Here is a 72,089-nt window from a genome sequence, read left to right as displayed (position 1 = left end):
CCGAAATTTGCAGTCGCTGTGTCAGTAAGCTGCATTTAATCCTCTTTAATTCCCTCGGCGGTCCCGTTTTCGGAACGGCCGCCATTTTGTTTTTTCGTCTGAGGAGAATGTAAGCTAATGGCTTGAAGAAACATGCTGCAAAAGTGGTTTTTTGCCCCCCTTGGTTATTATTGCTGATTATCTCTGGCTTTTTCTTCATTTTTTCACCAACTTTTGATAAACTCAATGATGCATCCCTGGAAAATACGGAAGGTGCGTAGTTTGTGCAGCGTTTTCTCCACCGAATCAGCCGCCATTTTATGCATGCACCTCACGAGAGTGTTTTCCTGTGCTGTTCTCCTCAAATAAGACAGTTCTTCTTCACTCATGATTATTCTTGACGAGTATTTTCGTTTTGGATATTGAAATAGTTTTATGGAACTGCCTCATTTTTTCGGATACGTCAATTCAGTGACTAATTCTTCAATTCCGCTTGAGCACGCACTTCGGTGAGGCCCGCCAGGTTTGCTTGATACTTGCTGGATCTGACAGTGATGTTAAACATTTAACTAGTGCTACTCTACTTCTGGACCACGTCTCTGCCCCTCTCACTTAGACTGTTGGACTTGCCTCCTATGGGGAGAACGAAGGGCTCTCTTGCTAAACACCCTACGCCTAAGCATACCCTCATCAAAAATTCAAGAGTTTTTACTGCCTTCTCCAAACTAGAGGATTCTTTGTTATTATCGCAAGACCCCGCGGGGAATATGGATCCCTCATCCTCACCAGTGCCGGCTGTGAAGTCTGTCACCAAGCGTTTAAAGCATAACCCGCCTTCTCCTCCTAAATCGACCTCGCCTGTTTCCATGGAGACTCTACTGGAAGAGATTAGGGCCCTTCGTCCCTTTATGGAGGAAACAAATAATAAACTACAAGTTCTCACTGACACTTGGGCTCAACTTGACTCACGAATTACTGCAGTTGAAAGTCATATGTCTTCTTTTACAGACACTAACACCAATGTATCTCACCTTCAATCTCAAGTTTCTGCCCTCCAACGCCAAGTCGAGGATCTTGAAAATCGTAATAGGCGGAACAATCTGCGTATTTATGGTCTGGTGGAGGGATCGGAGGGGTCGGATCCTCCTACCTTCTTTAAAACTTTTCTACCCAAGATTCTCCATATGCCGGAAGGCACTGCTCTCAACATTCAACGAGCCCATAGGTTGGGACGTCTCCCATCGAATGCATCTTCTTCACAGAGGCCGAGAGGTGTCATTTTGTACTTTTTGGAGTACACGGATTTGCTAAAGGTTTTGTCAGCGGCTAAATCCTCTCAGCGAGTCACCTGGTCCGGTGCCACTTTGTTTTTCGCTCAAGATTATGCCAAGTCTACAGCTAACAGACGTAAGGCCTTTCTTGATATGAGACCTACTCTTCGTGCCATGGGAGCGCGTTATGGTCTTTTTCACCCCTGCCTCTTTAAGGTCACGTTCAATAATAAGACGACATCCTATGAAGACCCGCAGCAGTTGCAGAGTTTCATAAACTTTCACAAGACGGAGACCATGGAAGCTTCGGGACCCTTGTCTTCAAATGTTACTTGATGTTCTGATGATTTTTCTTATGGTTCTTTCATTCACTGCTTCTCTTCATTATCGTTCTTCATGTATTCTTTGGTGTTCTTTCCTAGCTTGGATGGTCTTCTTAGTTTGAGTTGGTACCTAATCGTTTTGTTCTGTTTTAAATCTCCTATTTTTCATCACTTATTGTGCTAAATAGTTTTTATGTTTTTGTTTTTGTTCTCTCTCGCATCCGTAGATATCCTATATTATTGGCGTTCTCCCCCTCGTCCTCCGTCTGGTCAGCCTGGATGGGCTGCCTGTCTCGTGTGGCTTCTCCCCTCCCCCCTTGTTCTCTTGGATCTTCTTCATGTAAGTATGTCTCCTGTTCACATTCTCTTTTTATGCCTTTTTTGCTGTTTTCTGCCATTGTTCCTCTTTTCCTCTTTTTCTTTTTCTTTTTTCCCTTTCTTTTCTTCCCACCTACGCCTCCCTCATTCTATCCTCTTCTTCCTTTCTTTAATCATTCGCAAATTCATACTCCTTGCTTATGTTTCTTCTCCCTTATCGAATTTCTTAATGTTATTGTTTTCAATCTTTTCCTCTCTTATCTTCTTCTTCGTACACTCCTGAGTTCTCACTTCTTTACTCTTCTCAATCTCAACTCTATTTATCGCATTGTATGTTCATGGTTTTTGACTTCAATCTCATCCAGTCAAGTTCAGAATTATCACATGGAATGTTAAAGGATTGAACAATCCCATTAAAAGACAACGAGTTTTATCCCATTTAGCAAAATTAAAAACTGATGTTGCTTTTCTTCAGGAAACCCACCTTTCTGAGGCTGAAGCATCTAAATTAAAAAGATGTTGGGTAGGCAATGTGTTTTCTTCTCCAGCTTTAGGTAAGAAAAATGGTGTTCTTATTCTTACTCATAAAAAGTTTAATGTATCGGTGATTTCTCAAGAGACTGATTCTGAAGGTCGTTGGTTAATTGTTAAATTACTTATTGACAAAATACCATTGGTTTTCTTTAACGTTTATGCTCCAGTTTCAGTTGAGAATGTTTTTTGGTTACATATTTCTGATAAGTTGCTCTCCCTTGAAGACGATTATATTGTTTTTGGGGGTGACTGTAATCAAGTTTGTGATTCCATTTTAGATAGGAATTCCACTCACAATTTACTTCCACCATTCGTCAAAAATCTTTAGTTGACATCTGGAGACTGTGTCACCCTGATCTTCGAGAATATAGCTTTTTCTCCCCCCCACACAAATCACAATCTCGTATTGACTACCTCTTTTTAAGTAAACCTTTAACGCAACACGTACTTCAATCAGAAATAGGGTCCATTTTAATTTCAGACCATGCCCCGGTTTCTGTTGATTTTGATCTTCTTCCTTATACCCCATTTGCTGGACGTTGGCGTTTTAATAATTCATTGCTCGTAGATCCTAATTTTTCCAGGCAGTTCAGTTCTTTTGCTTCGGAATTCTTCGCCATAAACACAACTCATGATTCCTCTCCTGCTATGATTTGGGATTCTTTTAAGGCAGCTGCCAGAGGCTTTATTATTAACTTTGTTTCTCGGAAGAAAAAAGCTTTTGAGAAACATTCGGCTCAATTGCTTGCCAAAATTAAAAAATTAGAATACGCCTATTACCACTCGTACTCTGAAGCTTCTTTGAAAGATCTTATCACTGCTAAAATCACCTTCAACAAAGCATCCACGGAAGCGGCTTCTTCTTATCTTCTGAAGAGTAGTGCTCGTTACTATGGAGGTCAGAATAAAATGGGGAAAGTATTGGCTAATTATCTAAAATCTCGTCGGGATAGAACTAGGATAGAATCTTTGAAGGATTCTAATGGTGACGTTCTTCTCAAAGATGAAGATATCTTAAATGAGTTTGTCTCCTTTTATAAAACTCTTTATACTCCTGAGGTCCAACCTCTTCAATCTGATCTTTCTTCCTACTTCCAATCCATCTCTTCTCCCCCCTTGCAACATATTGATTTTGATTCACTACAGCTAGATATCACATTGACAGAAATTTCTCATGCCGTATCGGTTTTAAGGCGAGGAAAAACCCCTGGCCCTGACGGATTTACCATTGAATTTTATGAACACTTTTCGAAACTCCTTCTTCCACAACTTCTTCTTTTATTTACTTCCTTTATCACAAACGGAGCGTCTCAAGGTACCTTTCAGGATGCTATGATTTGCCTAATTCCCAAAGAAGGCAAAGATCCTTCTTTCTGTAAAAATTATCGCCCGATATCTTTAGTGAATACGGATTATAAAATTTTTGCTAAAATTCTTGCCTTACGTATTGACCCAATCTTACCTGAGCTTCTTGGTTCGGAGCAATCGGGCTTTGTAAAAGGTCGTTTATCCTCTGATAATTCTAGAGTCTTTTTTAACATTCTTAGCAAGGCCTCTTCCTTAGATTACCCGCTTGCTGCCATAGCTTTAGACGCCGAGAAAGCTTTTGATAGGATTGGTTGGGACTTTATGTTCCATGCTCTTCAGTGGATAGGGTTTCCCTCTAAATTAATTTCCTTGATTTCTCTCTTATATTCTGGTCCCAAGGCATCTATTTTTGCTAATGGTAAGGTTTCCGATTATTTTTCTCTTTCAAGAGGTGTACGGCAGGGTTGCCCCCTATCCCCTCTTCTATTTGTAGTGGCGTTAGAGCCTTTCCTCACCAAAATTAGACAGGATTCCCTAATTACAGGATTCCATTTAGGTTCCCGCCAAGTCAAAATGTCTGTTTATGCAGATGATATTCTTTTATATTGCTCCAATCCCGATACTTCTCTTCCTCCTTTCCTCTCCCAGGTAGATGCGTTTTCAAAACTTTCAGGATACCGCCTAAATCGTGATAAATGTGAAGTCTTACCCCTCAATGTTTTGTGTCTTAAACACTATTTTGTTCATACTGGTTTTTCCTGGCAATCCTCCAAATTAAAATATTTAGGATTATGGTTCTCTCCGTCTATTTCCGAAACTCTTAAACACAATTTTGATTACATTGCTAAGAAGCTAAATGATTCTATTACTAAGTGGCACCCTCTTTTTCTCTCTTGGTGGGGTAGATTAGACTCTATTAAGATGATGCTTGCTCCCGTTATTTTATATTCTCTCTCAATGATTCCTGTACATATCCCAGATTATTACTTTAAGAGATTAGATCGCACTTTATTAAAATTCCTCTAGAAAGGTAAGCCCCCTCGGATAGCCTTATCTACTCTCAAAAAAGATAAATCAAATGGCGGGCTTAAGTTTCCTGACTTTAAATCTTATCATCATGCGTTTTCCCTAAAACAAGCCTCTTCATGGCTCTCCTTGGACCCTCCTACCTATCCTCCAATTTGGCTTAGCATCGAGAAGTTTTTCACTTCCCCCTTCGCCTTTATGGAATCCCTTGCTTTCTCTGCACACACTTCTTCTTTGCGTCATCCTGTTATTTCTTATACACGAAAGCTCTTAACTCCTCTCCTACCAGCTTCCTACCCCTCGCTTAACTCACTTTCTCAACAACCTATTTGGCATAATAAATTACTACGTATTAAAAATCGTGCTTTCTATTGGAAGGCATGGCACTCCAAGGGTTTGAAGTGGATTTCTCAACTTTTGATGGGTAATAAACCTTTATCCTTCTCAGTCCTCAAATCTAACTTTGCCCTTCCTAATTCCTGTAAGAAGCAATATGACCTTCTGCTTCCCTCTCTTCACCAATATCTTTCATTACTCCCACCTTCTCCAAATTTCCCTACAACTTGCTCTACATTGTTTCCATTGTTAAACGCTTCCCCTTCTGCATCTTCCCTTTACAAAGGTCTTTTATCTCTTTCGCCGCGGTGCAAAACAAGGACTGAGCTGGCATGGGAAAAGGACTTATTACAATCCTGGTCTATCTCTTTGTGGGATAAGTTGTGGTTAAAGATTCATAAAACTTCACGGGCGGCCAATACCGCTCAGACTCTTTATTTTGTATATCAGCGTGCATTATATTCACCCGCACACTTAGCTTCCTTCTCTTCCACCACTTCATCACACTGCTGGTCCTGCTCATGTTTAAAGGCTGACTTAAAACACATGTTATTTGATTGTCCTAACATTGCTAAATTTTGGCATTTAGTTTGGTCTCAAATTAACAAAATATTTAACACTAAAGTTCCCTTTTCCCTCTCAAATATTTTTCTCGGTTCTTTATCCCCCTCATGGCCTCAACCTCCGTCACATTTTCAGTTAATTGATTTGTTAATTGCTATAGCCTTGCATCTAATCACCTTGAATTGGAAACATGCGGATAAAGTCACTTACAGAGCCTGGTGGAACGCCATCTGTTTTCATCACAGACTTGACACTAATTATGTTACCCCTGTATCACTAGCAATTAAAAGGGATTTGTTATGGCTCCCTCTCACTACATATTTATCTGCTTCCCCCCCTTCGAATACTTCAATTACTGCTACTGTGAGAACGTCAGATGATGTCCGCAAACCGCCCTGATTTAGTTTCGTTGTCTTTTGTTCGAATAATTTATTATTGTTTTTGCATACTGTACTCCTCCCATTATATCACTATATTCTTTTTAGAGTTTTAAAGTACATGCAATGTAGTGCTTCATTTTACCTCTTTTATTGCCATTAATTGCTCTGAACTCTTTCCAATGATATTCATATTGCTTCCCCCCCCCCTTTTTCTTCCTCTTTCTCCTTTTTTCTAGGTTACAGTGTTTATTGTAACCAATATGCTTAATATCCTTTATTGTTTATATCATAATTATTTATGTTTTCTGATCGGATTTTGATTGTACATTGTATTTTCTTGCTGGTCTCAATAAACTTAAACTTAAAAAGATAAGCATTAGTAATTGAATTGTTATTTGAAAACTCTCATATTTGTGGAAGTATATGCACATTTGCCTTTTAGCTGATATGTATGAAATGTATGAATTTGCATCTTTTATGGGTTTTTTAAAACCGAGATAAAGGTTATTTGATGGATTGATTGTGTACTGTAAGGTGTCAGTGAAAGGGTGATGCAAGCATCGCAATATTGGTTGCAATTTGCTGCCAGTGTTTTGCGAACAGTAAATAGTACACGCAGCCCCTACTCATTTTAATGGTGGGCCACTGCTTTTTCATACAGATGTAATGCCTCCATCCTAAAGCATTTCATGCGAACAAGGCAGGTCTTGCCAATCCTGCAACTCATGCAGTTAAAAAATGTAAACAAGGCCTATAACAGCCCAAACGTAAAGATTGCTTGAGACTGACAACAGTCTTATGTGTCAATCAGCTACTAAAACAGTTTGTCCAGCCAGGGCAGAGTTGGCATCTATCACTGCCTTCTCCTGAGCCCTATGACCAGGTGAGATAGTCAACGAACATGGCTCCTGGCACTGGTAATTGAATCCAGGTTATAGATCATTTGAAGCTGACTTCCAGATGTGTCTTAAGGCTACAGAACAAGGTATGGTGGCACTCTGCAGATCTCGGGCCCGATTCACAGAACTAACTTAAGACAAAATCCTAAACTTACTACCATTTTCGGATTCATAGAAGGCACTTACTCATTTTGGTATTCACAGAAGACACTTACTAACTTCGGTATTCACAGAAGTTAGGAGTCCTAACTTTAGGACTCCTAAATGCCTTCTGTGTTTACCGAAAGTCTTAAAATTTGAATTTTTCTCAATTTAGGAGTCCTAAAGTTAGGAATCCTAACTTTACCACTACTAAACTGAGAAAAATCCTAATATTAAGGCTTTCGGTACTTTACTACTACTAAATTGAGAAAAATCCTTATTTTAAGACTTTCGGTATTCACAGAAGGCATTTAGGAGTCCTAAAGTTAGGAGTCCTAACTATACTACTACTAAACTGAGAAAAATCCTAATTTTAAGGCTTTCGGTATTCACAGAAGACATTTAGGAGTCCTAAAGTTAGGAGTCCTAACTTTACTACTACTAAATTGAGAAAAATCCTAATTTTAAGACTTTCGGTATTCACAGAAGGCATTAGGAGTCCTAAAGTTAGGAGTCCTAACTATACTACTACTAAACTGAGAAAAATCCTAATTTTAAGACTTTCGGTATTCACAGAAGGCATTTAGGAGTCCTAAAGTTAGGTTCCTAACTTCTGTGAATACCGAAATGAGTAAGTGCCTTCGTGAATACCAAAATGAGTAAGTGCCTTCTGTGAATACCAAAATGGTAGTAAGTTTAGGATTTTGTCTTAAGTTAGTTCTGTGAATCGGGCCCCTGGTTCACAGGCAAGGGCCAGCCAAGTGGCACTTACCCTGTACAGTGTTAATGACAAGCCATAGGACACATCCTGGAGCCTCCCGGTAACTTGTGCTCTCCAACTTTTTATAATTTGGGCAGCGGGATGTTTGGCAATATACGCTGAGTAAATTCAGAGCAAGAGTGTTGGTGACCTATTTCTTTCATGTTTAGGGGTTAAGTCTTTGAGTCACGTGGATGGTTTGAACTACTGAGGCTGGTTAAAATGTAATGGTTTCCTGTGGAAGTTGAAAGGGGTGAGTCAGAGTTGATTCACGGCGGCACAAGCATGCCATGAAGTTTTATCAAGACAGCGGCACGGCATATCATCAAGGACCGGCGATAATTATCGCTAAGCGCACTTAGCACTAGGATAATTATCGCTGGGTAATGTGGAATGTTATCACTGAGATAGCATGCTATTAGCAACGCTTATCTCAAAAGCGATAAAATTCCAAGCGCTAACTGCCAAATGTGAGATTATCGCTGGAAATCCAGCGATAATTTCACAAAGTTTGGCGATAGCTTGCTGATAGGGCAAGGCATACTTAGCCATGATATCCACCTTCCATAGGATACCATGGCTCATGTCAGTCTTGAAGCAAACGTAAGGAATGTAGCGATAACAGAGGTTATCGCTACTTTGCTTGTCGCTCTGCAAGTTAGCGTGCCCATTGATAATTGGAGAAATGTCGCTTAGCGACATTTCTTCAGGTATGTCAGGGCAGGAACGCCCACTTTGCATCTCATTAGAGATGCAAAGATGGGCGCTGGGGAAAAGGGCGATAATGCAAGGATTCACGCGATAGCTTGACCTTGCTGATTAGGTGATACAATTATCGTCGCTTTTCGGCCGAAAACGGCCACAAAAGCGGCGGTAATTGTTTATCGCCGCCTTGATGATATGCCCCTTAGATTTTAAACCTTGTGGGTATATGCAGAAGAGGGAGGTAACGTTTTTGGTGATAATTGACTATGGAATCAGGGGGTATATTATCAAGGGCATTATCGCCGCTTTAACGGCACTTTTTGCTGATAAAGTGGCAATATTTTTATCGCCCTATTAGCAAGCCTGCTCTAACATGCGTTAGGGCAAGCTTTCCGGCGTTAACTGCCGTTTTATTTATCGACTTGCATGCCAGCGAAATGTATTGCTAATGACATGCAAGGTAGGCGTAATTTGCCTAAATTTCACGGAAAGAATCGCAAACACACTACACTGTATTATCAAAGATGACCAGCGATAATAAATTTGCGCTAATACCCGATGTACACAGGTTTTTCACCCCTGAAAAAATCCTGACTAAACATGGCCGGGCAAGGGAGACTAGCCCTGATCTCAGCCACAGACAGCAAAGAGGTAGACCTCATGCTGCTTTATTAGCCCTTACCAAGTACAGAGGTGCCGTTGTCTTGTAAAGGGGGTACATTGCAGTGCATCACATCATCATCTGGCCTGTCACCTAACATTAAGAATATTGATTATAAATTAGCAATAAATAGTTGTATCTTATACCTTTGATGTTAGCATTCACTATACCCAATGTATAGTTTGTGAACTTTCATGCAGCAGAGTGCGAGGCGCATGCCAAACAGGGGGTTTTCAGGCTGCATTGCACGTTAGCTGTAATATAATCACCGCTAACGCACCTCTAACGCACTGACTACATGCTATCGCATGTTTGTCTATTGCGTGTTAGCGGGTGTTTTCGCTTCCTTTCCCGGACACCATAGCATGTTATTGACTTCTTAATAATACGTCGATAAACATGCGAAATGAGTCCAGGAAAGGAAGTGATAAATGAAATGCGGATGACTTTCGCTGGCGATCATTATCGCCTGTTCTAGATAATATGCCCCCACGTTTTTTGAACTGGTTTGTTTTTTAAAAAAAGATTGGATTTGTTTTAAAACAAGGGGGCATATCATCAAGGCGGCGATGAAAAATTATCACCGCTTTTGCGGCCGTTTTCGGCCGAAAAGCGGTGATAATTTTATCGCCTAATCAGCAAGTTCACACTATCTCGTGAATCCTTGCATTATCGCCCTTTCCCCCAACGCCCAGCTTTGCATCTCTAATGAGATCTAAAGTGGGCGTTCCTGCCCTAACATAACTGAAGAAATGTCGCTAAGCGACATTTCTCCAATTATCAATGGGCACGCTAACCTGCAGAGCGACAAGCAAAGTAGCGATAACCTCTGTTATCGCTACTTTCCTTACGCCTGCTTCAAGACTGACTGAGCCATGATATCCTATGGAAGGTGGATATCATGGCTAATTATGTCATGCCCTATCAGCAAGCTATCGCCAAACTTTGTGAGATTATTGCTGGATTTCCAGCGATAATCTCACATTTGACAGTTAGCGCTTGGAATTTTATCGCTTTTGAGATAAGCGGTGCTAATAGCACGCTATCTCAGCGATAAAATTCCACGTTACCTGGCGATAATTATTCTAGCGCTAAGTGCGCTTAGCGATAATTATCGCCTGTCCTTGATGATATGCCCAAAGGTTTCTTTGTTTGGAGGAATTTGGAAACACAACATTGTTAAAGTTTTCTGTTCATGATTCGGGCACAGATGGAAGAAACATCAGAGTGGAGTCCGGTTGTATGTTTTATGTATGCCATCTAGTAAAAGGGACATTAATATGTTGAGTAGACGATTATTAACAAACACACGTCACATTGATTATTGTTTTTAACATTGCAGCTACCCCTGAGGAAGGGCCAGTGGAGGCCCGAAATGCATTGGGTAATAGAGCATAGGCTGCCTGGGGCCATGTAATCCCACGTGCTGGTGATTAAGGCCTGGATTGGCAGATCCCAAGCATTCGAAAAATATGGGATTTATGAAGTAACCAGCTGAAACGTATAAATATGTGGAAAAACTTTTTTAATACATTTTGGATGAACAAAAGGATTAAAATTATGGAACATTGGGTGAATCTGAATTCTTACGCAGTTTTCTGTTTTTGTTGTGCAACTTGCGTGTGGAACATAATGTACGATCCATTTGCATGAGAATTGTTCAAGAGGTGCTGTTGGGACAAAGTACGAGCAAGTCTGCACGCAATAACATTGGGGCATATTAGCAAGGGCTTCATTGCCGCTTTAGCGGCACTTTTTGCCTCTATAGCAGTGATTTTTTTTATCGCCCTATTAGCAAGCTGTCGCTAACAGCAGTTAGCGACAGCTTTCAGGCGATAGCGACCGGTTTGGGGCCCGCTTTGCATGTCAGTGATATTTATCGCTAATGACATGCAAAGTGGGCGTACCCAAACTGTTAGCAACTAAAAGCAGTCGCTAACACAGCTATCGCCTATTGGCAATGCGATTATCGCCAGAATCTAACACCTGCTCAAAACATTACTTATCTGTGTTATCAATGGGAGGTGGATTGTCAGGTTAAGTCCACATTGTTGTTAATGCGTGAATATCGCTGGATTTCCAGCGATATTCAGGCATTTCGCAGCTATCGCTGGATATATTAGCACAATGGAGATAAACGTTGCTAATAGCATGTTTTCTCCGCTAACATATCCAGCGATAGGCAGCGATAACAATAAACGCCCTAAGCGCGCTTTGCGAAAAATATCGCAATTCCTTGCTAATATGCCCCATTGTTACATGAGTACACTGGAAAAAGAAGGGGCATATTATCAAGAATGGTGTTAAAATTATCGCCGCTTTGGCAGCAGAAAACTGCCGCTAAAGCGGCGATAATGGGCTCGATAATATACCCTTGAGAATTCCCATAGAAGCCCATGTTCTGGTGTGAACCTGGGCTTCTATTGGAATTCTCTGCGGGATATTATCAAGCCCATTATCGCCGCTTTAGCGGCAGTTTCGCTAAGGCGGCGATAATTGTAACGCCGTTCTTGATAATCTGCCCCGAAATGATTAATGACACAATGGTGTGCATTCGATCACTTTCAAGAAGCTGTCCAACATCAACCAGGTCCCGGACTCTTCAGTCACACACCTCAGCCCTCCATCTTTAAATGTTGCAACAGAAGGCTTCTCTTATTTTGAAATGCCGCTTCAACTTTGTATTGAAAAGTGTGGGAGGGGGATTCTTTTTCACATGTGCGAGCCACATTGTCATTGTATTACTGTCAGCCATGGGGACAGGTGGGATGGTCCTTTTGTGATGTAGCATACATGTGATTGTGCCTCTGTGTGTGCTGGAGCAAAGGTGAGTCAGAGATATGGATGCCAGTGTCCAGATGTACTGTTCCAGCTTAGAGGCTTTCAAGATGAGATGGTCTGCAGAGGTCTCCCTCACAGGGCTTGGTGAAGGTGATCTTGGGATCGGTGTAGGTCCGGTTGTGGGATTTCGAGAGGAGTTCTGACTGTGAGCATTATGCCTTAGAGCTTCAATTGGACTACTAGCCCTTTTCCTTTCTTTACTAGCCATTTTGTAGATCCTTGTGTGACGTTGGAGGAGGTCCAATGTTCTGTTTCTGTCTGCAATATTTTTAAATGTTTGTTAAAAACAGATAGGTAGCTGTGACAATAACAACAGATGTCATACAATGCTCAGCTAGTCACGGTAGAAAGTCTACAGAAAGAATCCTTCTTCGAAGACGGGTGCGACCACAATACACGCCCCTGTAAGGGCCATGATGGTGTCTGTCCGAAGAATACCAGCCGCAATAACTTAGAAACATAGCCCGGAGCCCTCCAGCAATTTGTATAAATACCAATGTTTGAGGCCAAATGCTGCTGTGTGAGGATAAAGAGGAAGCAAGGAGTCTTTAGAGGAGAATGATGGGGGAGAAGCGATGTGTAGCCAACTTACTCCTCCTCAACTTCTCTTTTCAATGCCTTCTTAGTTCCCGCCTGGCCGAGGTGCACGAGCCAACAAGGGGAAGCACAGACAGCCCGAGATAAAGAGAAACTGAGAAAGATGAAGACAAAGAGAGACAGAAAGAGAGAGAAACACAGAGAAAGACGGTCAAAAGCACAGAAATAAATCAAAAGAAACCACTTATTGATTAAAGATAAAGCCAATGTTGCCTTGCAATTGTAGTTCAGAAGGACTTTACGGCCTGATTTAGATCTCGGCGGACGGGTTACTCCGTCACAGGGGTGACGTATATCCCGTCCACTGAAATATAAATCCCATTATTTCCTATTTAGATTTCGGCGGATGGGATATCTGTCACTGTTGCGACGGAGTATCCCGTCCGCCGAGATCTAGCTCAGGCCCTCTGTTGGAATTTTGCTTATTGGGGCACCTCTAGGAGTCATCATAATGCTGCCCTAAAGCAGGGAGGACTGGATACACAGAAAGAGAGACAAGCAGACAAGAAGGGACGGCAAAAGATCGAAAGAACTAGGAAGGAGCCTTGTGGGCAGGACGGGACTTCACAAGACAGTGGCATCTTACCAAGCAGGGCACAGAGGCATCTGGCCAAAGGGGGGGGAGCAAAGAAAATTCAGAAAAATCAGGGCAGTAATTATCAAGAGAAGAACCGGGGTAGATTTCAGGGTGACTGATGACAGTGAGAGGAGTGGGGATGGTAGAGATGTAGCAATGAGGGTCCTGAGTTGAAAAGATACGATGGAAAGCCAAAATAATTCCCTGAGATGGAGGAAACTGCACCCCAGCTTTTCTGTGCCTAGAGGCAGACCCCTCATGCGTCTTTCAGTGGTAGTTATATTTAGTTGAAGGAGGAGCAGAAGAGATAGTAGGGGGTAGAGATGAGCTTCTGGGAGGACGCAGTTGTGGCATGTCTTTAATAATTTACTAAAGGAGTAGGAGTGGGAAGACTGTGCTAGGAAGAGGGGCCATGCTTAAAATGGAAAATACCAAGTGCAGGTATTTTTCTGTCTTGGAGATATTGCTTCTTGCTCAGAAGAGCTGGACCTCTCCCTCTGGCAATCGATGAGGTTTGGATGAGGTTTGCTGGACCTGCCTGTTGGCCCCAGTGTCCTGGCTGCTCCTGCAGAGAAGATTCTACATTGCCTGAAAAACAGTCTTTTTTTCTCACACTAGGCTCACTCCTGTGTTTCCAGAATCTTCTTCGATCGTGCTCATTTAGTCCCATCGCACCTGTTAAAGATCCTGCACTAATGAACATTCCTCCAGGGAGGTTTATTTCATGCCTCAGCATGGCCGGACTGGCTGTAGCGGGCACCGGGTATAGTCCTGGTGGGTCGGAAGGCTGGTGTCAGTTTTCAAGCGGTGGGGGGCAGTTTTGTTATTGGGGTCGGTTTTGCAGCAGTGCGCCAATATCAGCCCAGTGTTAAAAAACTGACAGCAGTGCTAAAGCGGAAACAGCGATGCTTCTCATTAGCACCCCGCAACCCCCTCACCCCGCACCCCGGCCCAGGGCTGGTCTGGCAGAATTGCCGGGGCTGTGTTGTGTTCCCAGTCCGGCGGCCCTGTGCCTCAGCCAAGAAATGTATCCACCATGCTATCTGTAGAAACAGTCCAGAGGGTTAAGTTATTACTCTCGGTTGCCACATATTTTCCAGAAGGATAATTCTCTTTTTTATTCGGTGCCTACCTGAGTTCTTTGGTAAGTTGGATGTTGGGTAATAGGTTCAAGGAGCTTTCATTCACTAAAAGCTGTCAAAGTGATAACACAAGCCTTTGACATCCAATGGCATTACAAGCTAACCCTTTGTCCCATAATAAGTACTAGTTGTTTGCTGTCCATTTGGCTAGTTGCAGGTAAAGAATGAAAACTAAAGAAACAACTTTGTGATCCGGCCACTGCCCTCAAGACCGGTGAGATAAAGGGTGGTAAGGGCAGTGCCACGGGTACCAAATGCAGCTACAGCTGGCTCCTGCTAATCCTGGCAGCCCCTCCCTAAAGTCCATATGGGATGGGGGTTACCATGGACCATAATATTCGTGTGCTTTGTTTCTGCTCTTCGTGCACATCATTACAGACAACATTAGAAACATGGCTGCATTTCAGGCTACATGGCTTCCCAAGCATGTCAGAATCAAGAATGTTTGATAAGAGTTGAACCATGCAGTCCCAGGGGATAACGATATAGCATATTACGTGTTAGAAAGCTGGGATTTGAGGCAGCCTCCTCCGACTCCTGGGACCAGATTTATCAAGCCCTTGCATCACCATTGCATCACCATTACATCACCATTGCATCACCATTGCATCACCATTGCATGACCATTGCATCACCATTGCATCACCATTGCATCACCATTGCATGACCATTGCATCACCATTGCATGACAATTGCATCACCATTGCATCACCATTGCATCATGCAATGCAACACAAGAAAACGCAAGGGCTTAAGTGTGATATATCAAGCGATACAAAAGCCTTCTTGCATGATTTGCAGGGACTTGCATGGTGAAGGGCTGCACTGCGTCGACCTGCATCATGCAGGAAACAATGGGGCAGATTTATGTTCCCTGGCGCATCCCTGCAAATCAGCATGGATGCGCCAGGGAAGATGCGTCACGCAAGTTTGCCCTTGCGCCACCGCAGATGCGCCGCATTTACAATGTAGTGCATCGTGGCGCAAGGACAAGCAGATGCGTGACGTATCTGCCGGCGTAAGGTTGGCGCAGTGCTGAAGTTGTGTCACAAGCGCGACGCAACTTCAGCGCTGTTCCAACCTACCCCATACCTAACATGGTGCGTCAAGCCTTACGCCTGCTTCAAGCAGGCGCAGGGTTTTGACGCATCAGCGTTGGGAAAGTGACTCAGTGAAATCTTATAGATTTCACTGAGTCACTTTTCAGGGGCGATCCTGCGACAGAACGCCCCCCCTGCGTGAAAACGCCCACATGAAACCTGACGCAGGTTTCATGTGGCGCAGGGCTTTACACCGTGACGCATCTCCATAGATGCGTCACGATGTAAATAGGGCGCAACGTGGCGCAGGGTTTACGCTGCTGCTGCATCACAAAGGTGACGCAACGGCGGCGTAAAAGTGGCGCAACTCCAACATAGATCTGCCCCTATGTATGTTAGGTAGGCATTTCATTGCAAAACCTAACGCACATCTCACCAGAGGGATTTATCAAGATACATCCTCGCACAGTGTAACGCCACGATGGAAATCCATCAGAATACAGTGCATCGGCAGCGCATGTGTAGGGAATGACTCAAGGGCATTGGTAGAAGAGGGCCACCATCATAGAGCTCCCTGGCAAGCTCATGTACGCCGTGGAGGTAGCCATCTTGCAGTTGGGAGTTTGCACGAGCCAACGACAGCGAAGGAGGGGAGAGCGCATATTCCGAGCAAGGACCAGTCTCATTGATCTCAGGGAGGAGGATTTGATCCAGTTATACAGACTGAAGAAGGAAAGCATCCTGGAGCGGCTGGAGAAGATTTCTCCAAGTCTATGACCAGCAACAAGACAGACTAATGCCATCCCGCCGCATGTGAAATTGATGACAGTTCTACATACGTTGCCTCCAGCTCATACCACCAAGTCAGACATCCTTGCAGCATGTAATAACAGTGACTGTGTTGCATGCAGGATTGGTGTGTGCAGTAAGGGACACCTTCCTGCACAAGATATGCCGTATATCCATTGGCCTCCTACAGAGAGTACTGGACAATGCATGTGAATGTCCATGATCCATCTACGGTGCACATAACAACTATAGATTTCATCTAAATACACAAAAGGATGCTGGCTTATGTGAATGTGAACAAAGAAAATTAGACAGCCGGAGTGAAACTGAGCTATGAATGGGTGGTAAGTCATATTTAACTTTTCGTAATATACCCGTCAAAAGATTGAACTAAATGACAACATACATGTACCAAACTCACATATTAAAGGCTCACAGTTGGGTTACAAGAAATCTCATATCCGGGTGACAATCATTCATAACTAGTGCGTCATGTCAAGACATGTATCAGTTTAAATGTTGGTGAACACATGCCCTCTGACACATTAACGAGCTGGTGTTGAAATGTGTCAATATCACTGCATGTCCATCAAGCTTCAACAATTCCACATGGTACCAAGATTAAAAATGATAAGGTTAAATACAATTGTAACTGTGTTTCATATTACACAACATACACGAACATGTTGATGCTGAGTCCAAAATGTAACTCAAATGAGTATGGAGCATGTGCATGAAAGGGTTGTGGTTGAGAAAATGGAGAAACAGTGTAATGATATATGCAAAACCTAGTACAGTAAGTATCATGATAGATTGAAGCCTGTTTCAAATAGCTATATAGCATATCTGCTCGTCACCAAATAACAGTCATTAGAAACCGAAACTAAATGTCAGATGTGATGGGAGTACGGACAACTTGAGCCAAGCCCAGCAAATGATACTGTACAGTGGTACACTGTTTGTCAGGATGGCGAAGAATACTCAAGTTAATGATGCATCAAGCATGAGCTGTGAATTGGGATCTCAAAACAGATGTCCACATGATCACAAAAACACTTATGTGTCAAATAGTGAAATCTGTTGTGAGAAAACCTTACAAGCCCAAACAACCGAATTACACATGCATCATACTTAGTCTACATATGCGGTCTGCTCAGAGATGTAAGTACGCTACTAAGTCTGGAATGTATATCCCCATCTCCTTTCAGGTGATTAAGGACATGGTCTCTAGCCTTGGATGATGGGCCCCTATGCAAATCCACCGTATAATGGGTAGAATGATATAATCCTGCGTTGAGAATGACTCACAACATTGTAGAAAGAATTTTGAAGGTGTGTCTGGGCGAGAGTTTTAAATCTTAGATTTCTAAGGAAGAAATTTCCAAATCAATGCAGATAGATCCGATGATGTTTAGTCATATATTCGTACTTTATTCGTCAAGTGTGAATAAAGGAAGAGATTGGACAGCCAACACGTGTTTCCCCCCCTAAACGGCCATCAGGCCTGGGGCTTCCTCAGGCGTTAAGCCGAAGAAACTCACCGAATCTGGCATTAGCCGAGACTTGAGAATCCCTGGTTAACAAACCCGTTTTTCTTCATTGAAACCCATTACGAAACTACCCGCTCTGAGGAAGCCCCAGGCCTGATGGCCGTTTAGGGGGCGAAACACGTGTTGGCTGTGCCATCTCTTCCTTTATTCACACTTGACGAATAAAGTACGAATATATGACTAAACATCATCGGATCTATCTGCATTGATTTGGAAATGTCTTCCTTAGAAATCTAAGATTTAAAACTCTCGCCCAGACACACCTTCAAAGCTCTCCTTCAAATTAGGGGGATAGGGGCCTCTCCCTCTGTTTCTGGGCCAGAACCAGCACGAGAAGGATCTATGCTTATTATATGATTAGTAAGGGATTATGACCTTCTTCCCCTCACTCACATGAAACATTGTAGAAAGAATGTTTGGAGTGTTGAAAACATGTTTCAAAGGCCTGGCACACTCAGGTGGTAGGCGCCTGTATTTACCACCTCTGGTGTGCAAAATAATGCTTATGTGTGGCATTCTGCACAGCATCTGTTTGAAGAGTAACCTACCATGGGAGCTTGAGTATCAAATCACCTCCGATGACGAGGATGATGAAGGGCAGGTCGTGCCAAGAGAGATGAAACCCTAGCTAATATTTTTTTATTTTTTTTTTATTTTTTTTTAAATTTTTATTGAACAATAATTCGGTTACACGCACGGGCCTACAACCACCAGGGCCGGCCGCTAGGTACAGAATGAAATATACATTTATCATGGCTGCAGTCAAGTCCCGGGGCGCAGCCCCGTAGTGGCTCCGGATAGTTCTAAAGGAACAGGAGACTTAAGTCCAACAGACACAAAAACTAAAAGAAAAACAAAAGGCGAGGCATAAGGGCAAACAGTGCGGATCAGGCTTCCTCCGGGGAACTCCAGTGCAGACCATTAAGCAGCCGGCGAAAGGAAGGAGTACCGGGAGGCTGGGGACGGGGGGGGGGGTCAAGGGAGATGAACGTCCATATGTAGTTATTCCAAAAGGTGCCAGGAACCATCAGGGGTCAGGGGGACATGGCGATATCGGTGTCCACCAGGGGGGGCGTACAGATACCCCCGCGATACGCATTCCATTGCCCCCAGATTCTACCCCATGCCCCCGGCTTACCACGGGCCACATACACAGTCTTCTCCCTGAACATACACCAGTCCATATTCTCCTTCCATACTGACACGGTGGGCGGCCGTTGGGCGCCCCAAAGCTGCGCTATATCTCTCTTGGCAATCATGTTCCCTAGGGCCGCCCACCGAGTCTGAGCCGCGCTGTAATCATTGGGCTCCCACACATTCAGGACACAGCGACGCACCTCCGGCAGCAGCACAACCCCAGTGACCTGTCCCATAACCATATGGACCCGGCGCCAGTAGTCCGCCACCTCGCGGCACTCCCACAGGATATGGAGAAAGGTGGCGCTGAGCCCACAACCCCGCTTACAGAGCCCGTCGTCGGAAAATCCCATCGAGACCAAGCGAGGACCCGTCACATACACCCGGTGAAGAATCTTGAGCTGTACCAACCGGAGACGGGCCGGAATGGCGACCTCCTTGGGGGACGACAGTGCAGACTGCCAGTCCTCGTCATCCAATTCCACCCCGTCCCCCGTCCAAGCCTCCCGGAGGCGCACAAAGAGGTCAGCCCGATGATTAATCAGTTTTTTATAAGTTAAAGAAATAGTACTGTCAGGGACATGTCCGTCAAGTATGCGGTCCTCGAGGGGCGAGGAAACCGGGATCTTGGTCCCCTCCCCAAAGACCGAGAGCAGGGCGTGTCGAACCTGGGCATAGCGGAAGAACTCCCTGTCCGTAAGCTCGTATTCGGCCTGGAGCACCGCGAAAGTCTTAACCGTGCCCTTATGCCACAGGTCTCCCACTTTGCTGATACCAATCGTATCCCACTGGTCAAACCCCTTCGTAGTCCAGAGGCTGCCCAGGCAGTCGGAGGCAAACAAAGGAGTAGCACATGTTAGTCGCTCACTCCAGCCCGTGGCCGCAGTGGCAGCCCTCCAGGTCCGCACCGCAATCTTAGTAGGACCCGTAAGGGTCCGGCCAGCCGAGCGGGAGTAAAGTGCCCTGTTATAGTTCCCGCCGGGAAGCAGGAACTTGTCCATCTCATACGCCGGATTCAAGCCAGGCGCATACGTGGCATGGTTAATGGCCGCTAGCTGCGAGGCCCAATAGTACCTGCGAATGTCAGGAAGCGCGATGCCCCCGTCGTACCAGGGGTGAGTAAGCTTAGCAAGAGCAATACGCGCCCGCCCGTCCCACACCAGTCTCCTCTGCAGGCTCTCCACCTCCCGAAAGTAGGCCACTGGGATAACGTCGAAGGAGTTCTGGAGTGCATAGAGGAACCTGGGAAGGGACATCATTTTGAACAGCGCGGCCCGACCCAGCGGGGACAGGGGCAGCCTGCACCACCGGGCCGTGTCCTCCCGCAATCGCCGGAGTGGACGCAGGAGATTCTGCTCATAGCGAGCCACCGGGTCCAGCGAAACGTATATCCCCAGGTACTTAAAGCCGCTCAGAGATATTTGGATCGGAAGCCGAGGCGGCAGGAGAGGAGGACCACCAGAGATAGGATAGACGCAGGATTTAGACCAATTGATCGTGAGACCCGAATTGTACCCAAAGGAAGTCAGAACGTCAAAGAGGACGTTGAGCGACTGCCGCGGTGAGGTGAGATACAGGAGAATATCGTCCGCATACAGCGAGACCCGATCTTCGAAGCCCGGGGCCCACCGGATCCCTCTAAGCGAGGGCTCCCAGCGGAGCCAAGCAGCGAGTGGCTCCAGGGCGAGAGCAAAGAGCAAAGGGGACAACGGGCACCCCTGCCTCGTGCCCCTGCCGAGGGCAAAGGGCCGAGAGACCCGCCCATTCACCACCACCTGAGCCATGGGTCCCGTGTAAAGAAGCTTCACCCAGCCAATAAATCCTTCCCCAAAGCCAAATTTAGCCAAGACAGCCCAGAGGAATGGCCACTGGATGGTGTCAAAAGCCATCGTGGCATCCAAAGAAACCAGCACGGCCGGTTCGGAGAGGAGCTCCGCCCTGGCCAGGGCGCGGTGAAGACGCCGCAAGTTAAGAGCGGTGTTGCGATGCGGGATGAAGCCGCATTGGTCCGGATGAATAAGATCGCACACGACGCTCAACAAACGATTGGCAAGGACTTTCGCCAGAATTTTAGGCTCTGCATTTAGCAGTGAAATAGGCCGGTAAGAAGTACAACGGTCTCGCGGCTTGCCCTCCTTGGGGATCACGACTATCGTAGCCAAACGCTGGTCAGCCGGAAGGGAACCCGCCGCAAGAGACTCACGGAACATGCGACTGAGGAAGGGCGCAAGCTTATCAGGGCGCAATTTATATAGCTCAATGGGCAGACCGTTGGGACCCATAGCCTTGCCCGAGCGAAGGGAACGGATCGCGGTCGCTATTTCATCCGCCGACAAGGGGGCGTCCAGCCGCTCACGGTCCTCAACGGACAGGCCGGGCAAGGCAATATCCCTCAGTAGAAGGCGAGAGTCGTCCTCATCTCTGTCAGTCACTGGGGAGTACACAGCCCGGAGGTGGTCGGCGAAACAGTCCACAATCTCATCCGGCTCAGTCACACACACACCATCCGCAGCACGCAACTCCGGGACCACACGATTCACTCTCTCCTTTTTGTCCAGCCACGCAATCAACTTTCCCGCCTTGTCCCCGGCGTCGTACAGTCGACCCTGCTGCTCCCTATACATAGTTTTGGCCGCGTCAGTGACCAGGGACCTATATTCAAACTGTTTCAGGCTAAGGGCATGGAGCCCGTCCGGAGTGACATTCGCCTCCAAGGCCGACTCCAGCCCCGAGATGTCAGTCTCCAGCCTCACCACTGCCTCACTCTTGACCTTCTTAGCCACCACTATCTGGGAGAGGGCGTGTCCGCGGATCACGGTTTTAAAGGCTTCCCACAGGGACATTGCAGACGACACCGACCCCTCGTTATCAAGGAAGTATTGGTCCATAGCCTTAACCAGGCTGTCGCGAGTCGTAGGGTCTCGCAGGTACCATGGGTTAATGGGAGCGATCCGCCCTGCAGACCGCGACCCGGTGTCAAAAAGAAGCCACAGCGGAGAATGGTCGGAGATACCCCGCGCCAGGCGCCTGACCTCTCTAATCCGACCAGTCTGCGCCGCGGGCATATGGAAGTAGTCTAGCCTAGAGAGACTCCCATGCGCCCCCGAGTGAAAGGTGAACTGACATTGGGTCGGATGCATTAATCTCCAGCTATCCACCAGGCCGAAGGTCTCCAACATCCCACCCAGCCATGCCTGGGCAGCGGGGAGGGTCCTTGGTGGGTGACGATCTAGTTCACCCGAAACCACAGAGTTAAAGTCCCCGCCCATGAGCAGGAGGCCGTCCGGAAGGTCAAGCAGCATTCGACCCAAGTCAGTGAAGGTGGAGTTCTGGAGGCCCGGGGGGACGTAAACTGAAACCAGGGTAAGGGGCTGCCCCTCCCACCTCCCAATCAAACACACATAGCGCCCTCTGTCATCCGAGACTATCTTAGTGATCTCCACCGGAAGGGAGGTTCGCAGGAGAATGCCCACCCCCCTGGAACCAGTTGTGAAACCAGAATGGGCTACGAGGCGATATCCCCCCCTGTTCATTGCATGACAAACATTGCCAACCAGATGCGTCTCCTGGAGAAACACCACATCAGGAGTCAAACGACGCAAATTTTGCAGCACTACACCCCGCTTGATACGGTCCCCCAACCCATTGACGTTCCATGACATAAGCCTCAACCCGTCCCCCCCATCCCCCCCAATAAATCAAGGGTCCCCCAGCCTGCAGCACAGTTCCCAGATGTGGACAAAAATCAATACCTCGCCCTGTAAACAAAAAACACACAACAAAACAACCCCTCCTCCCCCCCAACCCCACCCCAAGTCCAACTCCCCCCACCCTGCACCCCTGCGGGCCAAAAAACCCCCCCAACTTGCAGTGTGCCTGTCGCCCCACTAACCCCATTCTACGAAAAGACCCCGGAGGAGGAAAGGGACCCGTCCCCGCCCGCCCCCCTCACAGGTCCTAATGAAACACAATATACAAAAGAAGTAAGACCCAACTGAACAGTACAAAACGGCAAAATCAAGGACCAAAAGTCATTCTAAAGGGGACCCGTCACCTGCGGTGCCCGCAGAGGGTCCGGGACGGCCACCTCCGTCCGGCAGCGAGTCTAGCCAGTCACTTGCGGCCACAGGAGAGTCAAAAAAGGCTGTCCGATCCCCATGTTCCACTCGGAGTTTTGCAGGGTAGAGCATCGAATACTTTAGGCCCAGCTCGCGGAGACGACGCTTCACCCCTTGGAATCCCATCCGCTGTTTCTGGACCAGTTGCGTGAAGTCCGGGTAAAAATTGATGGTCGAGTTCTCATGACGAACCGGGCCGTGGGTCCGTGAGGCCTGCAGAATAACGTCGCGGTCCCTGTAGTGGAATAGTTTGGCCACGATAGGCCTCGGGGGGGCCCCCGGCCGTGGCCGACCGCCCGGAACTCGATGGGCCCGCTCCACGGCAAAGAACTTACTTAGGCCAGCCGGGGACAACTGTTGCAGGATAAGTTCCTCGACCACGAGGTCAACCGGGCGGCCGTCGGAGGACTCCGGTACACCTATGACGCGGATGTTGTTGCGTCGGGCCCGTCCCTCGAAGTCCTCAAGCCGCCGGGCCATATGATCGTTGACCACCCTGATGTCTCCAAGCGCGGCCCGCAGATCCGACACCTCCGCACCGAGGGTGGAGGTCCGTGTATCGAGGGCCTGGACCCTCTCGTTTGTTTTGGAGAGGTCGGCCCGGATCAGGGTGACATCAACCGCGACGGTGTCGATCCTACGGGCCAGGGCCTCGTATTGCGTGGCGATGGTTTCCCTGATGCCAGCAATGGCGCCCATAATGTCCTGCAGGGAAAGTTCCGTAGAGACGTTCGTGCCTCCCCCTGCAGCGTCCGGGGGGAGGCCAGCAGCGCCAGGGGACCCTCTGCCCTGGGTGTAGCGGTCCATGTTGTTGCTCTGGACCGCTCCCCCGCGGAGGGAGGCCTTGGTCTTGCGCCCCTCGGGACCCCCTTTGCCCCCCATGTGAACACGGCCACTCAAGGGGACCTCCAACCAAGAGGTGTAAGGGCGCCAGCAAGAAGACCTCAAAATGTCTGTATAGGGGGTCCGAGGCTATAGGCACTCTAGTGGCAGGTGGAGGAAAACCTCGTGCAGAGGCCCAGGAAGCACCTCTCCACCCCGAGCGCACCCGCCAGCTGGTCTCCTGAAGTCCAAAACCGAAACCGAAAGTGGTGGATCGGCAACTGGTACCGCGCTGAGGCCGCTGTTGTTCAATTGCAGCCCGGCCCCACGGGTCACCTTCACCCCGGTCACCTCCGTCGGGTGGGTCCCAAAAGTTCCGACGACGACAACTCAGGATTCCCAGGTCCGAATTGATTTTTGAAAAGAGATATGTGTTCAGCTGGTCTTCATCTCCCAGATTCCATAAACCACATCAGGATATTCTCAGGATAAATTCCGAGGAGCAGAAAGGGTCCGGGGAGCCCTGTGCTCACGCGACCATCTTGGATGCGCGCTAGGCTCCTCCTCCCCTAGCTAATATTTTTAAATGATAGCACTGCAATTATGGAAATAATTACAGAAAAATGTAAACCTATCATACAATAAAAATATTTGAAGCTCTAAAATGGGGGCATATATCAAACTGAAAGCGAAGCAGCAAGCCAACTTGATTCACAGCGCGGTATGAAAGCAACAGGGCAGGATTGCCCCTCATCTAGATGGATTTGGGGCAGTCCTGTCCTCGCCCTCTCTTTTGCAGTGCAGTGCAGCACAGCGAGCTGGTGTGCTGTGTTTGGCTACTTGAAAGTGTGTTCTGTGCGGCCCTCAGTGTATGAATTCTCTCAACCCTTCTGTTAGGTCAGTTCCTGAGGCAGTCTAAAACATGATATGCGTTGCGGATTCGGACATGCTTAAAGAGTGGCAGCACTCTGCTGGAACATATGTAGCAGTGGACATCATCACAGATCTTGGGGGACATCTGTCATGGGCAAAGCTCTAGCCTCAGGTGCTGATGTCAACATGTCGGATGCCAAATTTTAATGTAAGCGTTTTTGGGGATCTACAAAAACCACACGTGTTACACCTTTCCAGGGCTGTTTAATGTAGGGTTTACATTTGCCCACACTTGATACAGTACACATTTTGCATGCGTTGCTGAGCAATGCAAGGCGGCTCGGAGGCCCGTCCAAAAACAAGTGAAAGCGCTACACGGCATTGCAGAGCATTGAGCAGGAAAGTGAGACGAGGGACATGTGAGTAAAGCGTCACTCTTTTCAGGAATTCAGAGATGTGGAACGTGTGAAGCGGGGATGTCACCGTGCACGCATAAATGTTTGTAGATATATTCAAATCCTGATAAATAATGTGCAATTGTGGTGTCGGGACAAAAAAGTCCTTTGCATGGTAAGAGACGTACCCTTGCCCTAACTGCCCAACTGTATTATTGTCTGGGTCCCTAATGCTTATTTTTCGGTCATAGCCGAACATGGATCAAGCGTGTGTGGCATGACATAGGCCTGTCTCACCGATTGCGGTCTTGTTGGACCGGGTTCGGCAGCCAAAGTGCTACCCTCATAGTGTTGGAACGCTACCGCCTTCACCCGGAGGAAAACAACACAAGCCCAGTGGTGGCATTAAACTGTGTAGTGATCAGAATTAGTGAACAGGATCATTTTATCCTAGGTCACTGGAGTGAGGACTGTAGGCTCTGTCATGTTTTTGAAAGTTCTGCTACTGTGTGTTTAACTCACCCCTGGCCTACATCAGAATTATATGGAAGTGCGTGAGTGATGAAAGCATGTGCTGAATGCATGTGGCCGCACAAGACATACACTACACAGTGCGCACATGAGAAATGTGTGTGTACTGGCCTGTGTTGGCAGACTTCAATCACATCCATTTATTGTGGGTTGCTAGTGTGTGAATGATAGAAATGTGTAAATTTTGTAAAATTAGATGAGACCTCAGTGTGGCAAAATGATGTGCAGGTTATCAAAATAATGCACAGCAATACCTGTGCGTGCACAAATAGAAATATCCTTAGTGTGAATAATGTGTTGCGGGGCATTTGCGTGGTCAAATAGCAAGGTGCAAAGTCTAAAAACTTACTTGCGAAGCCCCTACGTGGTAAAAGGGCACTGTGCGTAGTGTAAGAAATGCTTTACGAAGCCCTTGTGTGTAGAATTTATTATGCAAAACCATGCAAATTGGGTGGATACACACGAAAAATGATGCAATGGACGTGGCAAAATACCAGAAATAGTCTGAAATATAGTTTCACTTTCTCGTATTGTTTGACAGTTGCTGGTTGAGTCTGGAGATGTTTGAAGATTTTTGAGAACTTGGTAGAGTGTGCGCTTTGTCAGTTCTATCCAGTTTGTCCATAATTTTGTGTATTCATGTTGGCAGTTCCTTATTTGCCTGTCTATAAGTGTGTCATTTTGTGTTGTCTGCGATAGTTGGAGTTTATTCATTATAAGCGTGTTCTGGGGTGTTCGAGATATTTCATTGTCGAGATTTGTGTTCTAGGTGTTTGGGTTATGTCTGAGAAGTGTAGAGGGAATAACTTTGAGGAGAGGTAGGTAGGGTCCTTAATCTGGCTCATCATCCACTATCTCCCTCTAATGCTTGGGGCAGGAGGACGAGTGAGGCAGGGACACAGCCTGGAGGAGAGCTGTTGGCGCTGGGAGTGTGTGGACAAAGGCCTGGCCCGCGTCACCTCAGTGAAGTGCAGCATCAACCAGCCGCAGCACCGATAGGCCCATGTTGTTTCCAGGGAGGCAAACCCTCTGACACTCCTTGTCCTTAAAATTGGTGGACCTGTAGGTATGTAGGAGTTTCTTCTCGATCTCACATGATTGCATATGTCAGAAATGTTTGTTACTTAATGATATGGTATGCTCATATATGGCATTGTTCAAGTAACTGATGGCACTACAGTGAGTTAGTGATTGACTCCAGGGGGCGTACCGTACACTGTGCCCTGGGGGTTTAAAGACTGTGTGTGGTATCCTGGTAAAAAGCCTTGCCACAAGGGTATTACAGATGTTGGTGCAGATGCTTGTGCAACCCCTATGCAGATAAAAAGGGGCATATTTATCAAGGTTTGGCGACAACTTTGCACCTCACAAGGGGGCCCACGGGGATGCGAAAAGTAAGAGAGATTCATCAAGCCACACAAGGCCACCTCGCATTGCCCTGCATGGCTTGATAAATCTGGAGTAACACAAGGCAGTGCAAATTGTTACTCTGCATGAGGTGGGCCTTCCATGGGTGGAGCGTGGGAGTACCCATGCACCCACCCATGGATTTTGGTGCATTCCTAGATTTACCCTTAGTTGTAGTCCTGGCAATGTGGCAAATTGCTATGCATCCCCAGGTGAGGCACAATAAGAGGAATATTTTTACTTCACCTCGTTGCTTCCTCTTTCTACATGTGCTGCATTCTGAAACACACATAGAAAGAAGAAAATGCCTATTAGCGTTGTATTTGTGTAGGAGGTGCCCCTTCCTACACAAAAGCAATCCTGCCTACAATGCAGGCACCCTTGCAGCACGCCTCAAGGATGCCTGCATCGGCGCTAGATAGCCAAGAATACAACAGCTTAAGGAAAAGACAGGAATGCGCTATATGATTTAAATACGGCGCATTCCTGTCCTTAATGCAGTGCAACACAGCAGGATGGCTTGCTGCATTGCGTTCATGATAAAAATGATCAATATGGGCCTTGATTTGTGTACATATTTGTGCATCATCCCTGCATTCGAAGGGGCTTCCCTGTATTCCTTGTGTGCTAGGTCCTAGGGGAATGAGGGACTCATGTTGATTATGCACTTGAGATGTATAATAGACCTGTGCGCAATGTCAATCATGCCTTTAGGATGCGGCTGAAAGTACAAATACTAATAGCTCCAGTACTATGCATGTGTGTTGTACAAGCAGACCTTTGGCATGCTCAAAGGGATCCCATGGACAGTGCCGGACTGGCTATCGGGCTTTCCTTAATAAACAATGCAAAACAAATGTTTAAAAAAGTACGCTTTAAAGCTATTTGTTTTGCATTGTTCATTTAGAAGTGCCAGGCGCTCACTAGCAACAAAATCGGCCCCTCAGCTGTGCACCTGGATCCCACCCTGCCACCCCAGCAAAAATCGCCCGGTAGGCAGTCCGGCCCTGCCCATGGACCCTACAAACAACACCTTGCAGACAGAAGCACTCAGTCACCTTACCCACCTGCAGGGGAGGTCTTCCCCCCACCTCAAATGACAGGCAGTGTACAGTTCTGTCTGGGACACGAGCAGGCACTCCCTATTCCTATTTAATTGACCTGCCTTTTGAGTATTTGGCAGCCCCAGCGGAATGTAAAATAAAACAGGTGTGTTCTCTGATGCAACTGCACCTACTGTCCAATTGGATTGTTACTTACACTTAATGGCACAAATAGGTAACTTAAACATCTGCACATCATCCAATCACATGGAAGTAAACAGGATTCTAAGCAGGACAAGGCTGCAGGTTATAGTTGACGAGGGCTTCACAAGGCCTTATACCCCTTCTGTGAGGAGCACCTGAACAGGATTTGCTGCTACAAAGAAAAACATAGCGGGAGCTTGCACAAAGTCAGGCTGACCGGTGATACATCCTCGGTGAGCAGGTAGGTCTTCTCTCGGTTCTCAGAGCACTTTTTGGGCAAAAATAATTTAAGCCCAAGATTTGGATTTGGGCTATCTAGGCACCTTTGGCACTACTTCCAATGGTCCAGTACTTGAGAGGGTTAGGAACCACTCAGGTTGTGTACAGGTGCAGGTGCAAGATGATTTGAGCCTTTTCTGTCCCTTAGGCTCTGAACAGGAGGCCAGTCAACTACTCCTTGGAGTCACTCTGGAAGCCCTGGGTTCAAGGAGAAGAGCAGGGCTCAAACAGCAGGGCAGACCTCTGGGAACTCAGAGCAAACTTCAGGCAGCACAGCAGTCTTCCTTGTTGCAGCAAAGCGGTGCATCTAAAGTACACAGTAGGCCACAGCTGCAGACAGTCCTGAGAGTCCTTCCGCACGTCCAGGAGTGAACTGAAGAGTGGGAATGATGGTCCCATTTTCATACCTGGTGCCTCCTTTGAAGTGTGAAAAACTTCTGGAGGATTCTCCTCACAGATGTGTCTGGAATTTCCCGCTTTCCTGTCCTGGCCCCAGTCTATCTGATGGCACAAACAAGTAATGTGAAGTTTTTTGTGTGAGAGGAGAGAACAGCCTGTTGAAGTGCAAGTGGGGCTGTGCACAACTACGCACCCCCATCCTGTCTGAGATGGCCCCTCCAGGCACACCTAGTCCCTCTATTGTGTGGCTATCTGGGAGGAAAACACAAAAGCAAAATCCAACTGCCAACTACACCTAGTCATGTGACCCAGGAACAGCCTGCAGGCACCGATTGGTTAGGACAAGAAAATGACAACTTTCAAAAAGAGCCATTTTCAGATTTGTGACTAAAATCTGACTGTACCAATAAAGATAATTTTGAATTGCAATTCCTCAGACACATCACTTTCCTCCCTGCTCTCAATCGAAAGTTAGTACTTATTAAATGTAATAAGGTAACCCAATGTTATCCTATGGGAGAGGTAGACCTCACAGTAGTGCAAAAATGAATTTGTGAGTTTTTGACTACCAGGACATGTAAAACGTAAACGTACATATCCAACTTTTATAATTACGGTGCACCATGCCCTATGTGCTGCTTAGGGCCTACTTTACCTATTGGTATTAAAAAAGAGGGTTTTAAACCTGGCAAAGGGGCTATTTTGCCACATCAATCTGGCAGTTTAAAACTCTATAGAAGATGCAATGTTTAAAAGTGCTACTTAAGTTGGTGGCACAATAAGTGCTACAGGCTCACTAGTAGCATTTAATTTACAGGCCCTGGGTGCATGTCGTTCCACTTTCCCTGGGACTTACAAGCACATTAAATGCACCAATTGGGGAAAGCCAATTTAAAGGAGAAATCACAAGCACTTTAACACTGGTTAGCAGTGTTAAAGTGCGTAGAGTCATAAAAGTCAACAAAAATGGGTTCTGAAAACAGACGTGGTGAAGGTAAAACGTTTGGGGATGACCCTGAAGAGAGGGCCAAGTCCAGGACCTTCCATATGCCATAGTTTTCCTCCCCCATGTCAAGATGTATGTCCAATTAGCTAGCGCCAGCATTTTGCTACGGCTGTCCAGTATTTTAAGAATTATCTTCAATATGCGTTTATCAGTATCTAATCAATGGTTCCCATTATGCCAACAATTCCCTCCAGTATGCCAATGTCAGTATTCTTTCACTGGTGACTGTCATACTAACAATTGCCTCCGGTATGTCAGCAGCAGTATTTTGCCACAGGTGACTCTATAAATAAATAATTATATTCAGTATTCAAGAACCAACAGCAGACTGGCATGCATAACACCAACTTCTCACCCACCCCAGCTTACATTCACTCACACCCCCTCATTCATTCTCATTCATTTGCACACATTTAGTCTCATTCACTCTCTTGCACTCACTCTAATTCACACTCATTTATTCTTACCCTACATAATCATAATTGCATTCACTCTCACTTCCTCGCTCTCACACAAACTCACTTATTCTCCCACATCCTCACTCGCCTTTACTATGATGCTCACTCACTGATATTTTCTCACTAATGTGCACTCTATCTTATTCTTATGCATTCTAATTCACTCATTCACACGAACTTCCTGTCACTCACACTCATTTACACTCACATTCATGCATTCCCATTCACTACCTATCAATGACTCTCACTAACCCACTACCTGTCTCTGACTCTCACTCACACACACATACACACATGCTCACATACACAGACACACGCTACTCTCTCACCCACAAGCATAGATTTAAAAACATTTCTGTACTTACATCGTCTGCCACTGGAGGTTTTCCTCCAGCTTCTAGCACTTCATGTTTTATTACACTAGTGGTGAATAATAGGGTATTATTCACTAGCACTGTGATAAAAAAGGGTGAGAAAAGGGAGGTGAAGCACCAGCCCCCATAAGGACGCTCTGCTTTTATCATTTTGGCTCTGATTTTCCTGTCTCTGAGGCCAGGGGTCACAAAGGCAGTGCCAGGTGATGCAAGGGGAAGCCAGGAGCCGCAACTGCGAGCCCTGGCGACCCCTGAATGACGGCGATGGATGCAGCTAGGTTTGAAGCTGGAGAGGGTCTGCAAGGATGGGGTGATGTGGTCATCTGAGGTAGGTACACAAGGCGCTCAGTCTGTCGGTGTTCCCTCCTATCGTCTAGGATAAAATGCAGGTAAATGACTCCAAGGGGCAAATTTACAAGAAAGTGACGCATCTGTGAAGATGCGTCACTATCCCTGCGCAAGCTTGAGAAACCCTTGCGCCACTATGGATGCGCCGTATTTACAATACGGCGCACCATGGCGCTATGATTGACAGATGCATCAGAAATTCTGACGCATCTGTTGACGCAAAAGCCACGCAATGTTGGAGTCGTGTCGCAAGCACGACGCAACTCCAGCAATGCAGGGGGATGCCTATCCTCATTGTGCTGCGTCACTACTTACGCCTGCTTCAAGCAGGCGTAAGAATTTGACACATTGGCGTCCTAGAAGTGGCGCAGTGAAATCTTGTAGATTTCACTGCGTCACTTCTACGAGGCTTTTTTGCATTGGAACACCCACAGGCGTAAGAATTTGACGCAGTGGCGTCCTAGAAGTGGCGCAATGAAATCTTGTAGATTTCACTGCGTCACTTCTACGAGGCTTTTTTGCGTTGGAACGCCCACCCTGCATACGTTATAACTGACGCAGGTATAATGTGACGCAGGGCTTTACAACGTGACGCATCTCCCTAGATGCGTCACGTTGTAAATGGGCCGCATTTTTACGCTGCTGCTGCGTCACAAAAAGTGACACAACTGCGGCGCAAAAATGACGCAAGGGGCTTGTAAATCTGCACCCAAGAGTTTACTCCGACAAGATGCTCAGCTAAAAGTAGTTCTTAAAATAAAGTGAATGGATTCTAGTTAGAATAGTGCCTTTCAATGCTACTCTAAAGTGAGGCTGCTTGGCTTTAATGCCAGAGTTTGTCGGTCTTTGCGCCAATTCCAAAAGCAAGTTCCAAAACAAACACTTCCGTTTTCCAGTTTAACAATTTCCATTTTAATCATGTTTTGGAACCACCCCTGAGTCCACTGGCAAAGCCTCTACTTGTGTGATGTATTAAAGCACTGTAGCCATTTACCGGATTTGGCTTACGTGACGAGAAGAGTAACAAAAGCACACCTCGTGCCACCTGGCTCTCCACTGCCAACATAGGTGCAAGTGAAGAAAGGGGGAACTGACAACTAGAAACCTCACTGACTGCTGGGAGGCCCATTTTTAGGTGGAGCATTCGAGACCGCTTGTATATACTTTAGTATATACTTATATTAGTATATAATTATATGTGTATGTACTTTGTGGGCTATTGAGATCAGTCCTAGGACTTGCCTGCTTCTGCTTAGGGACTTTTTTTTTCTGTTCAACTGCCTCTATTTAACTGTATTGGTAGAAAATGACCAGCAGAGGTCAGTAAAATACCAGAATTGCTTTCTGCTTAGGAACTTTCTTTTTTTTAAATGTTTTGGCAGCTGCCTCTATTTAACTTTCTTGATAGAAAACGACCAGCAGAGGTCAGTAAAATACCAGAATCACTTTAGCATTCTCTAGATTCCAGTCCATAGAAATTGTCTTCCACGAGCACCCGTGGACAATATTTTTGTCACATCTTGTATTTTCAGTGATATGACCACCAAAGGACCTGATTTTATATCAAAAACAGAGCTTTGGACTATACCATTTCCCACTGAAAGGCAATATTTCTCTCCATGTGTTCCCACACCTGGCGTGTCACGCAGTTCGGTGCTTACTTTCCCTCCATGTTAAAGAATCGTAGATGTTTCAGCACCCAGGCTAATGTGCTGCAAAGCTAAATACATATAAGGTCCCAAAGGCGTGAACGATTGCATTACAAATGCTTGTTGTCCTTTACCCTGAGTGTGAGGCTCTTTCTATATGTCCCAGTAAAATGATGCGGTGATACCGCAAGGCCTTCTGTGGATTCGCGGTGGCCCCGGTTTGTTCCCGGGCAATCTTTTGCGGTCATACTGCATGGCCGTCTGTGGATGCTCAGTGGCACTGATCTGCACTCCTGCAAAGTGATGCGTTAATACCGCAAGGACTTCTCTAGTTGGTCAGTGGTCATGGTTTGTTCCCCGGCTAAACGATGCAGTAATACCGCATGGCCTTTTGTGGATGCTCAGTGGCCCTGATCTGATCCTCAGCAAAGGACATCAGTTATGCGGTGTAACTTCCATGCCTCATTTAAAGAAACAAAATAGTGGTCACTGTGCACATGATGTTCACAAAGGTGTGGCAGCAGTGTTGGTGTACGTTATTCCCCATATTATGATCCCAACACTAATGGGGCATAGGTACAAGCCCCTATCGCCACCACAATGTCACTTTTAACAACAGTGTAGTGGCCATAGGAGTTTAGCCTTATTTACAAGGCAGCATTAAGCCACTTAATGTGACTTAACCCTGCCTTGTAAATAAGGCCCCCTTTCACGCTATGCTTAGCGTAAAAGGGGTGGGCAGTGGGTGCTGCGGTGGGCGTTCCACCGCAACACCCATTGATTTTGACTCTGCCCCCTATTTACAAGGGCAGCGTAAATAGGAGGCAGCTCCAAAATGAAGACCAGGGTAAACCTAGGGCTATGTGTACAAGAACTGCCGCTAACTAATACTAACGCTAGTTAGCGGCAGTTTCCTTAACGCCGCCTTTCACCGAAAACAATTGCCCTGTTAGTGATGTATTTACAACACGTCGCTACATGATGATAGTTTCAGGTAGCCACGGTGAAAACTACCGCTAACACTAGCGTGAAGGCGATACAAATTCTGATGTTATTGGGCACAAACTGACAAAAGGCCTATTAGCAGCAAAAAAACTCACTTTAGTCAGCCCAACGTGACTTTTTTTGCCTCTAAATGCAAAAATAGCCTATAAGTCCACCTCCAATGAAAAATAGGAAACAAAACCAATGGAATGCAGAATGGATCAGCCAGGGCCAAGTGCAGCACAGATCAACAGCTCCCCCTAACCCTCCAACAGCCAGGATGACCAACCAGAGTCCCAGGCGAAGAGGAAATTCAGGGCTATAATCATGAAAAGAGGCCCATCGCTGAGCAAAACCAGTGATGCATCACTTATCATTGCTCACTCTTTGCAACTCCATGGCATCCAAAACCTCGAAAGCGCGGACAGTCCCCAGGGCCTGGAGGTCTCGCTGGGCCTGAGTCTGGAACCCAGAGTGGGATGCGGGGGTGCTGTGGAGTTGCTGGGCCATGGCAGTAGACATTGAGGCATCAGCGATTGCCCATACCTGGTGGTGAAGTTTGCCAGGTCGCATGGAGACATGTTGCTGAACTGTGTGACAAGACAGCCTGGTGCCCCCTGGAGCTGTGAACGGCAGAGGAGCTCCCACGCACCAACGTAGGGAGGTCTGCATCGCATACCGCCCGACACCACTACACCAGGGTGCACAGAGCAGATTACCAATGATGGGCCGCGCCTCTCTGCATCACAGGCTGGAGGATGTTGCGCTGGCCAGACGCCATGGAAGGTGAGGCTCCTGAGCTGTGCCGAACGTGTGTGTCGGGAGCGCTGCAACTTCACGCCTCAGGGGGCCCTGTTGCATCATCTGCATCGGGAGGTTCCCCAGCGGACCCAGGCTTGTGAACTCCTGCCTGGCTAAGGCTACTGCTGGCTGAGTCACAGAGTTGGAGAGAGTGCAGCAGATGTCAAAGGTCCAGGTAAGGAGAAGGTGGTACATGTAGCAGAAGAGGCCCATGGGTCTAGTCGGACCCAGGCCTAGCACCTGTGGGTGTTGCACTCCCAGTGGCGGCTCATCCGATATGGCAGAAGAGCGTTGCCCCACTGCTTTCAAGCAGTGTGAGAAGAGGAAACATAATATGACGATAAGTTTCTGATGTACTCATGCTATGTTTCCTTTGCGGGAGGAAGAGTGGGTGGGGCTGCTCTACTCAAAGAGCCAGGCAGGGGCAGAGTGGTATGCCAACTCAAGTGCACAATGACTGTTTGATCGGCCCTCTCAGGCTGCCCAAAGCAGTCATACGCACATCCCTGTTCGCAATGCAGTCTGCATTACAGCCTGCATGTAGAAATTGCTCACCTCTCCAGCCCCTGGCCAAATGCCTTGTCATAGTGCTCAAGAACAATCACAATGCTGCATTGCAGCATTGTGATTGGCTTAGGGGAGGGAGCCTGGCTGCCTGCTTCCTGTTCCTGGAAGCAGACGCAGGAGAGCAGGAGCATAGAAGATGTGGGACTCGGCCTTGAGGTAAAAAATAAAAAATATATATATTTACAACCCCCGCTTCTCCGCCCCCTCCAGTGTCCTTTCTTGCCTCCCAGCTGTCCAGTCCCCCCCGCAGCACTACATAATGGCAGCTGCTGTGTGACCATGCGTAGCAGGCATACCACTGGTGCGCCAAAGGCAAGCTCGTCTACGTCGGTCCGCCCCTGGTCAGTTCCCGGCACAAAGGACCCTTCCTCTCGGACACTCCACCGATACGACGCCAGCACCCTCCTCGCCATCAACCTTGGACGCCACACCACCTGCCATCTAGCAACACTGTAGAATTCTCTTGCACCCTGCGCCTGTTGAAACTGCAAATGCACCTTCTGCCACATCAGCACAACCTGCATCTCATGCCACCCAGCCGACCAACAGGGCAGTCGACCGGCTCAACTGCATCCTATGCAACGTGCGGTCCCTCCACAAACACACAACAGAATTCTGGGACCTCCACGATTGCCGACCACGGGTGTGCCCTTAACCATCAAGGTATGGCGGGGCCCACAACAGCCCCCTATCTGATGTCTGATGTGGCATAAGCGAGCTGCTCCAGGGCAAAAGGAAGGACGCTTTCAACGTAACTGACTGCTATCGATGTGCAACAGCGGCCCATACCAGTAGGAGTGCCAGAGAACTGTTGCCGATACCAGCGGCAGCAGCCGCATCTGTCTGTGTCCAGGTGGGGAGGTGCGGTGTGTGGCGATGCCTGACAGAAGAGGAACCCCCTAGCATGTTGGGGAGCGGGCAGAGTTATTCAGACTGACTTTGCCCTGGGGGGTTGTCCACAGGCATGGACTGCAGTGCCTGAAAGGCAGCCATGGCCTGCATTGAATGTGGCTGTACCGCCATCGCAGGAAGTTAATAGCGACGGCCCGACTGAGCGCATTTGAATGACAAGCCGCTAGTTGGAATTGGCCTGTTGTAGTGCCGCACCAAGGCAGTTTATGAGACCCTCCCACACCTGAAGGGTCCCCCTACCTGCTGAGATGCCCGTAAAGTGTCCCACCTGCCACTTTATGTCCCGGCGAGAAGAGGAGAGAGAATCGCTCTCCAGGCGAGGCAGACTGCACACAGCGCACAGAAGCAACTCTTGCAAACCGGAGCACAAGTGGTGCCCTATTGCTGCCTGTGGAGATGGCTGCCCGCTGCCGCATCCCATTGACCGCATAGAGGTGTCATGAGTGGTCGCACCAGCAGCGAGGGAAGTCCGGAACAGACATCGGCAGGGCACCAAGCAGATCCCTGAGAGAGGGACAGGACCTGTGAGAGGTAAATGAGGAAGCAAAAGAGTCAGAACAGGGCCTGTAAGAGGCCGCAGTAGAAGAAGAAAGTCAGTCCTATGAACCCGATGTGACCAGGGAGGTCCCTGTGAAAAGAGCACGACAGCGAGATGCCTGGTCAGAAGAGATGAGGAGAAGAGAGTGCCACAATGCCACGTAGTGGAGGAGTCACGGAGAAGAGCATGGCAAGCGGTCACATTGCCACATCATGAAGAAGAAGAAAGAGGAGGTAAAGAGTGTCACAATGCCACGTTGTGGAAAAGTCAACGAGAAGAGAGGTCACATTGCCATGTCGCAAAGAAGATGAAAGAAGAGGAGGAAGGTGTGTGACAGACCCATCACATGGAAGATCACTGACAGTCATCACTGAGCGTCATCGTTGCCAAGTGCTTCACTAGACCCTCCTAAGGGGCCCCGTGTATCCAGAATGGAGCCCCATGCCAGCGAAACACCCAGAGAGTAAGAAAGGCATCCCTGGTGCTGTTGGAGGCTGGCCACCCACCCAGAAACCATCTGTTAGACTCGGTGTACCTGAGACCTGCTAAAGAGAACATACTCGACCATTGTACCATCCACCCTTGGGGTTGCAAGAGTGCTTTGATCGTAGCCACATTGGGAGTTCTACAGTGACCCCCTTTGCACGGCCTAAATGAGGCCACACACAGCACACACAGTCACGTGGAAGTCCAGGGGTAAGGGGTAGGAGGGATCCCAGCATGAGAGGTGCATCTGCAGCAGCTCCACAATAGGCACCGGGAGGCACTGAGGTCACGGAGGGAGACTGGTCATCCAAAGACTATCTGGCAGATGCCCGTGCACCTGAGTCCTGATGGCAAGGGCATACCGACCATGAGACAAGTACCCTTTGTGCCTAAACGAGCAACTTGGTTGTGGTCCTGTTGGTGGCTCCTCCGCGACCCCTTCGTATGGCCTATGAGTGGCCCCACAGAGCCCATACAGTCCCGTGGCATCCCAGCATAAAGGACCTCAAGGAAGTTTCCATGTGAGGGAGTCCTGGCATGAGAGAGAAGCCTGAAGCTGCTCCACCAATGGGTACAGGGAAGCATCAAGGGCTTCGAGGAACACTTCCATCCATCGCAATGTTGTCCTCTGTCTTGGAGGGTTTGCTGTCCACGGAGCCAGGGCGCCATTGAAGATTTTAATGCTCTTGATGCATTTGAACTGTGTTGAATCACCCCACCACCATGAGCGCCAGCAGAATCAAACAAGGCTTCAAAGAGGGACTGTGACACCATGAACAGGGGATTAAGAGAAGCCTAGACTTCATCCACATCGCACATGTGCCCAGACTCATCTGGTAAAACCAAAGGTGCGTGCCTTGTAGCCGGGTGCGCCCAGTTGCACCTATCTGCGGATCCTGTAATGTCCTGCGGACTGCCTGAAGAGACTCAGCGGTGCTCTGTTGTGTTGTTTCTCCTCTCCCACAGGTTGAACTTGTTTGCTTCTTTTTAATGAAGTTTGAGAGGGATGTAGTGTCTTGTGGGACACGTTCCAGTGTTCCAATAAATGTTCACTGAGGGCTAGCTTCCATACCCACCCTACACCCATCGACAACAGGTCTCATGGGCGACATGGGCCTGCAAATAAAGGGTGCGCATGAGCCCTGGGCCAGTTCCAGTTACTATAACTGTGTGTCTGCGTGGTCATTTGTCCTGCATGTGGGCCTAGGGTCCATGCCACCACACCAAGGTGGTATTATTTCGTCTGAATAAGATTTTAAATTCCATCAATACTTTGTCACTTGTTCAGAACGGTGCTGCCTGCTCTCCCGACTACTGCTGCATTACTCCTGCTCAGAACGTCACGTCGTGGGCGTGGCAGGCTCAGAGCGCAAAGCAGAGTACAAGTGGAAAGTCGTCCGAGCCGCTGCTCCCAGCCCGTATCGTCAGCCCGTATTATCAAATCTCCTCACCCCTGCCGCTCACAGCCTGAGGATTAAAAGCCGGAGCCAAAGCAGAGCTACAGCGGAGCCGCGGTTGCGATCACTTCAGCTCTGCTCAGCTCTGCCCAGCTTTGACCTGCCACGGTTTACGGAAGTGGCAGTTGTTGCAGCGGAGCGCGGCAACCGCGGGATGGCAGCTGTGTAATTACGGGGTGTGTCTGCGAGGCACTACAGGCGTCAAAAGGCATTACGAGGCAACAGGGCAGCTGGGCTTTTGGGCAACCGGTTGACAAGGCGAGAGGAGAGCTCAAGGATCTATAAGGATCTACAAGGACTTAAAGAGCCAGAGACTTAAAGAGCCAGAGGGAGCCAGAGGGAGAGAACAGTGCAGAGTCTTGCTGGTTGAGGCACGGTTTGTGGTGTGGGGCAGAAGTTGCAGGTGAGCAGCGGGGGTGAGGGGGTAAGGGTGCGGGAGCGCGGTCACCCTTAGAGGGGGCTGCTAAGTGTGGTGCCCAGGGAAGCTCGCAGTAGCGACCAGCCAGGTTGGGGACAGGGTGCGGCATCCAGTGTGCCCTGCTCTCCGCCTCACTCTCCGATTCCCTCTCTTCCTCGCTTCCACCCTCCGCCCGTACTCTGCCCTCTCTCTAACCTCCCCTCCTTTTCTTGGCCAATTTGCCTGCTACTGGCTGTTACTGGTTGCTACTGGCTGCTACTGTGCTACTGTGGTATTGCTCGCTGTTCCCTCCAGCCCAGGGGCCCCTCCCGCTGCCTTTGTTGTTTTTTTCTTGAGAAAGGAAAAGGAAAAGGGCCTACTGGACTATTGGACTACTGGTCTACCGGGCTATCAGTTTGCTGGACCTTCAGTAACCAGAGGGCCAGAAGGACAGCCTACGATCATCAACCAAACCGCTCTCATTTGATCTCATTTGCTCCCATCCGCTGTTCCATCTGCTGTCTTCGAATATCTGCCTGCCTGTAATACCTCCGTGGACAAGGCGAGCAAAACTTTGAGGGGAGAAAGAGAGTATTAAGAGGATCAAGAAGGCCAAGGCCAAGACCATTTAAGGAAGAAGCTATGAGGTCAGGGAAGTCAAGGGACCAACCGCCACTCGCCAAATCTATTAAAAGAACAAGGAGGGCAAATAAGAACCTCAAAAGAGACCTTATGAGGGTCAGTGAGGACAACCTGAGGAAAGGGACGGAGGAGAAGGAAGATGCATCCTTAATCTCTTTGACCCCCCGGCCCCCCCTGACCCCTCCGCTCACAAGCCCACAACTTTTTCCAAACAGCGAATTGAGAGGAGCAGTAAACGCATCTAATCCGCCTAGCCTTGGCTACCAACTGAAAATCTACACAAAGTTCTCATTTATCAAAGATGTTGGCTCAGTCATATGTCTGAATAGTCGTAACGCAAGCAGTCTACCAATCCGCTGGAACCCAGCAAGGCCCTTCCCCCGAAGCAGCATAGGAATCCAGAGAAGGAGTCGGATTCCAAAAGAGAAGCTGAAGCTGGAGAAGAGGGGAACGATTTGGAGGGGGCAGCCCACACAAGCAAAGCAGAGCCTAAAAGGGGGCCCTAAAATGCTGTTCCCTCGAGCCCAAAAATGCAGGATCTGGAGCAGGATATTCAGGATGTAAGACTGATGCCAAATGTCAATGGGCGAGGAAGTAAAACCAATCATGAAAGCGAGTGCCAAGGTCTCTCTCCAAGCCCCGGGTCAGAAAAGGAAAAACACTGGACGATGAGTCCGCCAGGTCCAGCAAGCCTTGGCGCAGTAGAACCACAAGATGACGGCGAAGGCCTGCAGGGCAATACTGAAAGGCAAGAAGAGCCAGCGTTCAATGTGCCCAGGGGTCTTAATACACCAAGTAAGGGTGACATAATAACCAGAGGATATAGTGATCCTACTCCTCAAGCGAAGCCAGAGCACGACAACCACATATTCCCAATGCCTGATTGCATGGGGATACTGCAAGAGAACACCAAGGGAAAGAGAGATCCCATATCAGTTGACATGACAGAGAGAAGTTCTCCATACACAGCAATCTCATCACAATCTTTAGTGCAAGTACGGCATATACCTTTTTTTATTGACCATCGTTCAGATCAACATCTCGAGGAATTAAAGACGAGCCACGCTGCCAATCAAATGCAAAGTCAGATTTCAGGCCAAGTCACCCCACTCACTCCACCAGCAAGGACACCGAATCCACGTATCTCACCCAAGAAGAGTGGGAAGAATTGGTAGCCTCCTAACCCGCGGCCCCACAAGAGGAACTCCCAGGTTTGAACAATAGTGCCCCAAACCCCAAACTCGGCAAGGAAACATCACAAACGAAAGAAGACATCTGGGCATTTCTTTTGCATACAATGCAAATGTCCGTAACTGCAATCCAATATCAATCAGACAAGATGGATCTTCAACTATCTGTCCACAACTCGCTTTCAATCTTTGTGGCCAATATTGACGGCAAGTTAGCAGAGCTCAATACTTTGGTCAGAAGGGCACAAGCAGAGACAAAACTTGTACAATCTAACTTTTCATGTATAACAATCATAGATAAATTGGCTACACTTCCGACGGCAATGGGTAATCTCCTCTCAGACATCAGGGAGGCTACAAAAAATAGTTCCGGGAGAATCCCCACAGAACAAAGAATCACTGGAACACCTCCGAGCTTTAAAACCGGAGAGAAAGCAGAGAAGGAAGGGCCGTAACCAAAAGATAAAAATCCCCGCAATATTCAGAGGCGAGATCAACAGTACGGGGGATATGACATCGGAACCAACAAGAGATATAACGGGCCATATGTAGGAAGCCAAATACCGGTCGGTAACGGCCGATTTTCGGTAAATATCCCGTTACCGACCGGTATTTAGGCTTTTGCTATGTAGGGGGCATATTTCAGGATTCGGTAATTTACCGAATCGCTAAAATTACCGATTCGGTAAAATTACCGATTCGGTAAATACCGAATCCTGAAATGATATGTAGGGGGAGTGTCTCGTCGGTGTGTGGATTTGTTATTTACCACCAACTAAAAGTTGATGGTAAATGACGAATACCTGTAAAAAAGCATTATTGTGCTATTTGAAGTGTGCAATGTGGCAGACATACATGCCCTTAGGGCATGTATGTGCGCCACATGTGCACACATGCACGAATCAGGGGTGCAACAGGGTGTCGATGTGACACCCTGCCACCCATGATAATGCCTCCCCTATTACCGATTCGGTATTGACCGAATCGGTAATGGCAACTGGCTTCCCATTCATTCCTATGAGCCTCCAGGCCCATAGGAATGAATGGGAAGCCAGTTGCCATTACCGATTTGGTAAATACCGATTATTAAATACCGATATTTACCGAATCGGTAATAATTTACCTACATTACATTTACCGATTCATAAATACCGAATCGGTAAAATTCGGTATTTAAGAATCGGTAAATGTAATTTACCTACATATGGCCCAACATCTCAGAACTGTAATACAATAGACACGGATCATGAGCTAAATGAAAATTCAAACAAAGAGGAGATGCAAAAGACCAAATATAACACCATTCGCAATGGAAAAACAGCCTCTAGCGCCACTCATAAAAATGAAGTAGGACATCTTTAGAGGAGCAATGAATTAGATAAGGTCTATGACCCCAGAGGAAGTTCGACCAGGAAGAGATTCAAAAAGAAAAACATAGCACTCGAAACAGTAAATGTGTTTCTAGAATTGAAGAAGGTCAACTACAAGGGGCCACAATAACATCAGCAATTATCACAATCCAAATTCAACACCTGGGGTATAAAGGTTCAACCATTCTCAAAACCAAGATACCCCGATCCCCTGGCACCTGACAGCCAACAAAGGAAATAGGAAGACCAGGCCAAATCAAACCCACGATTACTGTTGGTACTGCGTGGGGCTCGCAGCAATACCCCCGACATCCCAGATCACAGAGAGCGACGTAATAAGAGATCAATCGTCACGAAAAGCCCAGACCACCAAGACTGGAGCTGGCTCTCAAGGACTATAAATTTCAAAACAGAAAATCAATGACAAAATGACGAGAACTCTTGTAACACTCTTAAACTGTGCTCTTGGAACATCAATGGCCTGGGTGATAAGCTTACAGACACGGAACTCTACACCTATCTGCAAAGATTTGATATCATTGCACTGCAAGAAATATGGTCCGATAATCCGCCAGCACTTCCTGGCTATAACCTGAACTTCATCTATGCCACGCAAAATGCACTGTTTGGTCATAAAAATGGGCGGCCTTGCTATTTACAGTAATACAGGGAGTATTTACGCAGCAAAGCCTATTGCACATAAGCTAACCCCGCCAAATGCAATGTTAGTGCTATGAATTTCTATTCGGGGGAGGGCCAAAAAGGAGGACATCATTTTGATAAACCTCAACATACATCCCCGAGAAAAAACCAGCGGCGCGCAGCAGCTGAAAGAAGAGCTCACAAAACAACTAAACGCTGAGCAAACAAATAGCTGGATTATTAGCGGGGACTTCAATCTAAATATGCTTAGCACCCCAACTATAGATACCAACTATGAGGTGGATCCATTTGCTTGGGAGCCAAACTCTCAAGACAACACCTCGGGAGGCAAAAGCTCGAAAACAGCACGGAGACTTCTTTCAACACTAGGGGCCTCATGTAGGAAGCCAAATACCGGTCGGTAACGGCCGATTTTCGGTAATTATACCGTTACCGACCGGTATTTTGGCTGTGGAGATGTAGGGGGCTCATTTCTGCATTCGGTAAGTTACCGAATCGGTAAAATTACCGAATCGGTAATTTTACCGATTCGGTCAATTCCGAATACAGAAATGAGATGTAGGGGGAGTGTGTGGGTGTTGTCTGGAGTCGGTATTTACCACTAACTAATAGTTGGTGGTAAATAAAGAATGGATGTGTAGAAGCATTTGATAGCGCTTAGAAGTGTGCAATGTGGCAGACATACATGCCCTTAGGGCATGTATGTGTGCCACATGTGCACACATGGCTGAATCAGGGGTGCAACAGGGTGTCAATGTGACACCCTGCCACCCTTGCATGTGCTCCCCCATTACCGAATCGGTATTTACCGAATCGGTAATGAGGCATACCTTCCCATCAATGGGAAGGTATGCCTCATTACCGAATCGGTAAATACCGATTCGGTAATTACCGAATTATTCCGAATCGGTAATATTTACCGACTAATTTCCTACATAGCATTTACCACTTCATAAATACCGAATCGGTATGCTTCGGTATTTATGAAGTGGTAAATGCCAGGCCACCTACATAAGGCCCTAGAAGAGTTGGGCTTCCGATCACTTAATGGGAAATTCCCAGGGGACCGCCCTCAAGCAGCAACCTTTCACAGTACAACGGCCAGCTCCACAATTGATCTCACATTCTTTTCTCGCAGTCTGTATCGAAGGGCAAGGGGCAAGGGATTTCCATATTGGCTCACTAGACTACAGCGACCATCTACCCCAGGAAGTCAAGATAGATGCCATTTCAATTGTAAGCCCACCTACAGCTAAGCACCAGCTTATAATATACTGTGAATGAGAGGCGGGTAAAATGCAGAACGGATGACCCACAAAGTCTCTTACTTCACGCTAAACAGGTATTAGGTGAAGTGCATATTGCAACAACAGATTTAATTGAGAGCTGGGAGAAGTTTACCAAAACATTACGAAATAAAAGAGGAACAAAAAAGGACAATGTCCATGGTAAAGGGGCGGACAAAGCTATGAGGCATAAGAGCCACTTAAACTTTAGAAATAATATTCATGTGAAAAAACTCAAAACTTTAATCAACCAAACATTTAGAAGATTAAGGACAGAGCCTGCCGCTCAACAAGATCTGAGGCGACTAAAAGGGGACCGCAGGAAGTTAGTCTGGCGAATTAAACAAGAAGAAGAAGAGACTCTGCGGGCCAAACTTTTACATGATATTAAAACCGGTAATAGTGCACAGTTTTGGCAAAAGATCAACAACCTGACCAGCAAGTGGCGTCAGGGTATTGATTCTCATGCCGCTGAAGAAGCATGGACAGTTTTTCTTGGCTCACATTTTAATGAAACACAAGAAATAAGGCAAGGGTCTCACAATAACAATCCTGTACATGACCCTAAAGTCTGGCCACCACAATTCAATGAAAATCAGGTATCTGAACAAGAAATCTCAATAACGACTGTGCAGATCTGTAAAAGAATTTCAAAAGGAAGACGAGAGGGCGCGCCAGGGCCAAATGGGATCCCTCCCATTTTGTTGAAACAAGAGCCGGAATTCTGGGCCTCTGTCCTAAAACCAATGTTCGATAAGATCTTACAAACGTCAATAATTCCATCATCCTGGAGGGGGGCCTTCATCTCCTCAATCTACAAAAAAGGGAACAGAAATGACCCGAGAAGCTCCCGGCTAGTATCCCTTCTCGACAATGAGGCCAAATATTTCTCGGGCCTATTACTCCAGGAGCTAACATCATGGGCAGAGGATGTCTCTGCAATCCCATACAATCAAACCAGCTTCTGTAAAAATATAGGGATGACTACCAATATACTTGCTCTCTCCCTTTTGATTGACGCCGCTCGCGCAGTAAAGCAACCTCTATACCTGTGCTACATCGATTATAGCTCTGCATTCGACCACGTTAAAAGAAACCTTCTGTGGCAAAAACTAAAAACAAGCATTTGCAATGCAATAGGTCTCGCATTTATACGAGTTTGAGCTATTGGCATTGTAAATGACAATGCCTTTTATTTATGTTTTAAAAACCCACACATAAATAAAAGGCATTGCCATTTACAGTGCCAATAGCTCAAACTCTTAACAACTGCGAGACCTATTGCATTGCAAATGCTTTTTTTTTTGTGGGAGGGCACTTGTTGTATAACTCCTTGTCTACAGTGCTTGAAAGTTTAAATCCGTGGAAGTGGCTTTGCTTAAGGTAATGTGTCGTTCTGTGTTACTTTGCGCTGCAGTACAATCCACCCAGTTATGCGTGTGCAGCATTGCCAATCAATTAATGCATTATTGCAATCTCGTCATGTGTTGTGTGTTAAAGGTGCGTGAGGCACAGTCTGCGAACATTTCTCACATTGTATCCAAATGTATACTACCAACGTAACTTACCAGATGTGTTCTTTTGTTCTTCTTTCCCCCTTGTATCGATTTCCTCCTTGTGAAAGCTCTTCTCTGGCAATCTGTTTAGTGTAAAGGATAAACAAAGCATTATTAATGGTTGCGTAGTGTTAGTATTAGAATGCAATCGAACGAGGTGTATTGCCAGCTGTGAAAACAAGTGAGTCCTGCGAAGGAAGTCGGAGGTGAGCGGTGGGGGAACATTTTAAGACTAGAACAGCCCCGTTTTAATATTTGGAAACCGGCGAGTGGTGTGGGGGATGTGTAAGTAATGAAATCTATCGCGTTTGGAGGGATTTTCCACCATTGTAAATGGCAAGAAACCAAATGAATGCACACTAGTAATGCCTTTTCGTGTCCCTTTCCAAGTGATTGCGTTGCAAGTTGAAAAACGTCCAGAGTGCGGGCAAGATATTGTGTAGCGTAGAATTATATGAGGTAAGGGAGGTGTGGACGGAGGTGCACTGACGGAGCGTGTGAGGTAACAATGATAGATTAGCAAGACCAGATGTTGAAGGAGGTGCACTGACGGAGCGTGTGTGGTAACAGTGATACATTAGCACAATCAGATCTGGAAGGAGGTGCACTGATGTAGTGTGTGTGCTAACAGTGATAGATAATCAAGAACAGTTGTCTAAGGAGGTGCATTGATGTAGCGCGTGTGTGGTAACAATGCTAGATAAGCAAGAACAGATGTTGGAGGAGGTGCACAGTTGGAGCGTGTGAGGTAATGCCGCTATATTTGCATGAACAGATTTGGAATGAGGTGCCCTGACGGAGCGTGTGATGTAACAGCGATAGTTTCCCAAAAACTGACCTGGAAGGAGGTGCACTTACGGATCGTGTGTGTTATTATTGATAGATTTGGCTGAACCGATCTTGAAGGAGGTGCACTGATGGATTGTGTGCGGTACCAGTGATCGATTTTCCCGAACCGATGAGGAAGGAGGTGCATTGACGGCGCGTGTGTGGTAAGACTCATAGATGACCAAGAACTAATGTGGAAGGAGGTGCACTGCTGGAGCCTGTGTGGCCACATTTATCGCTTCGTACGAACCGATCTTGAATGAGGTGCACTGACGGATCGTGTTTTGTAACACTGTTAGATTTTTACGAACAGAACTGGACTGAGGTGCACTGGCGGAGCGTGTGTGCTAACCCTGATACCTCCGTACAACCAGTTCTTGAAGGAGGTGCAGTTACGGAGCGTGTGTGGTAACACTGCTAGCTGTCTATGAACTGATTTTGAAGGAGGTGCACTGACCGAGCGTGTGAGTTAACACTGATAGTACGAACTGATTTTGAAGGCGGTGCACTGACGGTGCGTGTGTTGTAACACTGATAGCTTGTTACGAACCGAACTGGAATGAGGTGCACTGATGGAGCGTGTCTGTTAACACTGATAGCTTCGTAGGAACAGATCTTGAAGGAGGTGCACTGACGGAGCGTGTCTGTTAACAGTGATAGCTTCGTAGCAACAGATCTGGAAGGAGGTGCACTGACGGAGCGTGTCTGTTAACACTGATCGCTTCGTAGGAACAGATCTGACAGGAGGTGCACTGCCGGAGCGTGTCTGTTAACACTGATCGCTTCGTAGGAACAGATCTGACAGGAGGTGCACTGCCGGAGCGTGTGTGCTAACACTGATAGCTCCATACGAACAGATGTGGAAGGAGGTGCACTGACGGAGCGTGTGTGTTATCACTGATAGCTCCGTACGAACAGCTCTGGAAGGAGGTGCACTGACGGAGCGTGTGTGGTAAGACTGATAGATTTGAAAGAGCAGATCTTGAAAGCTTCTGTTGCTTTGCAATGCCAATAGCGTGAACTGCTGTAAAATCGTGAGCTATTGCATCTCAAGCAAACGAGGTGTCTGTGCGGCTGTGAAAAGAAGGCGGGGCTGCGAAGGAACACGGAGGGGCGCGCTGGGGGAACCTTGTAAGACTAGAACATGCCTTTTCTCTGCTTGCGAACCCGGCTAGTGATGTGTGGGAGGTGTAAATAATGAAAGCGATCTCACTTGCAGGGAGTTCCCCGCACTGTAAATGGAAACCAACGAACTGAAAGTACACTGGTAATGTTTGCTTGTGTGCCTGCGAAAATGATAGCGCTGTAAGTTTGAAATCGACCAGAGTGCGGCCCAGCTCTTGCGGAGCTCCGAATTGAATGAGGTAAGTGATGTCTGGACGGAGGCGCACTGATGGTGCGTGTGTGTTAACAGTGATCGATTAGGAAGAACAGAATCTGACCGTGGTTTACTGATGGATGGTGTGTGGTAACAGTGATAGATGACTAAGAACAGATTAGGAAGGAGGTGCACTGGTGCTAACAGTGCTAGATTTGCCTGAACAGATGTTTGAAGGAGGTGCACTGACGGAGCGTGTGTGGTACCACTGATAGCTCCGTACGAACAGATGTGGAAGGAGGTGCACTGACGGAGCGTGTGTGTTAACACTGATAGCTCCGTACGAACAGATGTGGAAGGAGGTGCACTGAAGGAGCGTGTGTGGTAACACTGATAGCTCCGTACGAACAGATGTGGAAGGAGGTGCACTGACGGATCGTGTGTGTTAACACTGAACGCTCCGTACGAACAGATGTGGAAGGAGGTGCACTGACGGAGCGTGTGTGTTAACACTGATCGCTCCGTACGAACAGATGTGGAAGGAGGTGCACTGAAGGAGCGTGTGTGGTAACACTGATAGCTCCGTACGAACAGATCTGGAAGGAGGGGCACTGGCGGAGCGTGTGCGGTAACAGTGAATGATTTGCAAGAACAGATGTGGAAGGAGGTGCACTGGCGGAGCGTGTGTGGTAACACTGATCGATCCGTACGAACAGAACAGATCTGGAAGGAGGTGCACTGACGGAGTGTGTGTGGTAACCCTGATAGATTTTCACGAACAGCTGTGTAACGCGTATCTCCTTTTTAAATCCCCATAGTTTGAACGCATGTTAAAGCCTGAGCTCTTGCCTTTGAATCAAACGAGGTGTCTGTGCGGCTGTGAAAAGAAGGCGGGGCTGCGAAGGAAGACGGAGGGGCGCGCTGGGGGAACCTTGCAACACGAGAACATCCCCGTGTTCAGCCTTCGAAACTGGCCAGTGCTGTGGGGGAGGTGTAAATACTGAAACCGAGCGCGTTTTGAGGGACTTCCCATCACTGTACATGGAAATCTGGGAAAACAAAATGAAAGCACCCTACTAAATCCTGCGTGTGTTCCTGTGAAATAGCTTTCGCTCTAACTTGAAACCCGACCAGACTGCGCCCCAGCTCCTGCGCCTTTAATTAGATGAGGTAAGGGAGTTTTTTTTTGTGCGGTGGGCAAGCACGGCGGAAGACTAATTTCCGATTTGTGTGTACTTTTTTCCGCACCAAGTCCTTTACGACGCGTGGCCTCGCCTTCAACAGTGCATCAATTTTTTTATTTTGTGGGAGGGCACTTGTTGTATAACTCCTTGCCTACAGTGCTTGAAAGTTTAAATCCGTGGAAGTGGCTTAGCTTAAGGTAATGTGTCGTTCTGTGTAACTTTGCGCTGCAGTACAATCCACCCAGTTATGCGTGTGCAGCATTGCCGATCAATTAATGCATTATTGCAATCTCGTCATGCGTTGTGTGTGAAAGGTGCGTGAGGCACAGTCTGCGAACATTTCTCACATTGTATCCAAATGTATACTACCAACGTAACTTACCAGATGTGTTCTTTTGTTCTTCTTTCCCCCTTGTATCGATTTCCTCCTTGTGAAAGCTCTTCTCTGGCAATCTGTTTAGTGTAAAGGATAAACAAAGCATTATTAATGGTTGCGTAGTGTTAGTATTGCGTATGTCTAGAAGCTACCTCCGGTGATACTAAATGTCATTATTACGCTTACTTAAGTACCCGTACATACTGCCTAAGTAAATAGTTGCATTGTCCCTGCGAATAACTACCGTGTACTACAATTTGTCCGAGTCGGCCTACAAAGTATGGTGTTTCTTATGAAGATACCGTGAGTAAAGTATCCCTGCTTGTGTGGCTGGCAACTGCATGACTAGACGAAGAGGGAGTGGGAGGGGGGAGTGGAGTCGGGCACGCAGGCTGCCAAATGGATCTGGAAGGAGGTGCACGGGGGATGTTTGGCAGGGCTTGGAGAAGGGTTTCCATCACGGCGAAAGTGAAAGCAAACAAGTGGTTGCAGGACTCCAAATGGTGCGCGCGCCCGGACGGGTCACATGCACTGTAGTTGGAGGCCTGCAAAGCCACTGTTTGCACTTCCAAAACGCGCTTACTATAAGTCTCGCCAGAGCCAGCGCTAAAGCGCTGGTCAGGCGAGACCTAAAAATGAACATTCCTCCACGGCTCTTAAACCAACTAATCCTCCTTCATAGTGGCATGTGGGTACAAGTTAAACTAGGCAATGGAGAATATCTATCGAGGAAGATCCCAACAAGCATAGGGGTTAAACAAGGCTGTGAGCTAGCCCCAACACTTTTGTATCTATTTATGGGAGAGCTATCAACTCTGCTGAATGCAAGCAACGCGCACGCACCTAAGCTAGGGGGCACCCAGGTGTCCAACTTCTTCTACGCGGATGATCTGGTACTAATTAGCCGCACCCCGGTAGGCTTACAGCGGCTGTTGGATATTACATCACTATACTATGCAATAAATATGCTTACCATCAACCAAGAGAAATCCAAAGTCATGTGTATAAAAAGAGAAGAACAAAAAGCTGGCTCTTGGCTTCCAGGAAGCTGGACACCGTATGTGAATACAGATACCTAGGGGTCGTTAGAGATGACAAGGGCAACTTTAAGCCACAATGCGACGTCATAAAAAAGAGAGGTATAATGACTGCGGTAGCTTTAAGAAATTTAAAAAACAAGATCACGGGCCCAAGCCTCCACCCTCTTATTAAGGTGATTCAAGCAAAACTAATTCCTGCCATTACTTACGGCAGTGAGGCCATGAGAGGGAGGGATGATGCTACAGTCAATGGCACAGTAGCAAGAGCAATGCGCATGATCTTCGGCCTGCTAAGCTACACATCTCCCACACAGTTGAGGCTTGAATTCGGGCTACCAAGAGAAGAGCTAGCACGCCAAGGATCTTACATAAAAAGCTGGCATAAAATATGCAGTGGAGAGCCGAAAACACTAAATGCTCTCCTGTGGAAGGAGCTACAAACCAAAGAAATTTGCCCTGCAAGGCTATATCTGGAGGCCGCCATCAATCATCTGGGGCTACGACAGCTTTGGGAACTCCCAGGGGCCCTGGCGGGCTTTAAAAAAGTAGTTAACAAGACTGTCAGGAATGAATCATTGTGGCAGAACAAAGCGTCCCTGGTAGAGCGTGCACATGGCTGGCTTACCGCTCAATCCTACCCTAAACTCGTGCCCCAAAGATACCTCCAGTCTGACTTTTCAAAAAAAACTAAAGAGAGGTTTTTGAAATTGCGCTTAGGGGTGCTGCCCTCAGCAAACCATCTTACACCTGGCTACGCGCTCAGACACCAGCAAAGTGCCGCCACTGTGGAGATGGTGAAGAAAACATAGTGCATCTGATAACTATCTGCAGGGAACTACTACAAGAACGACAGGACCTCTTGAGACCGCTTTTTAATAGAAAACGGATACGGTCTTGCAGGCAAGCGGTGTTGGCATGTTTTTACGGTGAAGACATCCAACTGAGTTGCCGGACGGTAAAATTCTTAGCAGCCGCTGAGGCACGCCTCAAAAAATAAAAATAAAAAACATTTCAATGAAATATGAGTACGGATGCAGAGGAGAACATACCGTTTTGACCCATACAGAGAAAAGTTCCTGAATGCCATCGTGAACAAATAGGAAATACAGCGTCGATAATCGGACCGTCAATTTTTTTACCTGGTTTTAATGAGTGCTATTCTGAACTATATGTTTTGAACATTTTGATGGACCGAAACAAGGACAGCTTAAGATCATGCGGTGGGTTTTCTCATACCTCCCCCTTGCATTGTAGGCTCCAATAACTAGCTGGCCTGATATGGAGACTCAGCAAGCTTACATCACTCTGGGGGGTTTACCCCTGCTGCCACGCTACAACTGCCAATGTCATCTCTCGTAAGAGGCACCCGTCTTTTCTTAGACCTTGTCAGGCTTACTCTGGCAAGAAGCTCTGGGTCCGGATTCACCCGTAATTTTAGCACACTGTGCATTTTGCCTAAGCCACAAGTGCCAATCATTAATACACTGAAACCCCCCTCGATGATCTTGGAATTGGATATTTTCCACTTTTCAGCCCATGCCAGGCCAAGTTTGCAAGGAAGTCTACCCCTAGCATCCTAGCACAAATTTTAACTATGCCCTGACTCTTCTCTCTAATACATCTGCAAGGCAATTTCGCAAACATAGATCTGGCGAACTGCTCTTAACTCCAGCACAGCCCCAATTGGGCATTGAGGAATGTAAACATTCTCACTGCCCTCCGGTTTTATGACTAAGGCTCAAAGAGCTTAGCGCGCATGGCATTTTATTCCCCATCGTACTCCCCCCTGTGGGATAAGAGGTTCTTGGCTAGCCCTCAGGGATATTTGAAGATTGTTAATTACTAATCACATGTTTTTATAGCTTTTACTTTGTACTTTGAACAAGTAGCCTTTTAGCGATGTCCTTCTATTGTAATTTGTTCTTCTCTCCGTTCTTTTAGCTTGAAACTGTGTGAAATGGAGACTGTTTGTAATGGTTTTCATTAACTGCACAATCATTTTTTACTTACTTACTTTACTTGTGCAGAACTGCTACTGAAAATAATGTTTAGCAAAGAGCCTGTGACGTGTAATATTTGTGGCGTTCCTTTCTCAGTATCTGAAGTTTGGCATGTATAAGACCAGGTTCAAAGCCCTGTGTCTAGTGAGCACACTGAAGGCGGGCACCTCTCCTTGTTTATTGACAATAAGCTTAACACCATCCAAGACTTAGCGAAACCATTTAAAAAATCACAAAGGGGGCACGGCCAGCTGCTGACTAAGATGACTGTCTGAACACGAGCTACTCTCCCTGGCCGGTAAAGCCATCCATAATCTGGGCAAATCGCCTAAAATGCTGTGCCAGTCTGCCTGAATCAGCAACAGACGGCTTCCATGGTGGCGATATGCCAGGCTGGAACGATTTTTCTCTGGCGGGAGGATGAGAAACCGAGCCGCGTATTGAGAGGGTGAGGCGAGTGCATGAGTGTCACGGCCTGGTCTGGACCTCCCCAGATGCTTGTGACCCTTCTCGGGTGTGCCTCAGAGAGCAGATTCCCTCTTGGAGGAAGGCGCTGTGCAGCCCAGTGAGAGTGCAGGGATGGGCAGGCGCCGGTAAGGACCGAAATGCCCCCATGTTGTGGAGGGCCTTTACAGGGCCTGGGAAAGAGGTCCGACGGTGGTGGAAGAGGACAGATCGGCCTAGACTTCCAGGACGGGTGTTGAGTCGCTCCCCTGCAGGTGCAAACACACAAATGACCCAGACCAGGGCTCCCCCTCCCAGGTAATTGTTATCTCCCCCGCTGCCCACACCAACCGACCGGGACCCTCACTACTGATGATGAATTTATAAAGCGTGACAAATACCCTGGGGTGTCTAGGCGCTGCCCTTAACACATACAGAATGGCCCGGACTGAGCATAAAAATTGTGCCTTAAAAAAACTGGTATTTGTGCCCTTTCTAAATTTTTAGTAGGCTAGTCTCTTTTTTAAACAAGGTTGGCAAAGAGTTCCACAGTTTAGTTGCTGTAGCAGTGAAACTCTTGCCACCCGACCTAGCCCTGCTAACTCTAGGAGCAACGCGCGCAGAGCCTGATCAAGAGGTAATGCCGCTAGCTGCTTAAAGCCCATGTTCTACCCTGTTCTATCGTTTTACTACTTGTGTTGTGCCCACATCATATTGGTTTTAAAACTTTTCACACGTTGCTGCTCTAAGTGCCACTTGCTATTTTGCACACTTACCGGCCTAATCTTACTTCGAGTGCTCCAAAGCCCCGGTCCGACTCGGCATGTGCCGTTGAGCGGAGGAATGATTGGAGACACTCCCAGGGCGGGTCACTTCCGGTTCAGGTAGCGCTCTAGCATACGCGCTGCCTGGCTACTTAACCAGATGCAGATTCCTTCGCGCAGCGGATGTGCGAAGCAGGCGCACCAGCGGCGTGCCGAAGGCGCGCCAAAGGTAAGCCCGTCTGCGCCAGTCCGCGCCCTGCCGGGACCAGGGGCCACGACCCCTGGCAGTTCCCACAATTTCCTCTGCTACAGTGCTCAGTCACTCACGGCTCTAAGAGGAGCCACCGGAACCAACTGCCTACACTCTATGGAAATCGCCAACAATCCCTCCAGATGCCCCCTTTTGTAGCTTTAAACTTCAGCCCTGCTGGATGGAGGCTCCCGCACCTGGCTATCCCTTGAAACTTTTTCTCCTGAACTGTCGCTCCCTCCCTAGACACTCTACGGAATTCAAACTTCTGCTAGATGACCTTAAACCAGACGTCCTATTCCTGACGGAAACCTGGTTACACGAAGGATCCGATCCAGTCATCATCCAAACCCTACCTCCTGGCTATTTAATACAAAGGGCCGACCGAAAGACCGTAAGAGGTGGGGGACTAGCCATACTTTATAAAGACAATCTTAGTTGCCGGTCCTCTTTGGTTGGCCCACCCGACTGCGAAAGCATGCATTTCTCTCTAGAGATCTCACCAACCTGCACTTTCTCAGGTCTTTTGCTCTACCGTCCCCCAGGACCCATTGGCCAATTTCTCAATTCTCTCCCCATACTTGTGGCAGATCTAGCTCTGACCTCAGCGAACTTTACTATCCTCGGTGATCTTAACATCCATTTGGATGATCTCTCCAACCAACTGGCCATTGAGCTATCAACCTGCCTATCTGCTCTTCAAATCAAACAGAAAGGCTTTGCCCCGACTCATGATAAAGGCCATCTCCTCGACCCAGTGTTTAGCAATGATCAGAAGCTATCGGTTGGGGCCCATCCCTCTCCCTTGGACCGACCATTCACTAGTTCCCCTGCTCTGGGAGACCTGGGTACCTAACCCCATCTATAAGACCACCTTGACTCTTGAGAGGAAATGGTCAAATCTATCTGTTAGCCAATGGATCGAGGTCCTTAACGCCACCAGACCACACAACGTCCCTAACCCAGAGTTGGCAAACAGTAATTTCAATTCATGGATCCTTAATTCTTTGGACACGCACCTACCGAAAAAATCCTCCCATAAAAAAGTTAGGGTAAAAGCTTCCCCTTGGTTTACTCCTAAGCTAAGGAAACTCAAACAGTCCTGCAGACAACTGGAAAGGAGATGGAGACAGAATTATGAAGAAGTTAGGAAAACTGAATATAGAGAAGCAATAAGGACCTATAAAGCAGAGATCAAAATGGCACAATTAAACTTCTATGAGGAAAAGATCAATGCAGCTGCCAACGCTCCTAAAGAGATTTTTCGAATTGCCAAATCTCTATCCTCCTTACCGCAGGAACTCCCCAGAGAGGAGGAAGCCCCACAGCGCTGCAATGACTTCGCTGAATATTTCCATCATAAAATTCAGCTGATATGTTTGCCCTTTTCTCCTTATGTGCCGGAACCCATCGTCCCTTGCACAGAAGCTAAAACAAAGAGCTTACTAGGAGAATTCCCCCTACTTAATGCAAACTCCCTGGACATTCTTCTGTCCAAAGTAACTTCTGGTTCCCCTACGGACCCCGCCCCTCCACAACACCTCTCACTTGTATACAATACAATTGGCACAGTTATACGAGACGTATTAAACTCTTCCATCACATCCGGCACAGTACCGCGGGCTTGGAAATGTGCTCAGGTTAGAGCCCTCCTAAAAAAAAAACAACCTCGATCATTCCAATATGTCTAACTACCGCCCCATCTCTCTCCTCCCTTGGCTGAGCAAACTTATTAACTGCACATTAGTCCACTACTTGGAAGCTAACAACCTGCTTCATGTCTCTCAAACAGTGTTCCGCCCTCAGTTAGGCACAGAGACGGCCCTGCTAGCTGTGACTGAAGAAGCCAGAAGACTCTTGGACCACGGCGGCTCGGCAGCTATCATCCTGCTAGACCTCTGTGCCGCCTTTGACACTGTTAACCATAACATCCTGCTCGAGCGGCTGGCAGATATGGGAGTGGGAAAGATGGCACTCACTTGGTTTCAGTCCTTCTTAAAGGATCGATTTTTCCAAGTATTTGAGGGGACCACTACATCCAACCGATGGCCACTCAGCTGTGGGGTTCCACAGGGTTTGTCCCTGAGCCCCACGCTTTTTAATGCCTATATAGCACCACTAGCTGAGATAGTCCTCCCATTCGGTATAAAAATAATTACCTACGCAGGTGACACCCAATTGGTGGTGGCGTTAAACCACCCTGACGGCTCTTCCTGCGCTCTAGGTCCCTGCCTAGAGGCGGTAGCCCATTGGATGGGCCGTTCCCATCTCAAGCTAAATGGGGACAAGACAGAACTTATGTTCCTGGGTAAAATTCCATCACCCACCTCGTCTCTCATTTGGCCGACCTGTCTTGGCCCCATGCCCATCCCTAAGCAACAGATTAAAAGACTTGGCATTTGGCTTGACAGCTCCCTCTGCTTCAACCATCAGGCCACCAAGCTCTCTGCTACTTGCTTTGGCCTGATGCGGATGCTTAGGAAAATTCTTCCTCTGCTCCCTTTTCAGGCTAGGAGGATTATGGTTCAGGCTCTAATTCTGTCCCGCCTGGATTACGGGAACGCACTATATCTAGGTGCCCCTCAGTCTACTCTCCACAAACTTCAAGTAATCCAAAACTGTGCGGCGCGCCAATTGCTCCAGATTCCCCGTAGACAAACAGCAAAACCTGCTTTGAGGTACCTCCACTGGCTGCCCATCCGAGCCAGGATCCATTTCAAAGCTATGTGCCTGGCCCACAAAGCTATCTGGAAAACCGGCTCTCCCATTATTCAGTCCTTGGTCACCTCTATCATCCCTCTAGGACTCTTCGTTCCAGTTCTGCTTTTCTTGCCACTCCCTTAAAAGTCCGAAGATCTAGGTGGGGTGGACGCTCGTTCTCTCTGAATGCCTCCAACCTCTGGAACGCCCTCCCCCCCACTCTTCGGGGAGAACCTGATCTGTCGGCCTTCCGGAAACTGCTTAAGACACACCTCTTTCTCTCAGCACACTAACATGAGCCTCTCTCTTTTCATGTCTCTCCGCTCCGCAAAGCGCTAGGAGGCCTCAGGGTAGCTAAGCGCTATACAAATGCAATTTCATTCATTCATTCAATTAGGTTTCCAAGTTCAGCAAATCTAAGGGATCTTGCTGTAATATGTGGCTTAATTAAAATTTGCCGGCTGCGTTGGCCCCAAGTTGATAAGTGATTTAAAGGCAGTGCAGAGTGATTTAAACTGGATCCGCTTGGCTACCCGCAACCAGTGAAGATGGAGCAGAGCTGTAGAGACGGAGTCGAATTTAGCGATACCTAGAAGTACTCTTGCTGCTGCATTCTGGGCAGTCTGTAGCTTTTGAATGCTGCGATTGGGGGCACTGGTAAAGAGGGCATTGCAATAATCCAATCTTGAGGATCTATGCACAGATACCACAGTTTTCCTTCATTCATAGGTATAGCAGGAAGAATCTTCTTTAGCATTTTAAGGATAAAAAAGCAAGCCGAGGTGACCAAATTGGTTTGCGCTTCAAAAGGACAACTTAGTATCAAAGATGACTCCCAAGTTTTTAACTTTGGGCACTGGTTTAGGTAAAGGACCAAGTTGGACCGGCCACCAGCTATGTGTCCAAAATGAGGGATTGTACCCCAACACCAAAACCCCAGTCTTGGATAAGTTCAGCTTCAAACAATTGTCAGGCTATATGGCTCATACAGTCATGAAAACTGATGGCTGGATGGCTAGATGGACTGCTCATAGGGACAATAATCTGTGCATTCTCCATGCCAATATTGTTGTAATGGAAGTGCAGCCAGCACTTAATTTGTAAAACTATAAGTTCCAGGGCCCTCGTCAGGAGGGCACTGGAGCTCGCACCACCCATTGTCCCTGCCAACACTTCCAGTGAGAGAACCAACACCACTACTGACCTTCACACTCCTACAAGTGTTATAATTCAGACTACTCCATGCCCTCAGAGCTGTAGGAATAGATTGGGCAGCAAGTATCAGTGATTTTAATGTATATTGTATTCATAAACAGCTGTGGCAGACTCCTCGAAGTGCCAGTGTTGACAAATAGGTGCCTGTGCCGAGCACTGAAAGCCACTGTCTCAAATTAGGCACTGAGTGCAGCACTTTCTGCACCACCTCTAACAGTCCTTCAACTCCACCGCCACGGGCCCAGATGACATGGGTCTTGGTCTGCCCTGTTGTCTCCACCGCTGGAGGACTACAACCAAAACAACACACAGGGATTACAATCAGCACATAATTTAACAAATCATCCATAGCACCGCAATGGGGGCTGTCAAGGGTGGGGAAAGCAGACCCCAAACAATCCAGGCTAACTTTTGACTATTGCAGCGTTACTGGAACCTGCACTGGCACTAGCGCTGAACATGCTGCAGAGGCACTGGAGGTAACTGAGGATTCGGACACGTGCACGCTACTCCTAGAGGTGACTGACAGCCTCCACCAAATAAACTATGAACTAGACACACACCCAGCATGCATGGTCCAACTGAAGACCCCCATATATGAGCATGATACCACATGCAGGGTCCACCTGAAGACCCCCAAATATGAGCATGATGACTGCCTTGACGAAACAGAGCAGTCTTGAAGGTTGAAGATGACACCATGGAATTCAAAAACAATGTCACCTACACAGAAGTAGAGATCTTTGCAAGAGCAACTCACTATGGACGAACTCGGACCCACACCCAGCATCCATGCCAGGAACCTTCAAATCCTCATCAGCAGCAAACTGGATTTGACCACAGAAGTTAACGCTATTGCTGGAGCAGAGTTTTCTGTTGAAAATCTATTGGGTTTTTTAAGCTTTGGTTTGTCTATTTGTCGATAAATAAAATATTAATTTTTAATTATTAATTATTTGTTTTGTGTAAATGTTCTGATTAATCAATATGAATTAACAAGAGAAAACTATACGTGGGGATGCATTTGTGTTGCTTACTAATAATGTGCATGTTTTATTAATAAATGTTGCTGAGTGCTGTTTGTTTTAAAGCACAAAACGCTTTTGAAATGTCGTGTACTAATGCTTTTCTGTGTTGCAAAGGCTAGATAATTACAATACACATAAGGGTATTAGTGGGGTTAACACTGTTTAATCACTATGCTGTGGTAACTTTGTTTTTGTCTCCTTTAATTAAGATGGTACGTTTTGGCCTAGTGAAAGATGGCTGCCGTTTAAAGCCTGTATTTGAGTAGTCGATTTGTGATGAGAAGGCCTTGCTGAACATGGTCGAGAGTCATCTGACCACAGTCTTCGCCTGGTTAAAAAGTTTTCCGTGAGGACAGCAGCTCTGGGCGGACATCCAAGTGTCCTTGGAGGACAAAGGAGCCACAATGAACTTTGTGATCACAATGCTGGTTCCGAGGAAATATGAACATAAAAGAAACATTTGCAAGTTTTAGTTCCTTCTTCCGTCTTTTTATTTTTGTGATTTTTCTGAGCGGAGATTTTTCCAAATGTAGCGATGCTACATCCTTTCCTGCTCGCTCTGCTCAGCGGTTCAGCGGATATCTAAAACATTTTATGTTACCTTCTTTTGTTAAATTTATTATAAATATTGTTAGCCTAGAGAGGGTCTGTGTCATTGCATTTTGGATTCTGAGGCAACTTCTTTCCGAACTTGCGTTGGTGAGGATCGATGCTGTGAGGACGGTGACTTGGGAGACTTCTACTGAGAGACCTGTCCTGACCCGTTTATGACATTTAGCTAGAATAGGTAATTATGAGAATAATGATTTTGCTTTTGAATTGATTTCCTTTGAACTAATTTTAGATAAATTACCATTATTTGAAATACAGTGTTGGTGGTTATTTCTTGTCAATTATTGAGTACTCTATTTTGATTATTGTTGATTATTATTGGTTAAATCATGACTCAAGACAGTGTCAATTAGGTCTTATCGACCTTAGTGTAGATGTAGGGTGTTTAGAAGGTTTTCTCTCCACAGGTTCAGTGCTGATAGAGTAATCGAGTATATGTTAGTGAAATGGGCCCAAGCGTATGATGAGTGTATGTGCGTGTATCTGTGAATTTACTCTATCCGTGGAAGTAGGGAGAATTTGTACACCCCAATCTGCACCAATCTCCTGGTAGCAGAATTTGATGGTTTTGATGATTGTCTTGATCTGATTAGATTGCTTGTACATTGGCTTTGATTTATTGATTATTGATTGATGTTGGTATATGTACTAATACTATATGTTGGAGTCGTCGTGTTGAGTTTTATGTAGTGCTTCTGGAATTTGGGAGCTGGTAGCAGTTCCGTAGTAGGGCAGAGGGAAGTATATGCTGCTCTCGGGAAAGACGGGATTGTTGGTCCTGTACGTATGCAGGAAAAACGTGTGACAATTGAAGTTGCGCGTCACATTGTCTGTGTTGGGAATTAGTGACATCGTTGTGTGTTACTATTAGAAATATATTTCTGGTATAAGAAGGAGTGTGTATGGTAGCGAAGGTTATTTATGAAACTCTGGTCTTAAGTCCCAGGGATCCGTAAGGTTCACCGTTAAAGCTTATCGCGGGAGGAGTAATAGGTATTCTCTGAGCTTGTTTGAAGGACTGGGCAGAGGAAAACACTGCTTGGTTAACGTATGTTATAATTCTGTAGTGGGACAGACTGTTCGCTGTTCTCGGGAAAAGCAGGATTCTGTGTGTACGTACTACATTTTCTTGTATGAATGTGCGTGAATGTACGAGCATTTAGTTGATTGTAAAACTCTTTGGATCAGTCCTAGAGGAAACAGTTAATGAATGCATGATAGAAGGGCAGAGTAGAGGGATGTGCTACTGTGTCAACGAGAGTATTAATTCCGTACTGAAACAGAAGTGAGTGAAAGACGGGATTCTTGTGAAAAAGATTTTCTTTACTATTCTTTGGGTAGTGAAGCAGACAATGGAGATGTTTATATGTTGTAACTAATAGATTTTGTAGAATCTGACACGAAGTCTACTGAGAAATTTTGTAAAGGAGGGGTAGACGAGTGGCAGGAGACAGGAGTAGGAGCGACTGCAGCGACTGCTGACGTCAAACAGACCGCGCTCTGATTGGATACTAGATCAGTACAGTGCTCGCGCTGTGATTCGTGCGTTGGTGTGAGCCGCGCAAGGATTGGAAGAGGTACAGAGTGACGTAGACGCTCCAGGATTGGTGCGTTAGTGTGAGTCGCGCTGTTATTGGATAAAACATCGTACTATTTAGTTGTATTACGGAAGGGATTAGAAAGTTTGGTAAAAGTTAAAATGTATTACCAAGAAGAGAAAAAGAAAAAATCTTTGTTTGGAAAAATAAAGCGCTGGTTTGACAAGGATAAAGATGTTAAAACGAGAGAAGGTGAATTGTTACCTCCATCGAAAACGCCGGCATCCTTCATGGCTGCGAGATATGGGTATCATACCTGTATATGGTTGGAGAATTGGGTAAGGTATACAAAGGAAGATGGTGTCCTAGCATTCCCAGAACATGGTTCATTTAATCTGGCCGTGTTGAAAAATTTGCGGGAAAAGATGTTATGTCTTGACCCAAGACCAAGGCCGACACAGTTTGAGGCTTTAGTGGAATGGGAAGAGGAAGTACATGAGCGAGAAAAACAGAGGTCTGGAGGAAACTATAGATACATGTTTGGGAGGAGACATGATCGTGAAACTCATCATGATCGAATGAAGAGATGGCGAGATGCTAGTATGTCAGAGGGATTATACCCTATGAGAACAGTTGAAGAGAAGGGTACAGAAAGGGTTCCTGAGGCAGAAGTGAGAAGATATGGAATTAATGAGTATGAGGATGAGGTCTTGAATGACATGATTTACAAGAGACCACCTCCATATAGACCAGAACCAGAAGAGAGCACACCAGTTGTTTCTCCGATAAGAGATACATTGCGCATTATTGAAAGAGAAGATGTGACACCTGAGTTAAGAAGTGGTAATCCTTTCAGGGAGAGAGAGAATCGATGTGGTGACGAGAATACGAGAGAATTAGCCAGAACTACATCAGAGCTGACTGAAAAGATTAGAGAGTTGACAAAGAATCTAGAAGCTGTTACAGTGCCAGTAACCATAGGTCCGGTTATGCCTGTTTTTGATAAGCAGAGGACAGGTGAGAATGGTTTGGTGATTCCATATGTTGGTAATAAGATAACAAGTTTGGCTGGTCCCTCAGGAGATTCAGAAAAAAGGACAGAAAATGATGATCTGAGCCAATCAAGACATGATACATGTAGTGAAGGATTAGAGGTACAATCTAATTCGAGATTGGATGCTAGTGAAGCTAGTTGTTCAGGGATGCCGATTTTAGAACCGCAGAAGAAAGTGGTTCCAGTGAGAAAATCTACTGAAATAACAGCTGATGATTTGAATGAATGGATGAAAGTTCTTCAAAAGAGGGATAAAGATTCACAGGCAATTGATGTGGCTAGGTTACGTGTAGAATTAGAAGAGCTTGTTGCAGGGACAATTCCTACAGAAATTCTAAAAAATCATCATGATGGTGAACTGTTGTTTATGTGCAAAAACATCACCTGGAGAGCTAAAAATACACATGACAGGTTAAGAGCAATAGCGAATGAGCAGGGAGTTGACATTGATAAAGTGAAAGCTTTGCAGAAGTCTTACAGGATGGATTTCACGGATAAAGATATTGAGAATCTGAATGGTGCTGGTAGAACAGGACAGATTAAAGAGATGATCGCTTTATTGCGAAAATGGGGTGATGTTGAGAAGTGGAAGGATAGGTGGTACAAGAAAAGGGAAGAATCAGGGGATAGGACTTATTCAGCATTTCCTATGAGAGAAAAAGAGAAAACAGTGGATGCTTATCCTATGAGAGAAATACCTGGAGGAGGATATGTACATGTTCCATGGACCAGACAGGATATTTTATCATTTACGAATGATTTCCCTCGACTGAGAGAAAAGCCCGTCGAGTGGTATAGGCAGGTAGACAGGTTTGTGAAATTGTCAAAAGTGCTGTGGATTGACCTGAATAGTCTGTTTGATATAATTGTTCCAGCAGACTTGTGGGCTGAGTGTAAAATAGTTGTAAGTTGGCCTACTGAGGAATATCCAAGAGATCAGAGAACAGGAGCACCAGATCCAGAGGTAATGAGAAAGTATGATCAGGTGATGGTGTACCTGAAAAGTAAAGTACCTCCGAAAGAGACAGACTGGGTTAAAATAGATCGAACACACCAGGAAGCAAAAGAATCAGTTCATGCTTTTTATGAGAGGCTGATACTGGCTTTTAAACAATTCAGTGGGGATGAACACCTGGGTGACAAGGATTTGAGTCATTTTGTATACAGATTTGTATATGGCCTGAGACCTGAGATTAGTGAGAGAATTCGTGAGCATACAGTGGACTGGCAGAGTAAGAAAATAGATGAGATTTTGAGACATGCAAAATACTTCAGTGATGAAATTGAAGCAAAACAGAGAAAGCTGAAAGAAAAAGCAATGTGGGCACAAGTGAAAGTTGCGGAAAGACAGGAAGCACAGTTGGTGGAACAGGCGAATAATGCAGGAAATAATCCAGGGAATAGGCCCAGGTATGCAGGAAAAGGAAAGGGGAATCTTGAGGAAGCCAAAAAGAAGTTCCCGTGTCACAACTGTGGCCAACTGGGACATTGGAGATCTGAATGTACCAATCCACCATTGGCGAATAATGAGAGTAAAATATTAAATCAACAGGTGCAGAACGAGGGGAATAATCGACAGCAGCAACAACCTTCTGTTGTGAGACAGCAGAGCCAAGAGCCAAAACCGCCCTTGCCGCAGAATAGAGGGTCACAAAAGTACAATCAGGATTCGGGATTCTACAATGAGGAGCAGGTAAACAAACCAAGGCGTTCTAACCAGGTACAACAGTACTTGTTAAAGAATGAAGGGAGTGAGTCTGAAGGTGATTATTGACGGTGCCGAAGAGAGGAGGAAGAGTGCATACTTGGTGCAACTCTAGAAATAGACCAGGCAGGACCATTTGTAGATGGGAAAATAAATGAAGAAAGTGTTACTTTTTTAGTAGACACAGGTGCGACAAGATCAACTGTCAGGTCAGCAGATATTAGAAATCTTCCTCTCTCGGATGAAGCAATCCAAGTAGTTGGTGTAGCCAATACACAAATCAAGACACGTCTTACTGAACCAGTAAGAGTACAAATAGGGAAATTTTCAGACATGCACAGATTTATTGTCTGTGACACTAGTCCAGTGAACTTGTTAGGCAGGGATCTGCTTTGTAAGATGAACTGTCCAATTTTTTGTACACCGGATGGAATAGCTTTTGAAACACCAGATGAGGATGTTTTGTACCGAATGACTCTAGAAAATAGAGAGAGTGAGTTAATTGGTGCATATGCTGTGTTTGATCCGGAGGATTTGCCTCAAGAGCTGAGAGACACAGTGAAAAGGACAGTTTGGGATTTTACTGGAGAGGATGTGGGATTGATGAATAATGTAGATCCTGTGAAAATTGCAGTGAAAGAAGGAATTACTTATCCTAATATTCCTCAGTACAAAATGACACCAGAAATAATTGAGAGAATAACTCCTATTATTGAGAAAATGATTCAACAAGGAGTTTTGAGAGAACTACTGAGTAGTCCGTGTAACTCACCGATAATGGGGCTAAAGAAACCTAATGGGAAGTTCAGGATTGTACAGGATTTGAGAAAAGTTAACAAAATTGTGGTGGCATGTTGTACCATTGTGCCAAATCCGTCAGTGATTTTGTATCAGATTCCACATGATGCTGAGTGGTACACAGTGATTGATTTGTGTCATGCTTTCTTTTCAATTCCATTGCATCATGACAGTCAACCGATTTTTGCATTTAGGTTTGGCCAGCGTATTTTAGCATGGAGTCGTATCCCACAGGGGTATACGGAGAGTCCTTCGATATTCAATCAGTTATTGAAAAAATCATTAGAGAGCTTGATTATGCCTGAAAATTCAGTACTAGTGCAGTATATTGATGACCTACTCGTGGCATCAAAGACACGTGAAGCTTGTGAAGTAGATACCATAGCTTTACTGAATCATCTGGCAGATGGAGGGTTAAAGGTATCTCCAGCCAAATTGCAATTTTGCAAGAAAGAGGTGCATTATCTTGGACACAATATTGAAAAAGGTCTAAGAAAAGTGACTGATGACAGGATCAGAATTATCAGAGAAATGAAAGTCCCAAAGACCCAGAGAGAAGTGAGGATGTTTCTGGGGATGGTGGGTTATTGTCGTCAGTGGATAATTAATTTCTCTCTGATAGCAAAGCCACTGATTAAGCTGACAAAAAGTGAGATGACAGATCCATTGGAACTAGATGGAGAACAAATGGCAGCATTTGAGGAGCTGAAGAGCAGAATGTGTGAAGCCCCTGCTTTGGGTATGCCAGACTATGAGAAAGAGTTTGAATTGTACTGTAGTGAGAGAAATGGATGTGCACTTTCAGTGTTAATCCAGAAGCATGGATTACTGAGAAGGCCTATTGCGTACTTCTCATCGACACTTGACCCTGTAGCTGTGGGTTTACCAGGTTGTCTGAAATCTGTGGCTGCAACATGCAGAAGTCTGGAACAGAGTGAGGGAATCATAATGGGATATCCTGTAAGGGTATTCGTACCTCATAACGTGGCAATTCTTTTGACAAGAAGCAGAACTCAGTACATGTCACATAGTCGGCTGACTAAATATGAGAAAGTCATTCTGGGAGCATCAAATGTGACTCTGGAGAGATGTGTGAATGTAAATCCAGCGACATTATTGCCGGATATTGAAAATGTGGGTGTGAAGACAGAAGATGATCACAATTGTTTGGATGTGCTGGATTACTGTACAAAACCGAGACCAGACATAAGGGATCTTCCCTTGCTTGAGAGTGATCATGTGCTGTTTGTAGATGGATCATGTCTGAGGAATGATGAGGGTGTGCTGAGTGCAGCATATGCAGTGTGCAAGGTTTCAGAAGTGATGGAAGCATCACCATTGAAAGGAGTGAAATCTGCACAAGTTGCAGAATTGGTGGCATTGACGAAAGCTAGTGAAATTGGGAAAGATCTGAGAGTGACTGTGATGACTGATAGTCAGTATGGATTTGGAGTTGTGCATGATTTTGGCCAACTTTGGCCACAGAGAGGTTTCTTGACGTCGAGTGGGACTCCGATAAAGAATGCTGAAGTGATTGGAAAATTACTTGAGGCGATACAGCTGCCTAAAGAATTAGCAGTTGTGAAATGTGCTGCTCATGGACAAGGAGATGATTTTGTGAGAGTTGGAAACAGATTTGCTAACGACATTGCACAATATTGCGCGAAGAACAATCATTCAATTAATAGGGCATGAGAAGGAGAAATGTCTTTTTGTTCTGTGATGTTTACTAATGTCCTAGAAACGTGGGATGAAGTGAAAAAGTTGCAGGATGAGGCAGGAAAGGAAGAAAAGAAAGACTGGATCAAGGCAGGTTGTGCCCCAAGAGAAACAGACCATGTTTGGGTCTATAGAGATGGCAGACCAGTCATGCCTAACTCTATGCTGTCGACAATGGCAAGGATGTATCATGGCCAGGGACATTTGGGAAGGGATGCGATGATCAGGTCTTTTAAACAGACTTGGTACAATGCAAAGTTCAGGACGATTGCAGAGAGCATCTGTCAGAGATGTTTGATTTGCCAGCAATTTAACACTGGGAAAAAGACAGTGGTGAGTTTGGGAACGATAGGCAGAGAAGGTGGTCCTTTCACGAGAATGCAGATAGATTTCATTGAAATGCCCCAAGTGAACAGACTGAGGTATGTTCTAGTGGTAGTCTGTTTGTTCTCAAGATGGGTGGAGGCCTATCCGACTAGGAGAAATGATGGAATAACAGTGGCAAAGTTACTGTTAAGAGAGCTGATTCCTAGGTACGGGTTTCCAGTAACGATTGAGTCTGATAGAGGTGGACACTTCTATAATGAGCTCATGAGTTTGATTTGAGAAGCATTGGGCATACAGCAGAAGCTACATTGTGCATACAGGCCAGAGGCTTCTGGCGTAGTTGAGCAGATAAATGGCACAATCAAGAACAGGATTGGTAAGATGTGTTTAGCCACTGGAATGAAATGGCCTGATGTCTTGCCTCTAGTGCTAATGACTATTAGATCTACTCCAGATAGAACTACTGGGTTGAGTCCGCACGAGATTTTGATGGGACGTGCAATGCGTCATGCATTTGTACCTGTCAATAAGTTGATGACAATAACTGATGACATGATTTTGGATTACTGTAAAGGCCTGGCTGACGCAGTTCATTCTGTGTTTCACCAGATTGGAGAAGAAGCTACCACACTTGAGAAGAAGCAAGCTCATGATCTGAGTCCAGGGGACTGGGTGAGGATTAAAGTACACAGAAGAAGAAATTGCTTGGTTCCAAGGTGGGGAAGACCAAGACAAGTCATTCTGACTACGACAACTGCAGTGAAGTGTGCTGGTGTGAAAAACTGGGTACATGCGAGTCATACTCTGAGAGTTCCAAACCCAAAGGATGGGACTGGTAAGGAGTATTTTGAAGAGTCAGATTCCAGTGATGATGAAGACCCAGAACCAGTGAGAAAAAATCAAAGTTCAGAGAGAGAACCATTGAGAGTCTCAGAAAGGAGATCAGATTCTGTAAGAGAGCCTGAAGTTCCAACAAGCAGTGGAGGAAAAAGAAGAGAAAAGAGCAGTTCCACAGAAACAACTCCTGAATCAGAAGAGGAGGAGATTGAAGAACCACTTGAGATTATACCTGAAGAAGTAGGGTCAGAAGAAGATAGAGAGGGACAGATTGCGGAAGACCCCCGAGGAGGTGTAGGGAACATTCCTGATAAGCTAGGTGAAGGGACAAGTAGACAGCAAGAAGATTGCGTGTCGGAGACTCGAGGAGGGAAAGAAGTAGGGAAGTCTCAAACAGTGGTGAAAAAGACTGTGGAACGAAAGAAAACTGCTGAAGAACAAGAGGCATTTGAAACAGAATCGGATGAAAGTGAGAATGAGAAATCAGAAGGTCGAGTTCTGAGAAAGAGAACTTGGATTGGAGAAAGAAATAATACAGAAACAAGACCGAAAAAGGTTGTAAGAGGAGATTTTTGGCCTAACAACAGAGTAAAGAGGCTGAGATACAGACTGATAAGAGCAAATACTTCGAAAGCTGAACAAGTGAATGAGGTGTCGAGTCAAAATGAAGTGAAGAGAAAGGAGCAAAAGAAATCAAAAGAACCCGAGGAGATAAAGAGAATTAGAAGACCCAACCAAAAGTACAGATCACCGGAATGGTCTTATGTGGCACTGTCTGAAGGAGAAGAAGAAGAAACAGTGAATCGAGACAATCCGGAGGGGATCTTGAGAAAAGTGGTTGAGGAAGAGGAAAAGTCTGTTGGAATCTTAAAAGTTATCCTGACTGACATTGGAGAAGAGTCGGATGCACAGGATGTTGTTGATGATCTGATACAATTTGATGTTGCTGAAGAAGGAGTGAAGAGTGATGAATATCCAAATTGAGTGAACTGAAGAAATCACTTGGAGAAAAGTGAAAAGGAGAAAGTCTGAAAATTAGCTGTCTGAAGTAATCCAGAAATAAACAATAACAGTAGTGGAGTAGTAGAGGCTAAGTCAAAAGACACGGTCAAAGTAGTAAAATGGCTAACATAGAGAATAACCAAAGTAAATGTGCCTTTTTGAAAAGATGGTGTAGAATGTGCTGTTGCTGTACTGGATTATTAATGCTACTATAGGTACATTTGAGATGTATACTGAGAATGAGACTAATGTAGAGAAAAGTTCACAAAAAGTAGTTCCAACTAGAATTAGTAAGACTTACATACATAAAGATAGGTCAATTAATGATTTTTCTAGCAATGTTTTTTCAAAATTGTTGTACGAATATGTGAAGACAATGGAAGTGAGGGATTGCTACGTATGTATGCAGTTACCTGCATCCGTTTCAGAGGGTGTTACTTATCACCATTTACCAGCTACGTATGGAATTTCTTGTAGTGTGTTAAGTAGTGTTTTTTATTTGCTAGGGAAAATAGATTATGAGATGTCTAACAAAGATAGTATTTTTGGGCAATTGCCTATGAATAAAAAGCTGAATCCAGCTAAAGAAGCTAACATTTTTGGTGAGATTTTCATTGAAAAAGAAGAATTAACATTAGATTACATTTTTAAGAATAATTTAACTTGCAGTTTGAAAGAAGAGGAGAAAGCTTTCCTAAACATGGTGGAGGAAAGGAGATTGAGCATGCATGAAAAGGCAGGGAAATACAAAGTGAGTGAGACAATTTGGGACATTGAGATGGGAAAAGAATTGAGAAATGGAGCTAGTCCAACTTTAGCTTTAGATGCACCACAGAAGGGTAAGCTGTGCATTACAAGAAGGAAATCCCAATATGATACATACTTTGTTGGGACTAGTGAGTGTCATGATACATACTTCATTGCAACAGGATGGGGTTTTAGAGGAGGAGAGGATCCAGTTTTCCCAGGAGTGTATTATGTTTGTGGGAACAAGGCTTATTACAGGTTGCCTGACCATTGGTATGGCACGTGTTATGTGGGCCTGGTCTTTCCAAAGATTTTTCATATAGATAGAATAAAAGATGTAGAACATATTAATTTATTAACACGTTTTAAGAGAGAAACTTGGTCAGAAATAGTGGGTGACATTTTTGGAGCTTTAATTCCAGCAGTGGGAATTTCTTTGAATGCATATGGAATTCAGAAACTGTCAACAGTGGTGGATCGCTTATCGACAAATACCGCTGGAGGGTTTGTTTTGGTGAATACGGAATTGATTGCCGTACGTGCCATGTCTATGCAAAATCGACTTGCCCTTGATATTCTATTAGCCAAGGAGGGTGGGGTCTGTGGAATGCTGAAAGTTCAACATTGTTGCACTTACATTCCAGACGAAAGTAAAGACCTGAAGGTCTATATAAAAAATATTACTGATTTGCATGAAGAATTAGTACCACTGGAAGCTGAGAGTATTTGGACTAAAATAGCTAATAAGATAGTTGCTGTTAAGAGTTTTATTGCAAAAATAGGTAGTACTATTATAGGTAAGATATTGTTTCCTTTGACTTGTATAATTGTTGCTTTGTTGATACTAAGATTGGTGTGTTTGTGTTGTAAAAACAGGGGAGGGAAAAAGAAATTAATTAAAAGAAATATTGAAAGGAGAAATAAAAGAAAAAGAGATCCACAAGAAATAGAATTAGAAGAATTGAGGGAGAGTGTTTATTTGGAAACAAAGAGGGATGATGAAAGGGAGTCTGGTGTGTAGTGTTGTGTAAGGAGAAAAAGACATTTCCAATTTCTCCTAAAATGGGACTAAATTTTACAAAATTTTTTTTTTTGGGTTGTTTATTTGGTGATAATATCACCAAAGGGGGGATTGCTGGAGCAGAGTTTTCTGTTGAAAATCTATTGGGTTTTTTAAGCTCTGGTTTGTCTATTTGTCGGTAAATAAAATATTAATTTTTAATTATTAATTATTTGTTTTGTGTAAATGTTCTGATTAATCAATATGAATTAACAAGAGAAAACTATACGTGGGGATGCATTTGTGTTGCTTTCTAATAATGTGCATGTTTTATTAATAAATGTTGCTGAGTGCTGTTTGTTTTAAAGCACAAAACGCTTTTGAAATGTCGTGTACTAATGCTTTTCTGTGTTGCAAAGGCTAGATAATTACAATACACATAAGGGTATTAGTGGGGTTAACACTGTTTAATCACTATGCTGTGGTAACGTTGTTTTTGTCTCCTTTAATTAAGATGGTACGTTTTGGCCTAGTGAAAGATGGCTGCCGTTTAAAGCCTGTATTTGAGTAGTCGATTTGTGATGAGAAGGCCTTGCTGAACATGGTCGAGAGTCATCTGACCACAGTCTTCGCCTGGTTAAAAAGTTTTCCGTGAGGACAGCAGCTCTGGGCGGACATCCAAGTGTCCTTGGAGGACAAAGGAGCCACAATGAACTTTGTGATCACAATGCTGGTTCCGAGGAAATATGAACATAAAAGAAACATTTGCAAGTTTTAGTTCCTTCTTCCGTCTTTTTATTTTTGTGATTTTTCTGAGCGGAGATTTTTCCAAATGTAGCGATGCTACATCCTTTCCTGCTCGCTCTGCTCAGCGGTTCAGCGGATATCTAAAACATTTTATGTTGCCTTCTTTTGTTAAATTTATTATAAATATTGTTAGCCTAGAGAGGGTCTGTGTCATTGCATTTTGGATTCTGAGGCCACTTCTTTCCGAACTTGCGTTGGTGAGGATCGATGCTGTGAGGACGGTGACTTGGGAGACTTCTACTGAGAGACCGGTCCTGACCCGTTTATGACATTTAGCTAGAATAGGTAATTATGAGAATAATGATTTTGCTTTTGAATTGATTTCCTTTGAACTAATTTTAGATAAATTACCATTATTTGAAATACAGTGTTGGTGGTTATTTCTTGTCAATTATTGAGTACTCTATTTTGATTATTGTTGATTATTATTGGTTAAATCATGACTCAAGACAGTGTCAATTAGGTCTTATCGACCTTAGTGTAGATGTAGGGTGTTTAGAAGGTTTTCTCTCCACAGGTTCAGTGCTGATAGAGTAATCGAGTATATGTTAGTGAAATGGGCCCAAGCGTATGATGAGTGTATGTGCGTGTATCTGTGAATTTACTCTATCCGTGGAAGTAGGGAGAATTTGTACACCCCAATCTGCACCACTATCACCGCATCCTGAAGATGCTGAGAAAGATCTTTAAATTGCTCTCAAGCAACACTAGAAAACCCATCACTTTCGCCCTAGGCACCAACAAAGTGGACTGTGGGAACACTATCTATGGCGAAATCACCAAGCAACTCACCAGAAGACTACAAATCATCCGACACACAGCAGCCAGACTCATCCTCAATCTCCTACAGAGAACTCACATCCCACCACACCTCAGAGAGCTCCACTGGCTATCGATACATAAATGCGCTCAAGTCAAACTTCTCATGCACACATTCAAGGCACTACACAAGTTAGACCCCACCTACCTGAACAGTCAAATTCCTACTAACAACCACCCAGACACCTCCGCTATGGAGGACTTGCACTCACACACATATCACGCATGCACAGAACCAGATCAGGAGGAAAGTTGTTCTGTTACATCACTCCTGAAGCATGAAAGTACCTCCCACTACTCCTCTCTTCTTGAATTCCAAATGAAGTTAAAGACCTGGCTAAGCA

General features: G+C 46.0%; 1 long non-coding RNA gene across 1 annotated transcript; it reads right to left on the bottom strand.

Moving 5' to 3' along the window:
- Window positions 1-12,263: 12,263 nt before the first annotated feature.
- On the bottom strand, window positions 12,264-49,449 carry LOC146868821 (uncharacterized). Its single transcript, XR_014966438.1, has 3 exons — window positions 49,346-49,449; window positions 45,646-45,716; window positions 12,264-12,304 (listed from the first exon to the last, which is right to left on the bottom strand). It is a non-coding gene; the product is annotated as an uncharacterized LOC146868821 (long non-coding RNA).
- Window positions 49,450-72,089: the final 22,640 nt, after the last annotated feature.

Source organism: Triturus cristatus, chromosome 1_2, assembly GCF_964204655.1.
Source record: "Triturus cristatus chromosome 1_2, aTriCri1.1, whole genome shotgun sequence".
In the NCBI taxonomy this organism is placed as follows: domain Eukaryota; kingdom Metazoa; phylum Chordata; class Amphibia; order Caudata; family Salamandridae; genus Triturus; species Triturus cristatus.
Note: the sequence above shows the minus strand (reverse complement) of the source record. Positions and strands in the feature narration are given on the sequence as shown.